A 72,089-nucleotide genomic window follows, 5' to 3' on the forward strand; every position below is an offset into this window, starting at 1 on the left:
CATTCTTCTACTGAGGGACACTTAGGCTGTTTCCATGTTCTGGCTATTATGAATAAGGCTGCTATGAACATGGTTGAGCAAATTTTCTTGTTGTGTGCTGGAGCATCTTCTGGGTATATTCCAAGGAGTGGAATAGCTGGGTCTTGAGGAAGCCCTATTCCCAGTTTTCTGAGATAGCACCAGATAGATTTCCAAAGTAGCTATACTAGTTTGCATTCCCACCAGCAATGAAGGAGTGTTCCTCTCCCTCCACATCCTTGCTAGCATTTGGTGTCACTTGAATTTTTGATCTTAGCCATTCTGATGGGTGTAAGATAGAATCTCAGAGTTGCTTTTATTTGCATTTCCCTGATGACTAACAAGGTTGAGCATTTCTTTAAGTGTTTCTCAGCCATTTGATATTCCTCTGTTGGAAACAGCCTAAGTGTCCCTCAGTAGAAGAATGGATGAAGAAACTGTGGTACATATACACTATGGAATACTACTCAGCTATTAAAAACAAAGAATTCCTGAAATTTGTGGACAAATGGATTGAGCTAGAAATGATCATAATGAGTGAGTTCACCCAGAAGCAGAAAGACTCAAATGGTATATACTCACTTATATCAGCATACTAGCCCAAGGGGCATGTCTCATGAAAGCCTTCACTTACCAGGAAACTGGGACAGAGGGGAGGACATTCTATTGGGACTGTAGATGAGAGAAGCCTGGGAGAATAGCAAAGCAGAAGGATCCAGAGGGTCCTAGAAACCTGCAAGTAGAACATTATGATAGGCAGATTTGGGCCGAGGGGTCCCACTCAAACTAAGGCACCAGCCAAGGACAATACAGGCAGTAAACTTTAAACCCCTACCCAGATCTAGCCAATGGACAGGACATTCTCCACAGTTGAGTGGAGAGTGGGGTATGACTTTCACACGAACTCTGGTGCCTCATATTTGACCATGTTCCCTGAATGGGGAGAGCTGGTGGCACTCAGAGGAAGGATAGCAGGTTACCAAGAAGAGACTTGATACCCTATGAGCATATACAGGGGGAGGAAATCCCCCTCAGGAACAGTCATAGGGGATGGGAATAAGGGGAAAATGGGAGGGAGGGAAGAATGGGAGGATACAAGGGATGGGATAACAATTGAGATGTAACAAGAATAAATTAATAAAAAATAAAAAAAAATATTTTTCAAGAACATTCAACCCAGGAAAAAATAAGTATGTTGTTTCATGCTCCTCTGTAAAACCCTTATTAACTTTAAGTTTCCAGATAGCAGAGGTGAAGACAGTGTTTTATGTCTTAGGGTAAATAAGCCAGTATAGTAATAAAGTACTTAAGACTCAGTAATGTTGGGGTGAAAAGTTATTCTTTCAGGCAATTTTCTGTAATATTTTTCTCTCTTCTTTTGTTTCATCTGTGATTAATACACTTCTACCTAGATTAAAATTATTTCATGACATTACATACAATATTTTGGAAGTGCATGTTTGTGTGTGTGTGTGTGTGTGTGTGTGTTCAAATAACTTGGGAGAATGTCTTCACAAGCTCATATGTAATAGCTTAATTCTGAGCACAGTGTTTTTTGAAAGTACAGTAAATATTGCAGAGGTGAGACCTTATTAGAGGTACTTATATTATTGGAGGTGATCCCACAAAAGGGTCTGTAGAGTTTCCTCAGGGCTGTATACTTTCACTCTACTCTCTCATTCAAGACAACTTGGCATTTGGCCCTGATGTATGTTCTCATCAAGATGTGGCACCCCAGTGGAGGCCCAATTCAAGGGTATCACTCTATTTAGATTGCTTTTTCCAAACTGCAAATTTTGTTCTTGATAAAATCTCTCTATAATATAATTGGTTAATTTCATGATAAATGCAAGACTGGCTAATATAGAACATGCCAACACTAGCAGGAAAAATCACTTCAGTTTATGCTAAGACAATGGTAAGGATACATCCAAATATTTTAATGTGTAATCAAACAGAAATGTTAATGCTGATGGTTTTATAAGTAGAATTCTCATAGCATTGCAAAGCATACTGCATTATTTACAAAGATTAAGCAAACCTCAGTTCTTTATGTGGGTATTTCCTCGCATACCTAATCTTTGTAAACATGTCCAATTATTGCTAAGGGATATGTTGTAATTGAACAGGACTAAGCTGTTTGTATTTAGCATATACTTGGCTGGTGAGGTCCATGGAGGAATACGCGTATTCATATCTTCTGTGCTTCTTGGAAGAGACCTGCCTTAATGAAATCTTTATGAAGTTCACATACTTATTAGTTGGAAGCACAATATGATTTTCTCATGGATATCACTTACTTGCGAAAGTGATAGAAATATGATCCTAAAATGGATGTACTGTCTGCATATAGCGATGACTCTGTCACTTGCAAGACATTATGACACTGATGGTACTTAATCATTTAGTTAAAAGTGGGGAAGATGAAAGCCTTCCTTTTTCACCTTGACAATGAAAGTATGATTAAAAACTGATTATATAACAAGGACCACAGAATCAATCATTTCTTAGTATATACTTTCAGGAAGAATGAAATTATCATTTGAAATAGCCTAGTGGTTATTGATAAATAAAAGAGACCTGGGAAGCAGGATTTGCCTGAGTTAGCCTCTTCTATTGACCTTTGGTCATGGGCCACATGTGACATACTCGCAACTGCTCAATACTGAAGAAAACACTCATGTGGTAGGGGAATGTCTACCTGCCTTGTGATGAAACAAATAACCTCACATTTTAGCAGTGAAAACTGCTTGCCTCTTTCTTTCTTTCTTTCTTTCTTTTTAAGATTTTATTTATTTATTTTATGTATGAGTGCTCCATCTGCATAAACACCTGTATGCCAGAAGAGGGCATTAGATTCCAGCAGAGATGGTTGTGAGCCACCGTGTGGTTGCTGGGGATTGAACTCAGGACCTCTGGAAGAGCAAACAGTGCTCCTATGCATGTAGCCATCTCTCCAGCCCCCTTCTGTTTCTTGTGTAGAAAACATATCATTTCTAGAAGCCATTACTAGAGAAGTTTCTCAAAATGCCCTTTATTAAAAATAGTGACATCCACTATGTGACCATGCTTGCTATTTCTTAAGTTTAGCTTTATAGGGCTTTGCAGAAGTAGGAAAGGCATGACTCATTGACGGGCTTGTGTGGTTAGGATAGATTTAGCTGCAACTCATTTAGAAATAGCCACATTTATACAAATAGCTGGGACAGAGCCAACCCTTACCTCAGTAATGCTTCTCTGCTATGCTTGAAGACAGGAGCTTAGGATAGTATTCTCTGAGAGGTTCCACCCGAGACTCACAGCCAAACATTGGGGGGAAGCTCAAGGAGAATGTGGAAAAGTGAAGGTAAGGACAGAAGGAGGGCAATAGGAGCTCCACAGAGGACCAACAGAGCTAACTAACTAGGGACCAGGAGGGCTTAGGGAGACTAAAGCATCAACCAAGACCAGGAATGGACTGGACCTAGGCACTCTACACAGATATAGCTGATGGGCTGCTCATTCTTCATGTGGGTCCCAAGTAAGGAGTACACCCTGATAGACTCTGTTGCCTGCTTTTCATTCGTCCTCTTTCTTCTTTGTTTTATTCTTCTTTCTTTCTTTTCTTGATTTATTAAGTAATTTATTTATTCACTTTACATCCCAGTCATAGCTCCCTCCCTTCCCTCCCCTTAGTCCCACACTCCCTTCCTCATACCCCCATCCCTACTACTCAGAAAAGGGGAGCTCCCTTCATCACCCACCCTAGCTCATCAAGTCACATCAAGATGGAGTCTCTACTTTTCCCTTATTCCCCCCATCAGGGGGAAGTGACTGAAAAGCAGGCAACTGAGTCCATTTCAGAGGCAGCCCTCACTCCTCTTACTAGTGGCCCCACATGAAGCCTGAGCTGCCCATGACTACATCTATGTAAAGGACTTAGGCCCAATCCATGCATTGTCCTTGGTTGGTGCTTCAGGCTCCACAGGCCCCTCTGAGCCATGGATGGTTGGCTCTGTTGGCCTTCTTGTGGAGATTTTCTCCACTGCCTTCTATCCTTGTCCTCACTCTTCCACATTCTCCCTGAGCTTCACCTAATATTTGGCTTTGGGTTTCAGCATCTGTTTTGAGGTACTGCTGGGTGGAGGCTCCTGTCTTTAAGCATGGCAGAGTATCATTTATAGTGTCAGGGGTTGGCTCTCTTCTATGGAGTGGGTCTTGGGTTGGGCAAGGAAAAGTTGGATATTCCCTCAATTCCTGATCTATCTGTTCTATTTTTATCCCTATATGTCCGCAGGGTAAGCTTTGGATCAAAGTTGGTGTTTTGTGGGCTTTGTGTGTGTGTGTGTGTGTGTGTGTGTGTGTGTGTGTGTGTGTGTGTGTGTTTTCTGTGTGTGGGGGGTAAGTTGCTGTTCTCCTCCCTCTACTAGGAGTCTTGTCTGGCTAAAGGGTGTACCCCTTAGTCTCCATGGACCCTGCTACTGGAAGTCTTAGCTATAGTCCCCTTCATATAACTGTACCTCAAGACCCAGCTATACCACTTCTGCAATTATATCCAAAAGATGTTACACCACACAACAATGACATTTGCTCAACTGTGTCCATAGCTGTTTTATTTGTAATAATCAGAATATAGAAACAACCTAGATGTCCTTCAACTAAAGAACGGAAAGAGAAACTGTGGTGCGTTTATACAGTGGGATACTACTCACTTATTAAAAACAAGGAAACCATGAAATTTGCAAGCAATGAATGGAACTAGAAAAGATCATCCTGAGTGAGGTAACCCAGACCCAGAAAGACACACAGGGAATATACTCAGTTATAAGAAGAATTTAGGCATTTACCAAAGGATAAACATACAATAATGTACAGACCCAAAGAAGATAAGTAACAAGGAGGACCCAAGGGAGGATGCTCAAATAAGACTCAGAAAGGGAAATAGAATAGACAGAGGTAGTGGTTGAAGTGGGGGATCAAGTTAGCACACGGAGTGCAGAGAAAATAAGAGTGAAGATCAGACCTGGGGAGAGCAGGGGTTGGTGGAGGGAGGGCCACGGAGAGAAGAGAAACTATGAGTGGGGGAATCTCTGTGACAAGCTATTGCCTGTTTTTTTTTTTATAACTTCTCCCTGGAGGGGCTGCCTCACCAAGGCACAGGGCAAGAGGACATGCTCATGAAGTGAGCTGATGTGCTTCTGTGGGTTGATTGGGTGCTTCCCTCTTTTGAGGCGTAGGGGAGGGTTAATGAGGAAGAGGAATGGACTGGAAGGAGAGGAGGAAGGGAGGGGACAACAAAGAGGATGTAAAGTAATCTAATTAATTGTTTAATTAATAGTCACTTCCCAATTTCATTGTAGTGGAGACTGAGAAATGGGTCTTCCTGATTTCACTGTGAGACCTTCTGGGTACAAATGCAAGTAAAATGAAGGACTTTTTACTTTCTTGTTCAATGACTATTAGACCTGAAGATATATTTGTTGTTTATTATATAGACTTTCAAGTAACAGTAGAAAATATAGCTATCACCATCACAAGATCAGAGTCTCACATACTCATGCAAGCGGGACTTATTTCTTTCAAGGTTTAAATGTAAATAAAAGTATTATTAAGGAATCAGGTTATGTTTCACCCCTGCCCTTCACCATCTGTGGCAGTCAGAAGAACTGGCAATGAGGTCATGAGAACCAGTGAGCCAGCAGCCCTCAGGAGAGTGAGCCTGGTGGCAGGAGGGCAGGTCAGCCAGCCTCATGGGTGAGGGTGCAGGAGAGCTGGCCTTGCCACTTGTCTGGCATAAGATGGTATGGGTGGTGCACTCTTCATACCTCCTTACCACCCACCATGGCCTGGAGAGGTGACACAGGGGTCATAAGAGCAGGAGAGCTAGTCCTGCCCCCTTACTGGCTTTAGGACTTGGGAGAGTAGACCCTGGATCTCACCCAATGGAGCTGCTGAGGACGAAGTCACAAGTGAGCCAGCCACAGCCTGTGATAGCAGAAGAGGTGGCCCCGCCCATCACAGGCTGCAGTAAGTGGGGTAGTGGGCCTCGATTGGGCAGCACAGTGGAGCTGCCTCTGGAGTCTTGGGTGTAGATGAGAGCAAGAGAACTGATCCTGTCTCCTGCCAATGGTGACATTGGATGGCCTAGCTGGAGCATTGCTGAAGAGTGCACCCTGTTGGTGTCTATAAGGGAGAACAGACAAGCTGATCAGGTCAGCTACCACTCAGGCGCAGATTCAAGGCTCTACCTTGGCCCACCTCAAAATCTATATCATCTACAAATGGTTGGGGTGTTTGAAAGGGCTAGTTCTTCTGTCCCAAAGCTGCAGGATCTCCATGATACAGGGCAACCACAGGATAACTGGTGATGATCTAATATGGATGGTGTCACAGAAACCAGAGATCCTGAGTCAGACCAGTCGTTCATTGCAATAAACAATTGCAAGTGAAAAGGTATGGGCAAAGGGATATGTGGGACATTCTGTGGCATACTCCAGGTTCCATGGTGAGATGCTTTCTACACTTTTTGTTGTCATTGTTGTTTATTTGTTTGTATGTTTAAAGTAAACTTATTTTCTGTTATTGAGTTGGCATGCCTCTAAAAGATATATGGTTATATAGATAGTAAATATCTTAAGGCTTAAAAAATAGATCATGAAATATTTCATTTAAAAACCCTTCAGACATAAATTATAGACTGATTTTTAGTCATCCTGTTATTATGTCACAACTCTGTTGAAGTAATTTCATATTGAGTCACTGTACCTTAAATACTGCATTGACTGAAAACAACATCTTAATGAAGGAGGATGATAATTGTACCTTATCATTCATAAAACAACTTAGTGTGAGCATTTAGAGAAAGTGTTTCCTTCTTCCTATGCAGTAATAACTTCTTTAAATTTTATCAGATACTTTATCAACAGGAGCCTGGATGATACAACTCTGAAATGTAAAATTAATTGAAACAGATTCTATGATTCATCTATTTTCAGTGTAAACAAAATGTATCTTCATGTTTCTTCTCTGTTGTCAAATAGGTGTCCATTTTCTCTGGGGAAGATCTGATTTCATACACTTTATTTGGGCATGTTTGTACATGTGTTTTTCTGGCTCGTATCTGTTATATTCATCATTTCATTATGTGCCTGTCATAATTAAACTCATATCTTCCCACTACACTCTGATACTTTGAACACTTCAATGTTTTCCTTTATTCAATATATCTAGTTATTTCCTCCATGAGTATTTTGTATATTATTTATGTGTTTGACCTGAAAAAAACTGACATCTGAAAATCATTCTCTCTAAGGCAGAGTTGACACTTAACTGTGCAGATCTGGCTTTGACAGTTGTCAGGAACTATAGAGAATGAGTTCATGTTCTTTGAAATGAGACTGAGTACCGCAGGTGAAGCTCCACGACACAGGACACAGCTCATGCCTTTGTTTGTCACACAACAACAAAAACATTGAAGCCCCAAGGGTCCAAACTATAACAAAAATATAATCTCCTCAGAAGTACACCCTCAAGGAGCAGACAACATTTGCAAATAGCACATACTAAGATCTTAGCTAAGGAGACTAATGTCTAAGTTAGAAAATAGAAGATAAAACAGGGGGGTATCTTTAAAATAATTGAAAATATATAGAAAAGAGATGTTAGCAACTTGGGTGAATTGCTGCAATAGAAATACTCAGAAAATGATTTTAATAATTGGCTAGTGACATTTTATCATGTAGATATGTTTTTTCCTGATAATTTTCATTTAGTACCTAGCAGCAAAACAGTAAATGAGAAAGATCTTACCTTGTTGGAGAATCAGGATACTATGAATAGCTTATCTTAAGATATGTGTCAAATATTTAAATAAAAATATTTTTGTTAAGATAGTTTAAAAATAACAAAATGTAGAATATGCTGCAAAATTGAGTCTATTAATTCACGAAACCCAAAACAAAAAAATTGAGGGTTTGGAATCAAGCTCAATTTGTAGAATGCTTGCCCAGTGTACACCAGTGGCTGTGCTTGATATCCACCATCCTGTAAAAAAAAAAAAAAAGGCATGATGGATAACACCCTTAATCCTAGTACTTAAGGGGTAGAACTAAGAGGATCAGATGTTCAAGGTAATCCTTGCCTACACAGTGTCTTCAAAATCTTTCTGTCCTATAAAAGACACCTCTCTTTCAAAAATACGCTAGAAGCTGAGAAAAGCCTATCACTGCTTTACAATATAACTTTGAAATGTAGTTTGGCATTCTAACTGAGGAGAGTGAAGAATTCATTACAGAAGGAAAGGACTAACCAGAGACAAGGAACATGTAGATTGTTTAATAAAGACTCAGGGAATCACATTTTTGTATATTTACTTAAAATAGAAAACAACCTTTACACACACACACACACACACACACACACACACACACACGCGTGCATATATATGCATGCATCATAGATAAAGTTATGCAATTTGTTCTGAGAACACTCCCCAGAGGACCAACAGATTATCAGAGACCCCAGTACCAATCACAAGAAACTTCCTTATAGGTGGTTGTCCAGAGTAATCCATGTGACCCCTCAAATAACATAGCATAAAGCTATTGATGTTGAATGCCTCTCAGAGTTGAAGGTAACCTTCTATACCTAGAACAAAGTACTTAGGTTATTTGAACTGTCCCTACTCTGAAAGGCACCTTACTGCTATCTAACTTCCATACTACCTGACAGTAGTATGCAAACTGCCAAGGGAGGGAAACAATCCATAATTCTAGACAGCTGCAATATCTATGAACATTGTGGATGTAATGGTGCAGTAGTGGCACTCACGTGTTGAAAGTAATTCTGTGAGGCAGTGTTCTGTTGCTGTGAAGATACACCCTGACTATGGCAACCTTTATAAAGAAAAACATCTAATTTGGGATAGCTTACAGTTTCAGAGGTTAGCCCATCGTCACCACGGCAGGAAGTGTAGTGACACACGGGTGGACGCAGTGCCTGAGAGTTAGCTAAGAGTTGTACATCTGGATTAGCATACAGCAGAAAGTGAGACATAGGCCCAGCTTGGGCTTCTCACATTCCTAAGCCCCAGTGAGACAGTTTCTCCAACCAAGGCACATATTCTAATAACGCCACATGTCCTCATCATTTCAAATAATGTCACTCCCTATGAGCCTATGGGGACATTTTTATATAAACCACCACAGTAACCAATAACTGACTAATTGGATTTAAATTCCACCCGATAAGTGAAAGAGGCTTGGCACCAGAAACCTGGCCAATTACTGAGGACTAGCAAGCAGGGACACAGATTGTAAAGAGAACCTATTTTTTAAATTATTTCATTTTTGTACCTATACGTTTATATTATTACACATATACACAATAGATTACCTATGGCAAGAAGAAATGTGACACAATCAGGAATTATATAAATTTACGTTTTCAGTGTTTTGGCTATTTGTATTTGACAGCCTTGGAGAAGACATCTTTCCAATCTTGGTGCATCTAAATTTCTGAATGTAAGTCAATCTCCATCACACATTGTCATTATAAACTTAGAACACCTATCTAGACCTAAAAATATCTTAACTCCTAAACAATTAAGCTGCATTGTAAAACTAAGCTACCTGGTCTTCAATTTTCTCAGAGAATTGAGAAGGAGTAAACTTGATTATCTGAGTATGCCAGGATTGCGGGTTAGTAGCTTTCCAAATGAGAAACTACTACATCCACTTGGCTAGACAAGCATCATTTATTAACTACATTCTGAAATCTTATCTTTATACTCACATGATGAATGTGTCTAACTTCCCTCATAAGAATCATCTCTCAAGAGTAAATGGAGACCAGTAAAGAAAGCAATAACTGGACACCTTGCATATATAAATGCATTTGGGACAGCCAATGGATATATCAGTATCAAAGCTCCTATATCTATAGCCCAGGAAACATTATAGAAGATGGGAAAAAATATTATAATGCCAGAATACCAGGAATCCTGCTGTGCTGCTGCTTGTCTTAGATAGCGTTGCATAAACAATACAGGAACAATTGTATTACCCATAGACATGCTGACATTTAAGAAGGGCAGTTTCTCAGAATCTCATCCCTAGACAAAAGCTATAGGTAACCAATGAGTGCTGAGAGGGAAAGACTTAGCTCCTCTCAGAGATGAGTTCTCTGATTATTTATTCAATACAAACTTTTCAACTCTAAAACTATGTACACATAAACTACATTTTTAAATTTTTTGTATACAATGTGTATAAAATTAATAACAAAAAACACCTATCAATCTGAGAGTGGTATTTATTTGAGGACTTGAAAGAAAGGGACATGGGAAGACCTCCTGGGAGGAAAGGAAATGTATTAAATATGTAAAAAGTGAACAAAAGAAAGTTTTTACAGTCACTAGTATACCCAGATACATTAAAGTATTAAAGTTTTTCTTACTGTTCATAAGAATGCTTTTTTTTAAAAGAAAATATTAAGTTTATGATATAACTTCTTCCTTAAATAACATATTTTTGGGGGTACCTGAAAAGAGATTGAATAATCTTTTCTGTATAGGAAGAATGTGGGGACTATTCTGAAAATGTGAAAGTACTTCCTAGAACTTGACTCTAAAATGGTTATATATATATTTGATATTTTGGCAGTAAACTATCCATGTCATGTCTGTAGGACACCATCTTGTAACAACTGCCCTAGTCCTGCCTTTTACAGTCTATCCTTCTTTTCTTCCATGATGCTTATTGAAACTTAAGTAGAAGCCATTTGATGTAGAAGTAACCCTTAAGACTGACTGCCCTAGAATTAACCACTACATCTATACATCCATACATCTCTGTAGTGGCCTGTAGCTGCTGAGTGAAGAACATATTTTATGGAGTCCTGTGGTAGCTTACACTGGATGAGGAATGAAAGCTACAATATTTGCTTACACAAAGATAGATATTAGGCACAATGGCAAGTTATATTTACTTAGGGAAATGGGAATAATAGGTTCTCCTCTAGAATATGACATTTCTAACTGTGCACAGATGCCTAGTTTTGTAGTACTAGGCATGTATTTTTTCTAACTAATTGGAATAATTGGACAGTTGATATGTAATATATGTAATATTAAATGGGGGATTTTATTTGCATGGCTTATAGGATGTAGTCCAGGAAGTCCAGCAGTGTCTGTCTCATATGAATGTCAGTAATACAGTAGTTGATCAGCACAAGGGGCTGGTTGTCTCAGCAGTCCAAATCTGGTACTGTGCTGCTGGAGGGGTCCTGAAGAGCTTTGAATCCTCAGATGAGGCATTTTGCAGACACTGTCAGTAACAGGATAGACTAACATCCCAGTGAGAATAAGGCCAAGCAGGCAGAAAGCCATTTCCTTCTTCTATGCCATTTCATTGCTTATGCCACAGGAAAATGTGGCCCAGATTTAGGGTGGATCTTTCTGCAGGAAATAATCTGAGTAAGAAAATCTTTCCTATGAGTGCCATGCTTCTTGGCTTTAGGTGATTCCAGATGTAGTCAAGAAGAAATACAAAGACACAAACACAAAGAAAAACTGGCATCAGATAAACTAGTCTCTGATGAAGAAAATGTCTAGTCCAAAGTAAAGTCCATTTTAATAAATTCTGACATTTAGAAAAAAAAAATCCAACAATACCTTAGGAATTTGTGAAGCTGGTTCCCTTTTACCCAAGGAGGGATAAATGTCTATCTGTGTTATATATTTCCACACCAAAGCACAGGTTGTCTCAATATCACAAGAGCCAGTTACAGATTACAGAGTCCATGTTGGCATCCTGACTCTTTAGTTCTTCTCTCCACCTCATTATAGACTTCTTCCAGGCCAGGAGCTTACCGCCCACAAGCTATCCATTCCCCCATATAACAGCTGTTTTGGTTGTGCTCTTTCTTGGTTAGCTTAGTCCTCTCGTCATTCACTTTGCCTTGTCTATCTCTCCCCCTCCTTCCTTGTATTCAGCTCCTGTTTCTCCTGGCTCAGCCCAGTCTGCTGGCCAGGTGCAGTCTACTTCATTCTCTGCTGCTACAGACTCTTCCAGATGCCTATGGCTGTTTTTTCCCCACATATCTACAATATAAACCTTCCCCTTAAGCATCTGTTGAAGCAGCCATATCATCAATTTATACAACACTCTGGAAGCTCAGCGTGTTTATTATAAACAGCTAAACAGAGGAACAAGATTATTATAATCAGCTGAATAAGAAAATCAGGTTATTAGATACAGAAAAACAAGGAGGCAGAGTTAACTTTATGTAGCAGAAAAAGGAGGCATAATTTGTTAATCTGTGTAGGAGCAGATCCAGTTTTGGAGCAGTCTTTTGTCCATTAATATTCTGGAGAGGGCAGAGAGAGCCATGCTGGCCATTTTCTGCTCACAGTTTCAGCATTCACCTATAGACCTAAGGAAGGTTGTGCTAGCACTCTGAGCCTCAGTTTCATCTTCAATGGGGAGATTTGCTATTTCCCTTGACTCTGTGGCCCTGGGTTCTTGACCTACTTTTGCCCATAAACAAAATGCAGATTCATTCAGGACTTCACTAATTTAGGGCTCTCCAAACACACACACACACACACACACACACACACACACACACGCATGCATGCACACACACACTTAGGAAGATGAAACCAGTAGTCCAAGAGACACAGGAGTGGGGAAGGATTTGAAGGAGAGAGAGAGAGAGGAAGAGGGAAATTATATAAATACAGTATAGTTATGATTGTAATTATATTAAGTTTTTAAAAAATTAAATACAAAAAGAAAACCAAAACTGCAATGCCTGTGAAACATATAGTGCCATCTTGTAAAGCAAGTACCTCAGCCCCTGCAGTCTCCCCAGGAGAAGCTGTGCCTTTCATATCTCTCTATTCTACTTTTATCTACTACCTCCTCTCAACAAGTTTGCTAATTCTCCTCCTTCCCAACTTTGTATTTATGGCAAATCTTTATCAATATTTAGAAAGAAGTAAGCTTTGCTGAAAACTCTGCCTGTTATCTCTGATACCTTGATAGAAATACTGATTTACTACCTACATAACACTCAAGAAAAGACTCTTAAGCTATCTCACCAACCCAATGAAATATCACACATACACACACACACACACACACACACACACACACACACACACACACACACACGCATGCAATCATGCACACATACACTCCAGAAGAAACTAGATTACACACACTTGCTTCTTAAATGAGTATCCAGAAGCACTTAAATAAATGACTGCTTGTTTATTATAACCCTGCCTTTATGTGTAATGGCATAAAATGAGTTGTTGGTATTGTTAGACCTTTGGCAAAAATACTCATGAGTTAAATAGAGATAGTAAGACAATTAGGATTATTCATTTGGCTCTGGGCAGTAGAAACCAAAATGTGAGGATACAAGTGTTTAATGAGAGGAAAGTATCATTAGCAAGCAAGAGGAAAAGTCTGCTCCCTGGGAGCTTTTTGAGAAATAAAGCTTTGTGTTCTGAATTTTTGATTACCACACATGTACTTCTTCCTTCTAGATTACAGCGAGTTTATCTTATTGCTGCCTTAGATGCCTTCTTGTCCTTCCAAAACAAAATATGAAAAGTTACCACCTTAAATACTATTTAATTTTAAAAATGACAAGCATAAACTTAAGCTTTTATGCTCACTGTCTGAAAACACGCATAGCTATCAATAGCATCATTTTATGACTTTCAAATTCTCTATAAGGATTGCTCAGAGAAATGCAGTAAACATGAGGCAGAGCAATGGAGTTTCAGTGTGGAGGGGCAGCTCAGGCTTCACGTGGGTCCACTAGCAAGGGGAACAAGGGCTGTCTCTGACATGGACTCTGCTACCTGTTTTTTTATCACTTCCCCATGGGATGACTGGCCTGCCTGGACACAGGGGGAGATGAAAAATTCAGTCATGATGCTATTTGATGAGCTGGGATGGGTAAGGGAGGAAAGCGACTGTTTTCTGAGGAATATGGGGGATAAGGGATAAGGAGGGTGGGACTGAGTGGGGAGGAGGGAGAGACCAATGACTGGGATGTAAGTGAATAAATGAATTAATTTAAAAAAGAAGTCCCACATTTTCGCTCTCTATGCTGAAGAAAGAAAATAGTAGAAATCTTTTTTTTTATACTTTATTAATTTGTTCTTGTTACATCTCAATGGTTATCCCATCTCTTGTATCCTCCCATTCTTCCCTCCCTCCCATTTTCCCCTTACTCCCCTCCCCTATGACTGTTCCTGAGGGGGATTACCTCCCCCTGTATATGCTCATAGGGCATCAAGTCTCTTCTTGGTAACCTGCTGACCTTCCTCTGAGTGCCACCAGATCTCCCCCTCCAGGGGACATGGTCAAAGGTGAGGCACCAGAGTATGTGAGAAAGTCATATCCCACTCTCCACTCTACTGTGGAGAATGTTCTGTCCATTGGCTAGATCTGGGTAGGGGTTTAAGGTTTACCGCCTGTATTGTCCTTGGCTGGTGCCTTAGTTAGAGCAGGACCCCTGGGCCCAAATCTGCCTATCATAATGTTCTACTTGTAGGTTTCTAGGACCCTCTGGATCCTTCTACTTTGCCATTCTCCCATCTAGAAAAGACAATGATATTTTTTTTTTCCTTAGTCTAAATGCTCTGAGGACCAGATCTATGATGTTTCATCACCAGGATAGCTATGCTGGTTTACTTAGCTTAGGAGAGAGAGGAATGGTGGGAAGGACAGAAAGAGAGAAGTAAGAAGGATAGAAGAGGAGAAGAAGGGTGGGTTTTTCCCCTTCATCTATTCTAACTAATAAAGCATTGGATAATAATGACATTTGCAAAGTTGGGTTCACCATACTCAATCTACTGACTCAAATTCTACAGTTCTGGAACAATCTAAGAAATAATGTTTTCTCTGCTATCTGGGAATTTTTATCCCATTTATTTTACACATAATTAACAATTATTGAGATTTCGTGCCACAATAGTAGCATCAAATAGTACTAGATCAAAGTATCATAGGCTTCCCAAGTATCAAGTAAAACTAATTGTGTTGAAAAACCTTTATATATGATGCCAGACTGGATTCAGCTAGGACAGTTTGTCACCCATTTCTTCTAAAATGCTGCAAAGAGGCAAGTTATAGCTTGTTACCATGGCCATCAGTTAGTATCCCAAGATATTGTATAAGGATCTTGCAATGCCCAGATTTAGCAATTGAATATTTCACTCCTATGAAATTCTATTAGGTAAACCATGGACTGAAGCTAATGTAAACTTAATAACTTAACTTCATATACAGGTAAGCTTGGGTCCCCAGAGGAAGCGGGCATTAACCAGAGGGGGGAAGCATTGACCTGATCCTCCTGGGGCCACATTGGCCTGTCAAGATGTCTTTTTGAGGAGGAGAGAGAGGTCCTGATCTGCTGTCTGTGGGCATCCCCAACATACAGTGAACAAGAGAGTTTCCGACATCAACCTCTATGCAAACAGGTTTACTTCTTGGGGGACTCAGAGTCGGACAATCAGGCCCTCCCCCTGCAGTGCCTTGTCCTATACCCCTTGCAGGTCCCCATGCCTTATGGCAGGTAATATCTGAGTATATGCCATTCTCACCATGCCAAGGAAGGGGAAACGGACGCACATTAGTGTCATGGCCTTGGTCCGCCAAGTGAACGGAGGATCTATACCCGTCATTGACTACTTCTCTATCATGCCAAGCCACACATGAGGAGATTGCCCAGTCTCCAGTGCAGCAAATGCTTGCACCATAAAGGCCTGAGTGCAATGTTGGCGGGCATGCATCCTGCATATGCACCAGAGTGCTAGGCAACTGACAAGGACCAGACACACTGTCAAAGCTCTTATTTCCTCCCATTCCTGCAGATGAGAGAAGGCGTTCTGGAACCACTGTGACAGCCCAGAGACCATGGAGACGTCAGTTCATGTAGAATTGATGTGCACTATGAGGAGACGCAGTTCCTGCAGAAGACTATCCAGTTACCTGCAAGATGCTAGGAGAGACTGCTAGACAAGTTACCCACTCTACTGAAGTTATGATGTTACTGAGATGACACATAATCCTGGATGACAGCTAGGAAGAATGAGCAACTGCACTAGACGATCACCGGGCGAAATTGTGCTCACCCCACGAGGAGATGAGATCATAATTTTTACAGTGCCTGTATAATCTGAATCAATTACACCGGGATGAATAATAAGGCCTTGCAATGTAGTAGAACTACGGCCAATTAGTAATCCCACTGTGTCTTTTGGTAGAGGGCCAGTGAAATCAGTGGCTACCAACTGAGGCCCCATTTGTGGGGTCAGTACGAGTCTGGTGGTGGAACAGAGGTCGAGGCCTGCGCTCCCTCTCATAGCTCTCTGGGGTGTTGCCATTCTATGGGAGGACCCAGACTTGGCCACTGTTCTGGAGCTCTGGTCTCCTCCATTGCCCCATATATTTGAGGGCCCTGAGGAAGAGGGCCCCGTGTCCCATTTTTTGGCCGTGCTTCTCCAAATCCTGCTGCTAGTGGTTGACCATTAATGTCTTTTACTGACCGGCATTCATTAGCCCAATGATTTCCTTTCCTGAATTTGGGACAGAGGCCAGGTGTACGTGGAGGAGAATTTTGACTATTCTGATTATTTCTCCTTGGGACCCTAGAGTTTGAAATGTCCTTCTTTGCCACACTTGAAGCAATTTTGAGGACCAGTAAATCCATTTCTATTCTTTCCTGGGCTGCCTGCATCATGGCTGCAGCCAATCCTGCATTTGATAATGGTCCTCCTATCTCTCTGCAGATCTTTAACCACACATCTAAAGATTTATATTTGTATGGATTTATGGCTTGTCTACACTCCTTGTTACATTGCTCAAAAATAAGTTGTTTTATCAAAGGCATTGCAGTATCTGGGTCGCTGAAGATCTTTCCAGTGGCATCAACTAATCTGACCAAAAAGTCGGCAAATATTTCATTGCCTCCTTGAATAATTTTAGTGAGATTTCCAGATACTTCCCCTCGTTTAGGAAGGGCTTTCCATGCCCTTGTGCCAATAAAAGTAATTTGCTCAAAAACTTGCACCGGATATCCTGTCTGTTGGTTAGCGAAACGTCCCTGCCCCATAAGCATATCCTGGTCCCATGCCGGTTGTCTGTTAGCTGCATTGGCAGCTGCCTGCTCAGCTGAGAACTCAATGTAATAAGCTTTAAAATCTAAATAGGTGCCAGGCGAAAGGCAGGCTCGTACTAAATTTTGCCAATCTGAGGGTGCCAATCTAGGGACTCCAACTGCGCCATAACAAAGGCTGCGGTCGTGCCATAAGCATGAACAGACTCAGCCAGACTTTGGACAATTTTAAAATCCAAGGGTTCATGATAACGATTCCCTTGTGCATTCTGAAAAACTGGGTAACAATGAGGGGCATTTTGCAAATGAAATTGCCTCCATACCTCAGGACAGGCAGACCTACCTCCCCCTGGTATATAGGGTGGAGGTCTTATTCTGCCTGGAGATTAAGGTGGCTCTAGTTCAGGAGCTGAAGGCTGCGTAATCTTGATCTCCTTCTTTTTTGGTATAATAATGCTATCTAGCTGTTCAGCCAACTCTTCTAATTCTCCATCCTCAGGGCCAGAATCATCCCCTTCAAACCGTTCCTCTTTCACTTTCCCCAAAACATAATTCCCCATTTTGTCCGAGTCCTGGAACTTTATTGTCTCAAAGCCTCAAAGACTTAACAGTTATGTCCCACTTACCGGAAACTTACCAGCTAGCTGCCCTGGCTGACACAAGTTCTGAGATTCCCTGTACGGGCCACCAAAATGTCGATGCCGTCCCCGACCAGCAGGAAAGACACCAACACCAGGAACTCTTCTTGCAGCAGTTTATTCAGGAACTTTGACTACCGGAGTGACCCCGGGAAAAGCTCCCACAGAACCTTTATAGTGTGCCTGGTCCTATCAGAGACTGCCACGTTGTCACTCTTGGTTGGTGTGTTCGGATCACGCCACCTCATGCTATGCTTTCAGGCATGCGCATAAGGGGCTCACTCAAGGGCGCATTGTGCATGTGCATAAGGGGCTCACTCAAGGGCACATTGTGCTGGGGAAGCAGCAGGGGGCGCTGCTATCTGTGGCTTTCCACACAGGGGTGCTGAATTAATCCAAAATTATATAATTGGAAATGATTAGTAAATAGCAGAGTAGCTGGTTATAATGTGGAAGACAACACTTTTAGGAAAGCTCCTATTTGGAGAACACATTCTTAGGAAAGTTTTTATCTGGAATCTATAATAGTCTCTTTCTTAGAATTTGGAAAGTATGGAAGTTTCAGCATTAGGCACATAGAAAGGAGTTATACTAACAGGACACCACCAATGAAGAGCAACGATGCATACACGCCTGAATTAGAGACTACTTAGAACATTTCTCTTATTAAATTGTTTAAAGGACCATTTCACCTCTATAGAAAAAATTAAAGCAAAAAGTTTGCAAGAATGTAGATAGATTTCTAATGTATAACATTAAATGAAACATACAACCTCAGAAGGAAAGAATATTACTCTTCATGTAACAAATGTACATGTACAGTATATAGTTTATAAAAAAAAAAAGAAAAGGTAAATATAAAGTGATGAGGGAGGACTGAATGTTTGTGGTGAATCCTGGAGTAAAAAAGAGGACACGAGTCAAATTGCTTTTCCTATTTAACTTTGTTGTGGATAGTTTTTACCTTTTAATAGGAGATAAGAACATGAGACTATCTTTGAGAGTGAAAGCACACAAGAAGAAGGTCTATCACTTCAGAATTTTCATTCTAATTGTGTAGAACATTGTTAAGATGAATATACTTGAGGACTGGTTAATTTCCTGTATGCTCTCTTTTATTTATTTATTTATTTATTTATTTATTTATACATTCTACAATAAAATATTAAAAGTTACCCAATGGTGAAGAAAACTATTGTGGAGTAGAAATGTTTGTATAGTAAATTGTATGACATGTGGAAAAATTATAGCATCAAAGTGCAAGTGGTAATTATGACACTGAAAGAAGTTAGACTGTGAAAAAATGAATAATTCAGATTGAATAGTAGTTTTATCAATTTTAATTATGTGCCAAAAATTAGATAAAATTGACCAGTTAGCAAAAAAATAAAACTCATCAGACAAATGAAAGAAGAAAATAAGTAATTATTGAAAAAACTTCTCACTGCTAGTTAAAAGCTATTGCAGGATACTTTTCTATAATATTCTTGTGGTTTTTTTTCTGGGACCTGAGTAAGGATACTATCTTAAAAAGTATCTAAAGATGTAAATAGTTATATTCAATGCCAGTTTTCTCTCAAAGCCTAATGTGTAGCTAAAGCAGATGACACGACAAAGGGGAAAAAAGTCTCCTTCCCGCAGTTTTCACAGTCTCTGATGGTGTCTATCTCTGACCACTATATTCTGAAGGTGATTGTTCTAGTTAAAAAGCAGAGCCTTCCTCTTAGAGTATGCATCAATACAGCAAAGAGTTTTATCCATACAAACTCTTTTTTTCCCTTTTTTATTAATTCATTCATATTACATCTCAATTGTTAACACATTCCTGGTTTCATCCCATTCCCTTCTCGTCCCGCTTTCACTCTATTCTCCTCCTCTATAATTGTGACTGAGGGGGACCTTCTCCCCCTGTATATGATCACAAGGTATTATGTCTTTTCTTAGAAGCCTGCTATCCTTCCTCTGAGTGCTACCAGGCCTCCCCATCCAGGGGAACGTGGTCAAATATGGGGCACCAGAGTTTGTGTGAAAGTCAGACCCCACTCTCCACTCAACTGTGGAGAATGTCCTGTCCATTGGCTAGGTCTGGGTAAGGGCTCAATGTTTACTGCACATATTGTCCTTGGTTGGTGCCATAGTTTAGTCTGAGAAGAACTCCTGGGCCCAGATCTGCTTGTCATAATGATCTTCTTGTAGGTTTTTAGGACCCTCTGGATCCTTCTATTTCCCCAGTCTCCCATACTTTTCTCACCTAGAGTCCCAATAGGATGTCCTCCCCTCTGTCCCACTTTGCTGGTAAGTGAAGACTTTCATGGGGCATATCCCTTGGGCTAGTGTTCAGGTATAAGTGAGTATATACCATTTGAGTCTTTCTGCTTCTGGGTTAACTCACATTGTCTTCATTTCTAGGTCAAACTCTTGAGGAAAAGGAAATGAAAGGTTTATGAGTAAGCTAGGTTATGGGAGGATATGGCTTCCTAAGATGACTCACTGGAGCTGTTCACACTACATATTTTGGAATCATGCAGGAGACTGCATTACTTGTAATGTCACATTGAGAGAAGAGACAACATAAAAGAGATATCTTACATTCCTGTAATAGCAATTCTCAGTGAAAAGTTACCTCCTGTTGGGACATTGTTTCAGCAGTAATTTCTGGTATGTGCTGTGCTTAGGAAGTTAAAAACCAAGCCCCATTCATGTGGCAAGTCTTGATTATGGACTGGTTAACTTTTACTAAACTTTGTAGCTGTTTGGTAAGTAATGAAGCCTTGGATACATACATATATAATTTTATGTATATAATCAATCATTTTTGCAAAAGCCAGTCTTCTAAATCTTTCATTCAGGTATATAAACCCTAATGTCATTTTTTGGGGAACCTAAAGAGAATGGGACATGTTTTCTCATTAAGTATACTGTGTCCCATGTTTTATCATAGTTGATATGAAGAGGATAATATGTTATATGTATAAAATTCACTGAAACCTATGGTTTAAGTCTCCACAATGGTTTACAAGGAACTACCATGAGAAATAACTTGTAAGTAAAAAATAAGGCCTACATTCAGAACTTCTAAAGCATCTTAACTCCAACCTTTTCCAGTGTAGGAAATGTGTGCTAGCTTGGCAAAGCAGGAAGAACTACGGAGCCAACTCTTCTTTGATCGCACACTCAATTGCTTCTTTAGTGCTTTCAGCCCCATCTTGCTCCACTTCCTTTCAGCGTCCCCTTGTGAATTCCTTCCCCCATCCTTGAGTCTTTTACTCTTCAAGGAACAGCTTGCTTGTTCTCTCTGGCTGCCTTCCCTTAGTAGATTAAGCTCTGCTTTGCTTTGCTAAGTGAAATATCAGACACTTATAAATCTGGTAGATTCTTCTCTCGGTCTCTGCTACTTCATTTCACATTTTAGTTTTTAAATGTATATTGGTAAGGCTTGGCCAGCCCAGAAAAATACATACAAGTAACTTTATACAGAGTTGTTATTTTTAAGAATATATATGTGTGCACACAAACATATATACCTGTAGCAATAACTAATAAAAAAAAAAGTAGCCATGAATTTGAAAAGGAGCAATGAGAAATATACAGGAGGATTTGGAAGGAAGAAAAGGATGGAGAAATGAGGTAGTTATAATGTAATCCCCAAATGGAGAAGAAAATTTAATATCAGTAATGTATAAAACTATCTTATTCATCCTCAACTCAAATTTTCTACTTATAAGCACCTCTAAATTTTTTATGGTGAGTAATACTTTAAATCGGGTAACTTTAGCCTTTATTTATCCATTAATTCCATGATTGGAGAAATTCATAAGTAAAGCCAAAAGTTAAGAAATATCCTACTTGTACCACCATTGTTTATGTTGGATAATAAATCTACATTCAGAAAATCTTTATACAAGGAAAACAGATATTTCTTTGTGAAGATATTGAAAATATTAACTTCAGTACCAAGCCTGAGTTGCCTGCTACATAGCATCTAATGACTCTGGGTTAAATAATAGGCTTAATTCTTTTCATTCACTTTGTAATTCATTAAACCTATTAGTTATTTTTAAAATTCTTTCTATTTAAGTATAGCTATGGTTGGTTATGTCTATGGTTAGTTTATAAACTTCAAATTAAATGTGTTGTTAATCTTATACTCTTCAAGCTGCTGAGTTTTTATAGGGAAGAATAATTAAGAAAAATTTAACAAAAAACTATGACACGAATTATTCATACTATGTTCATGTTTTGATTCTTGTACTGTGTTACACACTATATTCATGTGTGCCATACAAGGAAACTGGGCTTAAGAGTTGTGTTACAAAAACAATGAACATAGAGGTATCAAGCAACTCTGCCTACACCAGTGGTTACCCTGCATGCTGCAGACATCAGTACATTCCTAAAATACATTCTGGCTTTATTTTGCCATAAAATGTAAAGCACAATCATGGTTCCCAGAGAAAATTTAGCTCTTAAAAAAAAAAAAAACATCAGCACCTTGAGACGTAGACATATAGCCTTACACAACTACAGTATATATTTTTATTTTTATTTTTTATTTAGAAAGCAGTTTAATTATACATCCATTTAACAAAACATCACCAATCAATATTCAGAGCTATGTTAAAGGTGAATCCATCACAGTTCTTTTATTTTTTGCCATATATACTTATATTATTACACATAAATAAAATAAACTACATACAGCAAGAACCACAAAGCCATCAGGAATTATACAAATGTTACATTCATAGTGTTTTGTTTATTTGTATTTGGAAACCTTTCAGAAAACCTTTCTATCTTGGTGAGTCTAAAATTCTGCATGTAAATCAATATCTATCATAACTCATCTCTATCAACTTAAAGCATCTATCTAGACCTAAAAACATCTTCTCCCCTAAACATCTAAGCTTAATTAAAAAGACTAAACTATCTGGACTTCAACCTCATCAGAGACTTGAGAAAGAATAAAACTTAATTAGCTGAGTGAACTGGAAGTGCAGGTTATCAGTTTCCAAAATGAAAAACATGAAGGCACAGTTTGCTGCCTAAACATTCATCCAAAACACTCTATAACATTGGATCATCATTTTCAACCTTCTGGCCCAATATAACTGACAGACATATTTGTGAGGCTGGAACTGTTGATGACTTGCTTACCCTGTCTTCACAGTGTTTGGCAGTCGACTCTGCCTGCATCTAAACTTGCCCATTTTTAGGCAGAATTCTGTCTGTGGCAGAAATGAAGGCATTTTGCCAAGTAGCTTGTTTACCAAATTTAAAACCATCTTCATAAGGAGGTTCTTTGATGCTCATTATCTTCTTTAGGTAGGATGAGTGTTGGCAGTAGTTAACCTGTCTTGTTGTGAAAAACTCATTAAAATATTATAAGTATTTTTAAAAATATATTTTATTAATTTATTCATATTACATCTCAATTGTTATCCCATTCCTTGTATCCTCTCATTCCTCCCTCCCTCCCATTTTACCCTCATTCCCCTCCCCTATGACTGTGACTGAAGGGGACCTCCTTCCCCTGTATATGCTCATAGGGTATCAAGTCTCTTCTTGGTAGCCTGTTATCCTTCCTCTGAGTGCCACCAGGTCTCCCCATCCAGGGGACGTGGTCAAATATGGGGCACCAGAGTTCGTGTGAATGTCAGACCCGCTCTCCACTCAACTGTGGAGAATTTCCAGTCCATTGGCTAGATCTGGGTAGGGGTTCGAAGTTTACTGCATGTATTGTCCTTGGTTGGTGCCATAGTTTGAGTAGGACTCCTGGGCCCAGATTCGCTCATCATAATGTTCTTCTTGTAGGCTTCTAGGACCCTCTGGATCCTTCTATTTCCCCATTCTCTCATGCTTCCTCACCTAGAGTCCCAATAGGATGTTTTCTTCTTTGTCCCACTTTCTTGGTAAGTGAAGACTTTCATGGGACCTGCCCCTTGGGCTAGTGTCCAGATATAAGTAAGTATATACTATTTGACTCTTTCTGCTTCTGGTTTAACTCACTCATTATGATCATTTCTAGTTTAATCCATTTGTCCACAAATTTTGGGAATTGCTTGTTTTTTAACATCTGAGTAGTATTCTGTAGTGTAAATGTATCACAGCTTCTTTATCCATTCTTCTGCTGAGGGACACTTAGGCTGTTTTCATGTTCTGGCTATTATGAATAAGGCTGCTATGAACATGGTTGAGCAAATGTTCTTGTTGTGTGCTGGAGCATCTTCTGGGTATATTCCAAGGAGTGGAATAGCTGGGTCTTGAGAAAGCCTTATTCCCAGTTTTCTGAGATAGCACCAGATAGATTTCCAAAGTGGCTGTACTAGTTTGCATTCCCACCATCAATGAAGGAGCATTCCTCTCTCTCTCCACAGGCTCTCCAGCATGTGGTGTCACTTGATTTAAAAGCATCTTTAAATGCCATATTCTGTAGGTCTCTGAGGTTTTTGAAGTCCTTATCTGTCTATAGGATCATATCTGTTAAACCTAGGATATAAATTATTGTGATAAAAATAGACTAGTAATTGGCATTACCATTATTTGATCAACTAACAATTAGCTTGTGTTATTTAATTATCCCAAATAGCCTGCAGTAGCACTTTCAGTGTAATGAAAGTAAACTTTGTATTATAATTGAGTTATATGGGTTCAATGCCTCATATTAGAATAGAAATATATATAATATATGTGGAGAATAATATTAAATTTGAATTCTAAACCAATGTATCAATTAAGTTCTTACTTCTATCACACCTATGTAATTATATATTTTCTTTATATACTATTATATATAAATTTACATATTGATTGTATCACATACAATATATATTTCCTTATTTAATTTTGAGACAGAGTCTCTTTTTGTTTCTCAGGCTCATCTGTAATTTCTTGTGATCATTCCTGCATCATATCCTCGTCTTCAGAAATTACAAGTGTCTGACACCATCTTTAGGTAATAGCATCATTTTAATTCAATTTGTTAATTTTAATTTTATAATAATGATTTAGAGGTAAATGGATTAAGATAAAAATTCCAAAGCACTCATGACTTTGATGACTTGATCTTGACTGTCAATTTGACTGGATTCATAATTGTGATGGAAACAACTCTCTGTGAATGTCTGGGAAGGGTTTTCTAGAACAGGTCAATGAGGTAAGAAGGCATAACCAAATGTGCTCAGTACCTACTTTCCCCTCATGCAGAGGGGAAAGACAGTGAGCACCTGCATTGATGTCTCTCTGTGTTTCTTGCCTGCTGACCACGTGGCTAGAATGATAGAAGCCCAGCTTATACTCTTCCTGCAATGAGGGAGGGACTGTCTATGAACTCTAGGCCAAAATAAATCTTGATTCCTTAAGCTATTTTGTTTAATATTTTATGGCAACAATAAGATAATATACTTGACCCTAATTATATAAAATATACAAATCAGGCAAACAGATGAAGATATAAGATGAATCAATGGACAGTTACTTCCATAGAGCCATGGTTCTCAACCTGTGGGTTGTGACCTTTTTGGAGCCAAACAATCCTTTATGGGTTTGCATATCAGTTATCTTATATATCAGATATATACACTGGGGTTCATAATGGTAGCGAAATTAAAGTCATGAAGTGGCAATTAAATAATTTGTGGTTGAGGGGGTCACCATACCATGAAGAACTGTATTGAAAGGTCACAGCATTAAGAAGGTTTGAGAATCTCTAATAGAGGATGAGAGGAGATGAAGAGTAAAGATTAATGAACATGGATATCCATGTGCTGTAATAAAAATGTTTTAAAATTACCATTTGACGGGGATCTCTCAAGCCTTTCAGTAGGAAAATACACATATATTTGAAAAGAATGGACATTTACGGCACATGAGTTATATTCCAATACTACGTGAAAAACAACAGAGACTGGTGAAATTTTTAGTTATATTATTATATGTTATTGTTTCCATTATTATAAAGTAAAGTTTCCACTGTATGGTTGATCTGTTATTATCTGTGCATTGATTTGATCTTAATATTAACTAAAAAATGAATCTACCAATGTATGATTTCAACATATATGGTAACCCCCCAACTCTTTTTAAATGTAAAGAGAGCAATTTCTTCTAAAGTTAATAAAATTTTTTTATTTATGAGAAATTTGACTAGTTTAACTTCTTTAGTGTAATAGTTACTACATTTTCATTTTTATCAGTTATCAAAAGTATGGTAGAATATGTGCGTAATTCTTCTTCCATGTCACATATCTCCTCCTTGTAAGCTATTTTAACTTGTGAAAATGTTGGCATCTTATGACAGAATTAAGTTTTGCTTATTAATAACAAACAGCGTCTACAATATTACCTATCAGGACAAAGATATCATTTGTTTTAGCTGAACGCTTATTGAGTCCCTAATGATTCCTTTGTACTAAGTGTCAGTATTATTTTACTAGCCAAATAGAGGAATAGGTAGTTATCTTTGGTATTTTTCTGAGGATTTTCAACTTTAACTTACATTGGTTTTTAGCTTATTTTTTTTCTAGAATTTATTGTTGTGGCATTACTATCTGGTAATTCAGAGACATTTGAAATGCTTCACATTGTTAAAAAATATATGCAAACACACACATCCAGATTCAGAATTACATATTTGCAGATACACTTATCCTTAGATTTCTGTATCTATTGAAGGAGAAAAATTGCTCACCTCGCTATTTCTGGCACTTCCATCTTTCACATTCTCTTAGAATAGAGGATGATGGGAAATACAAAAACAGGCAAGATAATTATGTAGTGGGAGGGGAAAGAAATGATAAGTCTCCAGTTTCTTGACATATCTTTGGCACGGAGACAAAGTTGCCTACCGTGATGCTGAGTGCTTGGGAGGAATCAGAGAGGCTGTTCTGGACATATTAAAGTGTGAGGCTTCATAAACAGAGCACAATTTTTTTCTCTGTCAAGTGTTTATCAGCTACCCAGTTCAAGTACACTTCTGTCTCCCACTTTCAGCCTTTGAGATTTTACAATAAAGCAAGCATTGAAGTTGCCAAAACTTAAAAGAATTCTGTTCTTCACATCTTGGCCATCAAAGGTGGTAGAATTTCCTTAGAGCCTATGTCTCTTGTAGGTTTGAGAGATTTTCTATCAGTTCATGTTCTTATGATGAAAGAGAAGATAAATAATATTTTATTTTATTAGTTTTCATTATTCCATTAATGATTCTTCAGTGATTATTTTTGTTTTCATATCTCTAGCATAATTTACATTATTAGCAATATTCATTACAAATAAAAAGCAAACAGAATGTCAAATTTAATCAATAATATATATATATATGCAATTATACAAAACCTTTAGTAAATATACTATATATATAAACATAGAAAAAGTTTGAATAATATATGTATGTGTCTAGAAACACACACATATATGCAAGTATAGGAAACTATTGGAATAAATAAATTATATACATACACAAAGACAGATACAATAAAAGTTAGACTTTCTTTGGCTCTTTCTTTTTAAATAAAATATTTTCTCTTTCTTTTGTAACAGTCCCGTTCCACATTCCTCACCAATAGTAAACTTACTGGTATTATCCCTCTTTGGGCCATATTTAGGCAGCAATGTTGGTGAGAAATCAGGGCTGTAGCATTTCTGACATTTCAAGGCCACAGTCTCACAGAAAAATTCCTACCAATCTTTTCTCCACCCTCTTCCCTAGTGATCTCCAAGGAAAAGGTCCAGGGATTTGTTGTAGATATACCACAACTCTTGTTTGACTTGAGGAAAGCAGACTCTAAACTCTGCCTAAAGGTCTTTCCTATTTTTGCTCATCTTTCCTGGATGTACTATCTAGAATAAGGGTATAAAAAGCATCTTTAGGAGGGCAGTTTTTCATGATGTTTCTAAATATCTTTTGATTGTTTTGTTCAAGATAATCATTGTCAAACATATTCTAAATGTAAATTTTAGAGGATGGAGGAACAAAAGACAGGGTTTTCTGATTGGATAAAAAGAAATTACTCTATGACAAGCATCAAATCCAGTGTATGCCCTTCTGTCCTTTTACTGTTTTCATGGGATTTATGAAACAAAGGGAACCTAAAACAAGTTAAAGTTCATATTGCTGATGTCCAGTGATTAAAAATGCCAGTCATATCTGACCTAGAGCCTCACACTCACTGATGAAATCTATGCAAGGAGACAATATCTTAGAACCTGATGTTCTAAAAATTTCTTAAGATTATTACGCGAAGGGATACTGACACTTCTATGATCTTTTAAAGGAGGTCACACAATCTCATATCTTGAAGAATTCTCTATGAGAATATAGTATACTCTTTGCTGCTTTTGTGCCTAACCCAAACATGGAAGTTGATGGAAAAATTAGATCATGCAAGACATGCAAGGAAAGAGGAAGCTGATATGACATAATCGATGTTGATCTTTCAGTCGCTTTCACGTTAGAAACAGCATTCTCCATCTTCCTAGTTACAATGTTATTGCACCATTATCAACAAAGGTGTGTTATAAAATCTACCAACATTTTGGAGGCAAGAATTTTGCAGAATTAGCACATTATTCTCTATTGTGAATATAGAGCTAGATTATATTTCTGGAACTGACAATAGCAACAGGAAGTAGCCTGTAGCCTGCCACAGTTTTTGAGGTGACAGCTATAGGGCCTCCCTCACATGGGTGTATTATCATCCTTGAAAGCTATGCATTCGCTGGCTGCTGAGCTCCTATGGAAACAAATGCCTGGTCACTCAACATAACTTGAAATGAGATATTTCCATTTTTCTATAGTGTCCATTAGATTCCAAAGTTTACAGGCTGCAAATCTCCCAAAAATAGAAATGTATGTTTCAAAACACACCTTCCTGACTCTGTCTGTTTAAATTTTTATTTTCTTTCTTTAGTATTGTTGAGCACTTTCTCTCTTATTTTATTCACTAAAATAAAGTTAGCTAGTCCCAAATTTAAGAGCCATAGAGGCCTCTGTCAGTGTAAGTAAAGATATTATGACAGATCTTACCATACAGAAGCCAGATGTCACCAGAAGATGTTCAATCTAAGTTCTTTCTTCAATGAAACCAAAAGAATATAAGGGTATTCTTTTTAGGAGGTATGGCATTGTCTCTTGTCTTTTTAACAATGACCTACATGTTTGAACCATAGCATGGAAAATGCATATATTCATTTGATGAAACTGTCTTCTGGATAAGTATGAACATAAAATAGAAAACTGGGGATGACATCCTATGAAAATAGTAATGATTTTATACAGAGTAGGATACAACCTCTTCAGTGATTTATAAGGTGAGGAATATATAGCAAAAATAGAAATGTTGCTATGTGCTCTCTGGGACCAAAACACAACATAAGTATGTAAGCAACAGAGTTATTATCAGCACAGTCAAGTACTAAGCTAGAATCATTTCACAGTAGGCCCAAAGTACCATCACCCAGTAGGACATTGAGATTTAATACAGAAGGAGATTGTAATCACATTAGTAATGCTAGTTATTATTGCAGCTGTATTAAAATCTGGGTCATTTTAATAGAAGAATTTAACAGTTTTAAATTGAAAGTGGTTTGTTTCAAAACATAATTGAAGCCATGTATTTCTGGTTCTAAGGTATTCTATATTTATTTACTTTCCTGGAAAAAAAAGTCTATTGACTAATTTTTGTATGGCATCAAACAGCAAAGAACAAAGAAATAGTAAACACTGTAAACTGCATCTTTTAAAGTCAAGTTTATGTAATAAAATAGATTTATCACTTTAACAGAAAAATACAGATGAATACAATACATGATATAAAGTTTTATAGGATGTTGGACAACATGCAGTGAAGTTTATGCGCCCCAAGAGAAAAGAAACAAATGAGATGAGTCTTGCACTTAGTCTTATTTAATGTCCAGCACAGTATTTGGCCAAAGTTGCAGGGAACATAATACATCTAAAATGTTGGTAGCTCCCATGAACAGAAGGACCTTAGATGGGATTCTTCAAAGGCAAAAATGCTATCACATAGAGAACAGAGTTTTATTCAGTTGCAGTACAGTTTTAGAAGTCTACAGAGAACTCTCCGTGCCAGGAAACTCAAATCCAGAAAAAAGAACACCTCGTAATCACTAGAAAGGAAAGACAAGAATCTACATAGGATAAGGAAATGTGTTCATTCAGTTTGAGCTGGATCTGAGAACAGTTTGTTACAATTAGATGGAAAGCAAAATATGTTTAAGAAGCTTAACTTTAGAAGAAACACACTGAACAATATATATCTAAATAGTAAATTAATGAAAGAATAAATTATAAAAAATAGTAAACAACATAAAAAGAAACACATGGGCTATAAGACAGTTCCAAAGTACCTAATATTTAAATAGTTGGAGTTATTTAAAAATAAGATCTTTACCAACTCTACATCTGACAAAGGACTAATATCCAAAATATTTAAAGAGCTCAAGAAATTAAACACCACCAAACCAAATAACCCAGTTAAGAAATGGGGCTCAGAACTAAACAGAATTCTCAATAGAGGAATATCAAATGGCTGAGTCATCAGAGAAATGCAAATCAAAATGACTCTGAGATTCCATCTTATACCCATCAGAATGGCTAAGATAAAAACTCAATTGAAAGCATATGCTGGGAAGGATGGGGAGAAAGGGCAATACTCCTTCATTGCTGGTGGGAGTGCAAACTTGTATATCCACTTTAGAAATCAATCAGGCAATTTCTCAGAAAACTGGGAATAAGGCTACCTCAAGACCCAGCTATTCCACTCCTTGGAATATACCCAAGAGATGCTCTACCACACAACAAGGACATATGCTCAACCATGTTCATAGCAGCCTTATTCATAATAGCCAAAACCTGGAAACAACCTATATGTCCCTCAGTTGAAGAATGGTGCATTTACACTGTGGAATACTACTCAGCTATTAAAAACAAGGAAATCCTGAAATTTGCAGGCAAATGGACACAACTAGAAATGATCATCCTGAGTGATTTAACACAGACCCAGAAAGATACACATGGTATATACTCACTTATAGTTGGACACTAGCCCAATAGAGATATCCCCTGAAAGTTTTCACTTAGCAGGAGATTGGGATAGATACTATGACTTCCTATTGGGACTCTCGGTGAGAGAGGTGAGGAAGAATGAATAAATACAAGGATCCAGAGGGTCCTAGCAACCTACAAGAAGACCATTAAGGCCGGTGGATCTAGACCCAGATAGGTGAGCTCAAACTATTGTAACAACCAAGTACAATGCATGCAGCTAAGCTAGAACTCCTACCCAGATCTAGCCAATGGACAGCATATTCTCCACAACTGTGTGGAGAGCAGGGACTGACTCTGACATGAACTCTGGTGCCTCCTATTTGACCACTTACCTTGGTGAGGAGATCTGCTGACATTCAGAGGAAGAATAAGCAGGCTACCATGAAGAGACCTGGTAGGCTGTGATCTTATATGGGGGATGAAGTCCCAGGGGAGGAAGACCTAGGGGAGAGGAATGGGATGAAAGAGGGAGGGAGGGGGGAATGGGAAGATACAGGTGAGGGGAAAAAATTGGGATGTATTCTGAATAAATTACTTAAGTAAAAACATTACTTAAAAATAAGAAACAAAAATAAAATATTTTAATTAATGATAAATAAACATTTTAATTTAATAAAATAGAAATGTACATATGTTTGAGTGGTTTGAATGAATTTCAAGCTCAAGATCCATGCACTATAACTTACAATGCACATAGTAAAAAAAAAAAATCGTTGAAATCTATAATAAATAAAGGAACTAAAAGCAGATGCTAAAGAAAAAAATTTGCTTGTAAGGTTAACATTCAGAATTAGAAGCCTTTAAAGTGAAATTGGCAAAGATATTGTTATTTAAATATCAAAGTAATTACTATCACCTCATAACTATAAAGCCAGATAAAAGACTTTCTACTCTCTCACATGGCAACTGCTAGTTACTGCTATCTGGTGCTCTTTAGCTCATTTATTATGAGAGTGCACCATGTTGTTGTTTTCATAATGATCCTTGGGAGTCCCATTAGGCTTAACATAATTCAGTGGTTCTTAAATTGTGGGGCTTAATCCAGCGGTTCCTGATGTGGTGTACTGAATAAGAACAGCTTCCATAGGCTCATAGTTTTGAATGCTTAGTTATCAATCACAGAGTGGCACTGTTGGAAAGGATTAGAAGGGTTGAAGAGAGGAAATGGTTCATTGGAGGTGGGCCTTGATGTTTCAAAAGCCCTCACCAAGGCCAGGAGATCCCTCCCTCCCTCTCTCTCTCTCTCTCTCTCTCTCTCTCTCTCTCTCTCTCTCTCTGCCTATGGATCAAGATGGAGTTCTCAGCTACTGCTCAAGTGTTTGCCTGCATGCTGCCATGATTCCTGCCATGATGTTAATGAGCTAAACCTCTGAAACTATAAGCAAAACCCCCATTAAATGCTTTCTCTCATAATGATTGCTTAGGTCACGGTGTCTCTTCACAGCAATAGAACAATGACTAAGACACCTGGGAACAAATTAGCAATGTAAATTTAATCACTTCCTTCTTTAGACTTTTAAGGTAGGCCTCTGCTAACCTGTGTTTAAAGTATCACTCTGTGTGTTTGATGTATTTCAATTCAGCTATTGTAATTTCATTAACCTTGCTTTATCCATCAGAAAATTAATTTTAAAACATTGATTTTACTAGTTACATACTCATTGTCAAGTGTAATTACTATAAATAAAATTCAGTTAAGCAACATATGGCAAAAAAGATTTTCAATATTAAAATAAAAAAACTTTACAATTTATTTTTATTTTTCTGATTGTTGTTTTGTATGCCTAAGTATGTGTGCACATAGCGTAAGTGTCTGCAGATTCCAGAAACGGCCTAAACCCTGGAGCTAGAGTTACAGGTAGTTCTCTGTCACCATATATGGGTGTTTGAAACAAAACTCTGGTCTTTGCCAGAGTTGTATATGATCTTAACTAGTAGGCCATTCCTCAAGTTCCTGAATCCAATGCATTTGCTTTAAAAATGAATGAGTTGTAATTTCTATATTAAAGATATCGAGAAAATTATGGAAGTTTAAAAATCTGTTACTATACAAATGGAGTAGGGCCCCTAGGTGTCCCATTTCCAGAGCAATAACTAACATTTTAAATGAAACTTTATTTTATAAAATAAAAGTATAAACCACAAGAGTACAAGAATTGAGAAAAGAGCTAGAAGCATGTAGTTGTGAAGTTTTCATTTATATGCTGAAACAGGAAATTCAAGCTCCCCTCTCAAAGTTCCTCACCTCATTAAAGTAAGGAGGTTGGGTAGGGATGACAATAAGTATGTAAGTAAAACAACGGACTCAAATGGAAGGACAAGGACAATTTTATTAAGGTTTAAGAGAAAACCCAGGTACAGGAAAGCTATGAATCTGTGGCAGCTGCCGAGAAGAGACCAATGAAGGAGGGAAGCAGAAAGATTGTGAATGAAACTGACCATCAGACACATGATGGACTAACACACTCACACACACACACTCACACACACACACACACACACACACACACACATACACACACAGAGAGAGAGAGAGAGAGAGAGAGAGAGAGAGAGAGAGAGAGAGAGAGAGAGAGAGAGAGAGAGACTCAGAAAACTGTGATTTTTAAAAAATGAAATCAAACATTTTACTTGGAGAAAAGGATGATTGGTTCATTAATTAAGTGGCATTAAGTGGCATTCAGTTCTGGAAACCACAGAGATTTTTTTTTTTCATACTGAAAAAAAAAGCATGTTCTTCCTTATAGCTTCATTACTTTTGTCTCATTTGGACATGGCTTTTGCTTCGTATGGGTTTGGTCTGATCAGTTGAGGGCTGCAGGTTGACTAAAGCACAGCTGCTGTCATTGGCTTCAAGATGTTATAATAATTTACTCAAATAATGTATTTATTTGCATACTAACTCAAATTCCAGAAGCATCTCCATCTGAATTTCTTTTTTGCAACACTTCAAAAATCTTTTCTATAAATTATAACAAAAGCATCACAATAAAAGTTACTGTAACAGATAAAACAACACAGGTGAAAATAATTATTAATTATTCACTATCCATTCAAATTAGAAATGTAGAAAGAAGAAAAAGGAAATACATAATATATGAGATGAACAGAAAATCAATGTCAAGTAGATAAATTTAAATGTAACCTTGCCAAGAGTCTCATTAGAATTACATTAGCCACCAGGCTTATTCTAGAGGTTTTCTTCCTTCATGTGTTTTCTCTGGTAGTGTTGGCTCTGTAATATAAAAGACTTTAGCTCAGGTTTTGAATCTCTCCCTGATCCAGGGACCCAGCTTGGTATTTGTTTCAACTCTATTCTTTCTATATTTTACACAGAAACAGATTAAGGTTTCATTAAATATATATCAAAAATTGAAGTATTATAAGACATTATAAGAGACAGAATAGTCACTTGAGTCTCTGAAGATTATTGTGAAAAGAACAAATCAATACTGAAACCAATTTCAAAATCCTTGGTATAGGAGAAAGTGACCTAAAAATAGAGGTGAAATAAATAAAAATGAAATGTGATATACTCTTGTAACATTAACTTATATAAAAAAGGCTTTTCCTCATGGCTTATAATCTATAATATGGAAGAAAATGGGAAATATGAGAGTATATACCACTGAATATGGAGTTTCAAAGATTAAAAATAAAATCTCTGAGGAAGTTCATCACAGAAATCCATGAAGCAAATGACTATAGAAATGGAAGTATATGTATACTTAGAAATAGTTTATCAAATATGACCATTAACTATCTTTCAACTATTTCTCTATAATGAAGTGTGAAGATTTATTTTCATTATATTTAGCAAAAACATTAAATCAATACAAGGGTCAGGACTGCTTTATCCCTATCCCCTTCAGCAATGAGACTGGTTTAGCTCTTGTTCTTTCATGTAAATGGGTCCCTTATATTAACTCACATAGGAATAATTTCTTATGAAACTTTTGGAGTCCGCTCTTTTTGCTTGTTTAATCTTTACATTTCATGCAGTACACATTCTATTGGTTTATAAATAGTAAATATTTTTGAAAGAGCTAAATTAACTTTCACAGAGAAAAATACAAACACACACACACACACACACACACACACACACACACACACACCTTTCTTACACTTTCTGTAACTTACCATATGCTTCTTTTATGAGATATTTCAAATTGAAAACTTAAAGCTAAATTGTATCTCTTTATGATATTGCTCAAATAATTCAAATTCCCTTGAATACAGGGTGATGTGAAAATACTTTATATTGTCTTAATGAAAAGGTAGAAAGGATGATCATGCTACAATCCACAGTACCAGAGAGGCTACTAACAGGGAGGCCTCAAGAGTGGGCATACAGATATTCCTGAGAGAAAGACAAATAGCCCAGGCCTGATACTGCCTGAATAGCCAGTAACTAAAGACTGGATAGAACCAAACAAGACTCACAAAAAAGTCCATGAAATGATTCCTAATGATAATCTGACATACTCATAAATTAGAGCTCAGCCCAGTATCATCAGGGAGGCTTCATTCTGCAACATATGGGAACAGATACAAAGACTCATAGCCAAACATTAGGTGGAGCTCATGGAATCCTATAAAAGATAAGACAGAAGTATTTGTAGGAGCCAGAGGAGTCAAGGATATCATAAAATTGATTCAGCAGGGTTCTAGGGCCTCACAAACACTGACGTGACAGTCACTGAGACCTCATGGTTCTGAGCTAGGTCCTCTGCATATAATTCATTTTGTGTAGCTTTCTATTCTGTGAGACTTCTAACAGTGAGAGTAGGAGTTGTCTCTGACTCCTTTGCCTGCTCCTGGGACCATTTTCTTCCTTCTAGGTTACTTTGACCAGCTTAATATGAGAGTATCTTCTTAGTCTTGTTTTAAATTGGTATGTCATGTTGGCTTGATATCCTTAGGTGATCTGGTCAACTATGTAGGGGAAAAAAGTAGAAATGGATTTGGGAGAGGGGAGGGAGGGACTGAAGGGAGTGCAGGGAGGGAAAACTGAGGTCCAGATGTAATATAAGAGAAGAATTTCAAAACAGAAAGAAAAAAAAACAGTGGAAAAAGATAACAAGATGGCCCACAAAAATTTCTTGACATTTTATGCTTCACAATGCTACGTAATGCATGCAATGAATGCTAAATTTTACAAATATCTGTATTAGGTACATTGTTTAGATAGAGATTATACATCATTGTAAATATTATAACAAAAATACTGGTAAAATATAAAAGAAGCAAAATATACAGAAATATATGTAAAAGAATATTGAAACCATATTTGGCTGTTAAAACCATTTGTGTTAGATTCAAATCAAATCTACCATTAAATTTATGTCTGACTATGTAGCATTTTCTGGTCTTGAGTTCACTATATAGACGTGGCTGCCTTGAATCACACAGGAATTTTTTGTTTGTTTGTTTGTTTTTCTGGGGATTTATTTTTTGAGTTATGGCATTGCATGAGCTACCACAAGAGCAAATCTATTAAATCCTACCTGTTGTGAAGAATAGCTTCATTGTAGAAATGAAAGCATTATTTTGAAATGGAATAATCTCTTCAGAGGATATAATGTATAACAGAAATAATAGTTAGCATATACTTTTATGTTTCATTCCCAAGCCAGGAATTATATATTTCTGTGATAGTTTTGCTTTGAGGCAGAGTAACCTATGTATTTTTTATGGCCTTAAATTTGTAATCCTCTTTCGTGTTTTCTAAATTCTGGACCTATAATTACATATCATTACACTGGGCATACAAGTGAGTCTTACTCTTCTCTCGATAATTCAGATAAAATATTTACACAATCATTATTTAATCCACTTACTCTCAAAAGAATAAAAATCCTTAATGTCATAGATTTTGACTAATATTCATTTAAGGTTAAGCATATTAGTATCCCTTATATGGTGTGTGTGCTTTCTATGAGCTATTTAATGGAACTCCATAAATTAATGCCTTACAAATCAATACCTATCTAATGCACTGCTAAATGTGCATATTTCATTAATTTTGAATTAGTTCAACTATCTGAGGACTGAGAAAATATTAAAAGTGAAGTCATCCTGGCTAATGAATGATTTGTAGTAACGATAAAGAACACAATGCTTAATTGTCAAGTAACAAAATGATTAAAGTCGCACTGATGGTGTTCGTGAATTTATGTGAGCCCTTCCGTTCCTTCCCACTATCCTTCCAAGGCTGCTGGCCTCCACCCCGCGGATCTCTTGTTTTCTGTCTACCTAACTGCTCTAGTTCACTAGAAGTCTGCTGTGCTCGGAGCTTCATTTTGAGGTCCCTGCTGATCCTCACTCTCTCGCCTTTGTCTGCCACATTTAGCCTCCTTTCCCTGAGCGCATGACTTCCGCAATCATTTGATCAAGAATTCATACCCCTCTCAGAGTTAGCTTTCTCGAAACACAAACGAAGGGAAGCAACAAGCCTGTAGTTGAGTGGGCTGAGTATTTTTTGGTCTGAGATGACTCAGTACCGTACCTGCAGTGGTCTCTTTTAGACCCAGCTCTGCTGACGGCCTGGTTTCTGCCATGCTTTCAGCATTGACTGGTATCCCCTGCTTTTGGATGGCTCAAGTCTCCTAGATTTGATCTCTGCCTGCTCTCTGACAGGCTGAGGGTCCCTTTCAGCAGATAACAAAGGAAAAAAGGGAGGGAGCAGTCTTAAAACTCTTTCTACTTCACTGCTAACATGTGCAGTGGGAAAAAGTAAGTCAAAAGCCAGCCTCCACTTGCTTTAAGTGAGTGTGAAGATGTGCTTGCTGTTTGTAATGTGCTCCAAAAAGACACATGATGGTGCCATGCTTATCCCTGTGACTAGAATCAATAAATTTCTACATAGAACAGATCAGGCTTCTAAATGATTATGTTGCATTTGCTCATCATTTGAACTTTCACTAAATCCCAAAATATATACCACACGTTCTCCAAAGCATTGTGGGTTTAAAATTACACCATTTTCACATGTTGTTTCCGTCTCTCTTTTTTTTTTTTTTTAAATCTTCACTTTTCTTTTTTTTCACAAAGATGTCACATTTATTCTACTCTCAAAGTTTCAACATTATACCACAAATCTCCCTCTCATATGAATGTGCTTGAACAGGTCTTTTAAAATTCAGCAGTCATATTAACTGACAAGGCAGAGGCAGGCATAATTAGAGCCTGAAATGTATACTGAGGGGTCACCTTATAGTTCCAGTATAAATCACATTTCAAATAACTCACTAGTCATGTTTTGACAGGAAGCTTTCAAGTAACTTCCATATTGTTTGAGGCAAATTATTCTTTTGTAAGTAGAAGTTATGAAGATTGAAAATGTATAAACAATATGAGTGTACATTTGGCTCAATGTTTGACTATTTCCATACTTTGTTAATATGGGAAAATTTCTACCTACATACTCTGCAAAATATTTTATTGAAAAAGAACTTTGGTAAGCTCTGTTTTTTAAATAAGAATGGGCCATGCAGTTGTAAATTTAACACGTGTGGGAGAATTTGAAAAGAAATAAGTGATGTTAAATAAGATGAACCAAGGAACTTTTTAATTAACTGTGTAGGTTTCAGTTTTCAAAAGCAAAATGTTATTGTTAGTTTAGCTTTAAGGGTAATCATGATCATTTGTCTGAAAAATCTAAATGACTAAAACTATAATGATTCTGTCCTAAGTTTTAATTTCCTAGCTCAAGAATAAACATGAAAAAGAAAAGCTATGTTAGAATAATTCTCTGTAAAAATAGGTTATAAATTTCCAGAAGCCCTAAAAACCAGATCATGGGATAAACCTTCAGATCTAATGTTTTTTCTTATATATATCTAGACCCAATAATAAAGATTATAGTATCAGATAAATTAGCAATACTAACAGATGTGACAACTATAACTACCTTGTGAGAGTAAAAACTATGAATTATTTATTTTGGAAAGTTTCCAGTTAATACTTTCAGACCTTGTTTGTCCAGTCTTTACTGAACATAAATAAAGTAAAACTTTGCATAAGTGGGTGCTGTTCTATTCCTATCCAGCAAGTAGTTACATATTTTATTTTTTTTTATTTTTTATTTTTTATTTTTTTTTTAGTTACATATTTTAAAACTCTGACCTTTTAACCATAGTAGTTGCACAAAAATCAGACTGAAACTGTTTTGATTTTCTACCCTGCAATTAGATTTTCTTAATTAAGTAAATTGTCACTACTGTTTGTTAAAATGTATCCTAGCAACCTTAGTCAATACAAGTGATTAATTCCCAAGAACAGACAGAATAAAGAGAATATAGAGTTATGAATACACTGAAGGCTCGAATGAAGCATGTTTTTTTTTTATCCTTCTAACAAGTGGATGAAAACAGAGTCAGGAGTTCACCTGAGCATTTCCCTTTGTGCATAATGACTTAAGTCTGTTAATTGTTTCTTTTCTCTCCTCCATTTGAAAGGATATTCGAAAAAAAACTTAAAGGGTATCAAAACAATACAAAATAAATGATTAAAGTCTGTGAGCGTATTTCATTCATCTTCAGTGCCCTTTGTTTTAAAATGATGAAGTGTTAGAACCAAATTCAAAACTGCATGACCGCTGTATTTTAGGACTATTTTTTAATGCAACTGTGTCCTTACGTTTTGGTCTAAAATTAACACTGGGGATATAATTTATGTTAGGTACTATTTATTAGGGAAATATTTTAGCAAGTTCATAATTTACTAGGTTTCCCCTTGCTTTAAACTAATAAGTGCTATCAATGTGGTGCAGTAAGCATGGTGGACGACAACAACAAAGAAAGCATCATGCTTTACCAGGAAAGGAAGTAAATATTAATTAGAATAATTCTGGTGTAGAAAGAAACAATTAATCATAATTTTATTACCTGCATATATATTCATGAAATTTTATCAGAATAATATAGCATATGACAAAATATACTTTCAAATTTATGGAGAAAGAAAATCTTAGTGAAGCATAATAAGTGAAAAATTATTCCTAATGTCTTTGTAATATATTTTTATCTATTTTAATGCTTACCATGTTTAAAGCATATGGTTTAAGTTAAAGGTTTTCATGGACTTAATGGTTGTTTCATAGGACCCTCAGTCTTAATCTATGAAAAATTTTTCTCTTTTTTTTACTATATGACAGTACACTCAAACTTATATTGGCAATCTTACTTGAGAATATCATTTCTTTATTGTTATATTAGTGTTATCATCTAAAACTTGTAAATGTATTTTAGCATTCTAGAAATATTGAAATAATTGAGAGATGTAGCTTGTAATGGTTTTATATATTGACAAACATGTTAAGCTTATAGACACCTGCTAAGTCAAGCTATATTCATTCATTAATAATCCTCAACATCTTAGTACCTTCTAATATGATAGTGGAATAATACTCTAAGTGGCATTTAGACGACTGTCAAAAGGAAGAAGATGGAGGGAAAAAATCTGAACTAAACATGAGAAATAAAGTGAGAAATTTTCTATGAATATTCCGTATCTTGTATTTATATTAACAGGCCCACACATTGATTATTTAACTATCTACAAAAACTGATCTTTTTTGACATTGTGTCACACTGAATAATGCAAGGCCACTGGGAGTTTGTAATTCCACTTAAGGATATCAGATCTGACTTTATTGCTCTTTGGAATGTAAGCCAATGGTCTCATTTCGATATTTTGTATGATTAATAAGAAAATATGTTCTTAAAAATAAACATACAATTAATCTTCATTTCTTTATTCTGGCCATTACACATTGACAAAAAAATTTTATATACCTTTATCCCAATTTAGAACATAATTTTATAAATTGTTTGAATTTTTATGCAATATATTTTACCACATTTATTCCATACCTCACCCATGCAGCTCCTCTTAGATCAAATTCCCTTCTACTGATCCATTTCAAAATGTATGTGTGTCCGTATCTCATAAATATGGGAACTATGCACTGGAGCATGTTAACCTACCAAGGGTCACAACGTTAAGGGAAACTGATTCTCCCTTCCCCAAAAGCAATTAACTCTCAATAGCTCTTCAATTAAGGCTGGGAGCTAGGGACTCATGCCTCACACCATCATCCATAACTTGTTATTGACTGCCTTAATCTTATGCAGGTTGTGTGCTGGCAACCACAGCTACTGTGAGTTCATAAGTGCATCAGTCCTGCCATGTTCAGAAGGCACTATTTAAGTTCTGTCCTCCACATTCTCTTGGTCTTGCAATCTTGCTGTATTTTGTCCTCAATGGTCTCTGAACTTGGTGGGGATAAGGGTAACATAAATCTTCCTTTTGTGACTGATAATTCCTACTTATTCTCTGCACTTTGATCATTTGTGGTTTTCAGTTGTGTTAACCACATCCACTACACTCTGAAACTTACCTAATGAGGTCTGAGGGTAGAATTAAGTTGTGGGTAAAGAGATATGATTTTATAAGGCTATTCAATATTCTGTTCATTTAGCAGGACAATAGGTATAGCTTTACCCTTTGGGGGCCTGTGATTTCCCTAACCACGGGTTCATGGTCAGTCATACAGTACCAGATATGAAATTTCTCCCACAGAACAGACCTTAAGTCCAACTAGAAAGCAGTTGGTGACTCCCATGACATTCATGGTATTATTTCAGCTACAGTTATAGCTTTTCATATTAATCATTATTGCGGTCCACAGCTGAGTAAGATGGCTAATGATATTGTTTTTCCCACCAGCCCAAATAGCATCATCTAGTACAATGAAAGCTAGCCATCCATGAGGAAGCTTGCTGGTCACTGCTAACTGGATTTTGTTATGTTATGTTTGGTGTATAATATATCCAATAATAGTGTCTGACCATTAAGTTCTGGTGGGCAACAGAGCATTAGCGGCAGTCTGTATTTTTGGGGCTAATCATGTTGTGTGTTGGGAATGTTACAGTTTTTCAGAACCTACCCCATCCAAACAAACAAAACAAAAAACAAAATATGAGGGCCTATATTAACTTCAATTGTCAACTTGATTAAAAGCTTCTATGGTATTAATATATCCTTGTCTGGGATTGGTTGGGATTTTTCACAGTGTTAAAACAGGTAGAAGGAAATAGCTCCCAAGGATATAATGTTGGCAACATGATCCCATGCCCTGTGCTACAGGATTGAAATAAAAAATACTGAAATAAACAGACCTTGTAGTGATAAAAATGTTCAAAGATGACATACTTTTATTATGTCCTCAATATTTCTGTCAGCTGTCATGATTTGAGAATAAGATGCCTCGTTTTTGAACCCTTGGACCCATCTGGTGGCATTTTTTCAAGGTTGTGGAAGAAATTAGTAATTGACATGTATGTAAGACTATATAGCTAGCTCTTTCCCCACTTCCTGTTCTCAATTTTCTGTTATGTCTAGATGACACAACACATGAGTACCAGTTGCTTCACATGCCCACCACCACAGAACCACACTTAACCATGCCTTCCATGCTATGGTCAACCATAACCATTCAAACTGTGAACCAAAGTGTAACTAACTCCCTTCACTGTAAAAAAAAAAAAAAAAAAAAAAAAAAGGAGGGAGTAACCCAAAGGTTAGAAGAAAATCTTTGTGGCAAAGTGCTTGGTGTGAAAAAAAATAATGACATGTTTTCCCATCCTATTAGAAAAACTGACATGATAGCATGCATTCATAAGCCCAGTGCTGGAAAAACAGAGATTGATCTAGGAGGCTAACTGGTCAACTACTCTATCTGAAATTGTAAGTTCCGGGTACAATGAAAGACATGATCCAAAAATAAGGTGGAGGGTGTCTTTAATACATGTTACTCATAGGTGTGACCCTCCTCTCCTCCACCCACGCACACCCTCGGGATGGATGTAGCAACTGATTATTCCTGATTTGCTGTTTCTTGGGTCACTGAGCTTGAGCTGCCTCACAATCCAAGTTACCTAACATTCCAGCTGTGATGTACCACAGCCTCTCAAACAGCGAGGCATAAAAAAAAACCTCTCCTTTCTAGAAACACTTCTTAGGTGTTTGGGCACAATGATGAAATAAAGTAATTACCTCAATGTCAAATTAAAGAGAGAAATATCACATTTCGCTTCTAGAATAGACGGGAAATACCCATCTGTTTTCAATTGCTTTTGTTTAAGCTTATATTGATTTGAAAGTTGATAAAGTCTCATGTAGATTATTGTTATTTACTACGTAGTACTTGCTAGTTCCATTAATCATCGATTTCTCATTATTACATAAGTTTAAAAAATCTCATGCCCTATCTTTTTAAAACAGAAAAAGTAAAACACCTTAAAATAAGGAGCTATCTCTTGAAAGAATGTGACTACTTCTGGGAAGGGAAGTGGAAGTCAGCCTGAGAGTGTAAAGCTGCTGGCTACAGCTCCTCAAAGCTGTATTTCTCACTCTGTCACCTAAGTTCAACAAGGTAGAAGAATTATGGACTCCCTGGCGGCCTGACTTGTAAAAGATGTTTACTTGTAAGGCCATTTGACTGCACTTAGTGGACCAAAGAACAATCGTTTGACCTCATGACTGGTCCAAGAGAGACAGAATGAAATGTTACATTTAGAAGAAAGGAATCTGAAAGGCAGGACAAACAAGGCTTGGGAAACTCACTGACTTTACATTCGTTCGGTCTGCAATGGAGACTGAAAGTTAGAAAGCAAACTATTCATGCAATGGTGCAAAGCCTATGGCTTAATGTTAAATAATGGAAGGGATTGACTAATAAATTTATAAGATGTATTTCTCATATTTTTGTGACAATATGTCTTATTTCAGCTGTGGAAAGAGGCCATTTATATTTATTAATCGCTGTCTTTGATATAATTCTCTTAGGGCAGGCTCAAGTACTTCAAACATATATTAACTCTAAACCGTTTAACATAATTGAAATTAACTTTAAATTACTACATTGATTTTAAGAGGCACATTCACTGTTATGTGTCTCTAAAATGGAGACAACTATTAAAATTGTTAAAATATTAGAAATTTTGGCAGTGTTCTGTCATGCTTAGTGCTCTGGTGTATGATGGATGCTAATTAAACTGGTGACCTCTAAGTTTTAAGATTTGATGATTGTCAATCCACCAAGATTGTGAGAAATTCTGTACTGTTAACCTAGTCAATAGTTTTCATCTTTTTACAAAAATTCTAAGTGTAATGGAAACTTAAATTACACTCAGAACAGAGAAAAAATAAAGGGGTTAATAACAACTATGCAAAAACACAAACAATATAAGATTCCATTCTAATTCAGCTGGAATTTGCTCTCTAGTAATTGAACAGGAATATTACATATTGGTAACATGTAGATGCACATTACTGCCATTGCTTAGCATGTACATGTATTCAAACATTCATGGCCCATCCAAGGATTCTAAAGGAAGTACACCTTATGGGCAAACCCATAGAAATCGCTCCACAGCTTTTATGAAGAAAAGCTGTAAATAATACATGCATTCTGCATAGCTAGAGAAGCATCAAGAAAACTCAAAATAGTTCTTAAATGATTCAGATATACTACTAATAAACATGTACAAATTAATTGCTGATAAAATGTCATTTTGTATTTAATCAAATATTTATTTATATTCTTCAAAATACAAACATATATACATACACAACAGTTTTCACATACACCAAGAAGGTATTTACTTTATTGAACCATTCTTTATATGGATAAGTGAGATTGGGGTCAGTCAGATCAGAGGAAAGTAGGTTTTACTTGAATCATCCTACAAAGGCTGTAGCACCAAATTGAGTTTAGAAGTTAAACAATGAAAGCACTAATAAACTCTTGAGTATTTATTGCTTAATAAATATAATATGGTATTAAATGTCTCATCTCTTTCCAAAGTCTGTCAAAGAATAGCTTTTAGTAGCTGACACAAGGATGCTGAAATCTGTGTTACAACAATCCAGAGGTTGCTGCATTTGAGATTTATACCTAAAGGCCCCCTGAGAAGTATCTAAGATTGAGCTTGCTTTACCTTTTTAAGATTTATATTATCTTTGTTTCATTAGTGTGCATATTTTTACTGCATGAATGCATGTGTGAAACACTTATGCCTGGTGCTTGTAGATGCCAGAAGACGGCATTAGATCCTCTGCAACTACAGTTACAAATGGCTTTCATCCTTGAGGTTGGTGCTGGAATCTATATCCGGATTCAAGAGCAGAAATTCCTCTTAACCACTGAATTATTTCTCCATCCTCTTGAATATTTTGTAACCAAAGTTCATTTCTCAGTTTTGAACCCTGGGAATCCAAGAATAAGACAGCAGTGGTTTCATTACTAGTTTCTCGGTTATCTTGAAACTATGTCCTACAGAGACAAGGAATTCTATGTGTCCACATGGAAGGAAGACAGAAGACAATATAACTATGCATACCTTATTCACAGTAGCATTTATCTAATAATGGCCTCATAATCTTAAAATGTTCCACCGCAATAAACTGCAGTCATGTGAATGAAATTCACAACACACAAATATTATGTGCACATTTGTAAACCATAGAAAAGGCAAACAGGTCACATGCTCTCTTTCAGGTTTCAATTAACGTATACATTATACAAGAGTGGGACTAAACATTCATATCAACATAGTGCTTAGTAAATAAAGGTACAATGACAGAAATGAAAACAATAGCTTTCTTAGAAATATTTGTATAGCAAAGAGAAGACATGGGCTTTGAAAAACCTAACTAAAATTATAAGCAATGATTAATAAGAATTTTTTAGTTGTTCATGTATCTTATGAGACTTCTCTTATGTAAGAAGGATTAATCTTAAAATTTATGTTTTTATTTCATCATTTCTAGTAAGGAGCTAAATTTCAACTGGAAAAGATTTGGCTGGTAGGTTCAGTTGAAGAAAATAGCATGACATAAATATAAAAGGAAAGAGGAGAAAAATGTTACCAGCATTTCAAAACTGTCAGTTGTTATTATATTATTGGTTAGCAGTTTCCCCCTAAATTTTCTAGCTTCTAACACAAAATCAAAATATTAATGATGATGACATTAAGAATGTCTACAATTTAAAAGCAAACAAGGTATAATTAAGCAATCGTCTCAACTCTGAAGCTAAAATTAAAAGATCATTTCCAACTGGACCTTTCTTAGAGGTACATAAAGAATGGGAACTGTTTTTTTTAACAACTGGATAAATACTGCTGAGGTTTTATATCTGTATTCAAAGAGTCTGGCATGGTGGCAACACCTGGGATCCCAGCACTCTGGGAGTCAAACACAGGCAGATCTCTGTGAGTTCAAGGCAAGCCTGGCCTACAAAGTGATTCCATGACAGCCAAGACTATACAGAAACACCTTGTCTTGAAAACCAAAATCAAACCAAAACAAAAAAACCTCACATACACATTAGAGAATATATTCAATATTCTTTAACTGATACTTTCATCTAGCAGAGCTTGCTTCCTTCACTATTTGCTATTATTTAACCATGATACGATACTCTGAGCTGTTATTAATGGATAAAGAAAGCAATGTCTGTGTAAAACTATACATGAATCTTGCCCACATTTAATTCTTAATATTATATATTAGTTTAGCAGGAAATGAAATATGCTGAAACTAAACCATTTTACATTTTTATCAACATTTTTGTCATTACTTTTAGAGTTGGTTTCTTTTTCTCTGTGATATGTTTTATACCTGTGTTCTTTATACCTAACTTTTAATCACAATACTAATCAATTATATAACTCTTAAAATACTCCTTTTATGTTTCCCTTATATTTGTAAAAGATAATTGTTCAATAGCATTAGAAAAAATGATGAAAAATATAATATTTATTAATAAATAGAGGCTATTTTCCAATGTTTTAAAAAATGCTTAGAATTTAATATAACTTGAGAAAAATGGAGAATATTGAGTCTGATATTGGATACATCAGGAGTTTGAAATGGCCTATTATCTTAAAATTATCCATTAGCCTATTATGTGTTTCAACAAAAACAAAATTACAAGAAATAGTCTCTGTTCAGAAGAAAAAAATTACTTTGCCAAATGCCAATGTATAATGTATAGCTAGTATCTTGGAATGAATATCAGATTGCATGGACTCATACCCACCTATAGCTTTTAGATCACAAAATTTCCCACCAGGTGTATGTAGAAAGAATAGGCAGATATTTTAAAATAAGTGAAAGAAGGGAATGAAAGACTAACCAGTTTGAAAATATCATGTCTTCACACACATTGGAAATAAAAATAGAAAAATTTTGTGCATATTAAATTCATAAAATTATGTAATATGTATTTAGGTATTCATAATAAGACAGTAGAATACATAGTAAATGAACAAATGATCATAAATATTATCAAAGTAAGTTGAATAAAGAACACATTTTCCTTATTTTTATGTGGCAATAGTCTATCTTGACTATGTTGTACAAATTATCCTTTGAATAGAAGAATAATTATTGAAACATTTAATGTTTCAATGTATATTTTATACACATACAGAAAAACATATATATTGTTATACTTAGAAACATTTTTGACTCTCTATGCATTTCAAATAATATTCATATACTGTGTTACTTAATAAATATGCATTGTTTTATTTTATAAGACATGTCTGAATATTCAGTGTTATAATTAATTTGTTTCTGTATTAGTACATATTTTAGTGTACTGAGTTAATACCATACAATGTGAAACCTGGTTTATATACAAATTGTTTAATGCTTTTTCCATTTGAGTAATAGATAATGGTGGTCTTAATTCCTATATATTAATAATTTGGGGCGATTTTCATTCTAGTTACTTTTAGCCTAAATGGAAATATACACACAACACATGGCTCCTAGGTAGAATTCATCTCCTGGCGTCTTAAATGAGTCCTTTCCTTCTAGTTTCCTTCCATCATCCTATCTTTCTTCATTTTATTTATGTTTTGGTGCCATTTTGCACTGCAAATTTTAGTTACACAACTACTTATGTTATTTTTTCCAGAATTTATTTCAATGTGAAACTATATAAATTATTATATTCCCTGTTAAGCATAAAACAGACAGAAGATATTTAATGGTTATTACATGGTTCTATTAATGGCAGTTACAGGTTTTTTTTTAATTTGTCTATGGAAACAACATTTTACAGTGGAGTGTACAAGAGTAGATCTAAAAAGAATCAATGGGACAAGAGCTCATGTTTCTACAGTTATTATTTGGCAATCTGTGAAAAGCTTTAAATCACTTTAACAAGCTTTCTAAGAACACCGAATAAAGAAAATCAATCATGGGCTTCAATATCAGACAACATTCAAAAGACAGTTGGGGCATTCACATCAATATAAGGTATGGGACATATTTTTTTCTTGAGTCTTTTAAGAATCTGAAACCTAGATAAGATCAAAATTAACAACTTAAAAATAGATGTTGAAGCAGGTAATCTTTTTTGTTGTTATTTTTTTTATTAATTTATTCTTGTTCCATCTCAATGGTTATCCCATCCCTTGTATCCTCCCATTCTTCCCTCCCTCCCATTTTCCCCTGATTCTCCTCCCCCATGACTGTTCCTGAGGGGGATTACCTCCCCCTGTATATGCTCATAGGGTATCAAGTCTCTTCTTGGTAACCTGCTCTCCTTCCTCTGAGTGCCACCAAGTCTCCCCCTCCAGGGGACATGGTCAAATTTTGTGGATAAATGGATTGAGCTAGAAATGATCATAATGAGTGAGTTAACCCAGAAGCAGAAAGAGTCAAATGGTATATACTCACTTATATCTGCATACTAGCCCAAGGGGCATGTCCCACGAAAGCCTTCACTTACCAGGAAACTGGGCCAGAGGGGAGGACATTCTATTGGGACTCTAGATGAGAGAAGCATGGGAGAATAGCAAAGTAGAAGGATCCAGAGGATCCTAGAAACCTACAAGAAGCAGGTATTCTTATTAAAGTATGCTACAATATACACTGAAAACAAATTCCTAATACATTAGAAAACTTAGCTTTATTTTTAGATAAATCCTATTGGAGGTTTATACTCTGACTGTTCTGTTCATGGACAGAAAGAAAATCATCTTATAGGTAGAATATGTATTAATGCACTTTTATAATATTATATAGGTTCAAAGAATTTTCTACATAGGATATTAAGTTTATTGGAAATTTTTGTAGTGAAACTTATTTTTAATTTAATTTAATTTTATTAATTTATTCAGATTACAAATAAATTGTTATTCCATCACTTGTATCCTCCCATTCCTCCCTTCCTCCTGCTTTCACCCTATTCCCCTCCCCTAGGTCTATGACCGAGGGAGACCTCCTCCCCCGACTATATGGTCACAGGCTATCAAGTCTCATCTTGGTAGCCTGATTATTCTTTCTTTGAGTGTCACCAGGCCTCCCCACCAAGGGGAGGTGGTCAAATATGGAGCTCCAGAGTTCATGTCAAATCAGTCCCTGCATTCCACATAACTGTGGAGAATGTCCTGTCCATTAGGCAGATCAGAGTAGGGGTTTGACGTTTACTATTGTATTGTCCTTGTTTAGTGCAATAGTTTGAGCAGACACCTGTGGGCCCTGATCCACCCATCATGATGTTCTTCTTGTAGGTTTCCTGAAACTTATTTTTTAAATATAGTTTATAACTGGCACTTTATATTTAATTACTGATAATAAAAACGTCCGTCATCTTTGTTTTCTTTAGCTGGATACTTATCCTTGTATATGATCAATTGTTTAATTATGCATTTTATCAGAATGTGGCAGTGAGTGAATTTTTTCACACCAATACAGCATAAAAACCATTTTGGACTGTCAATATTAAGCCACAACTCTTCAATTAGCCCAGTGGACCTTTGTTCTTACAATTGTATCATTTTTTATTCTACATCCTCCCCTTTTCCTATTTAAAGCTCCTGTTATCTTTCTGGTAAAATTTCTGTACCCCTTAGTTCACTAATTTTGTCTCATTTTTTTTATTATTAACACATATGTTATACTGGATGTATTCTCCTAAACATCTAAACTACATAAAGTCTATCTGCCTTCTCCATTAACCGTCTTTTCTCTACTGTGATACTTTCATATGTCCCATCTTTTCCATTTCTCTATTCTTCTTGAACTCAATCACATAACCTCCTATTTTATTTTTCCCACATATTGGAACTCTCCTATAATGGATGAGAGAATCTTAGAGCCTTGAAGGCAAATGACACTCCTTTCCTGGAAGGCTATGAATTAAGGACAACTTTTTACCACTCTGCTGACAGATAATGAGGTCATTCTGATTTTTGGTTTTTGTCTTTCCAAACTTCTTGGCAGAGGAGAATTAGTTTGCAGATCTTTTTCTATAACCTTGACTCACTAAGACAAAGATTCACTCTATACCCTTGGGAAGAAGGCAACCTTCAACATGAATTTTTGATATCCTATCTTTTGGACCCCTAGATATTTTTAAACACACAGGCAAATTAAATTAAGTTGTGCAACAGCACATTTTTATTTGCAATAATGAATCAATAAAGGAAATGGATGATGAATTTGAGTGAACAAATATTGAAAGCAGGACTGAGGCTTTACTCAGTGTTGAGGAGATCTGGAGATATATATATATATACAGATTTGAAATTGAGCTACAAAAATTGACAACCTAAATGATGCATTAAATTTTTAGCACAAATGAAACTCATCTTTTAAAGAATAGAAAAATGTGCAAATAAGTACAGCATGGTGTGATATTTATATTTTTGGCTTTGAAATAGGATAACAAAAAATTTCTTGTCATTAATGAAGAAAAGGATCACTGTATGAGAATCATAAAGTTTAAAACATGACTACTACTAGCATATATTTTGAGAGTGGAAAATTCAAGCAATTGTCTGGTAAACTTAAACAGATGGCAAAGCTGTTTATAAAAATCTCAATATCAAAATGATTATTAGACATTTCATATGTTTTCAAAACATAAAAGGCATATGTTCAGATTGCACTTATTTAGTAGATACATATTTGATATATTTTCACATTAAGGGACACTCAGTTAAATACCCTGGAATCAAACCTGAAGCAGTCTTTTCCTTCAAGAAATATAGTCGTGAGGTAATTACTGTGAAGCAAGGGAGAAAGAAGACCTGTAAGGTTGCTTAGCCACAGTGATGGTACATGTTCCTATCCTAAAACAGTGAAGAACAGTTAATTAGACAAGGCTGGAGGGATTTTAGGAAAAGAAGGTCACACAGTAAGTGATTATGCAAGAAATGGCACCGTATTGCTGGAAAAGTAGCAACACTTCTCTGTAGTAAAATCTAAAATATAAAATAGGTCTTGTAAAGAAAGTCTGAAGAAGTAGATAGATTAAAAAATGTTAAATGAAGTGTTTAAAAGCTTGAAAGTTCTTCAGATTATCAAGAAACATTCTTCTTTTATTTACTTTACTGTTATGATCTACGTAGGCTCAGGAGAGAGACTGAGAGTAGAAGTCGAGTGGTGAATATAATTATCTGAGAAAGATGTCATGAGACTTAAATTCTATATTTTGAATAGAAATGTGCTTTTGATCCTCATTTATTTTTTCCAAATTTATCTATATGTAGAGTGGGAAAGAATTTAAATTTCATAATTTTATAGGATGCTATGACCATTCCTGTTAGAGGCTAGAAAAGAAACTGTGAGTCAGTCTATTCTCTCATGATTTCACCATTCTTGTTATCTTTTCTTTCTCCTTGTTTGCTTGTGGACTTTGACCCAACATTACACAGAAAAAAAAAAACCTTGGGAAGACTGACTTGTAATCTTCTCTATTTGGTAAGTTGTACCTTATAATAAATGCCCTAAGGTCACCCACATCTTTGATATAACTTCGATGAAAAGAAAATAAATCAAGCAATAAGTCTGCAATGTGCATTGAAGTTGAAAAATAAAACAAACCCACACAGGATACATACATGGGGAGAAAATCTGAGATGAACAATCAAGAGCCTCTGAACTGCTTCCCAGTTATGAAGCAGGGATCAAGGAATGTTTGTATTCTATGGAAAGTAGACTTTTGACACCATCAAAATACTATGCATGCAATATAAAAATATGCAGTAGAAACTATGCTAGTTACGTAATTGAAATGTTTTTTTTTTCCACACAGTTTCAAAGCGATTTGTGATAATATACAAGGTAACCTTGTCTGAAAAAAGAGAAAATATCCAAACTTTTAAAACATTGTTCATTATACCAGCTTTCAACTGGCATGAATTCTTAATAACCCAAAAGGCCACTGTAGTCCCTTTCTGAGTGTAGGTTTTAAAAGGTCAGCTGAAAAGTGAATGTTGGCCTAAAACTATTCATAGGTAGATAGGGTAAATTTGTAAAGTGAGTGAAGAATTCTTCTCAGTTCTGAATTCATAGTTGAAATCTTTATCCATCTTAACGATGGAATGGCCACATTGGTTTCCAGGTCCATCGAGTTCTGATAAGGGAATGGGAGAAGGCTCCTTTGTAGCTTCATTTTGTTCCTGTGAAAAAACAGCCAAAAACACATTGGAAAGAAAGACGATTATTTGGCTTATACTTCAGGTCCCAACCCACCACTGAGGAAGGTCAACGTAGGAACTCAGGAAAGGTACCTGGAGGCAGAAAAGTTGTGGGAACTGCTTTCTGACTGACTCCCCAGTCTGCTCTGTTAGCTTTATTATATAATCCCTGACTACATGCCTAGGGATGGTACTTCTCACAGTGAGATGAACCTTCTTACCTAAATTAATACCCAAGGCAGTCTCTAACAATAGACATGCCTAAATGTCAGTTTGACCTAAGCATTTTCTGAATTGAGTTTTTTGTTTTGTTTTGTTTTAATCTGCCAGAGAACTGTAGGCTCTGTCAAGTTGGCAAAATAGCTAGGACAGATTCTGATTCCATTTTGTCTAGAAAAGGGAAAAATACTTCATCTATAGTACCATCCCAAACAATTATACTACTATCAAGACTGCAAAGATACACGGATAGTGAATTTTACTTTATTTCAACCTAACAGATTATTGAGGCCTATAAAGAAACATCCGTACAGAGAATGAAAGGGAGTTCGTGAACTTGATTTGAAAGCTTCTTCAATTGTACCATTTGTTTCATATGCAGTCTATATCCTGAATTTAATAATATGAAGTTCAGTACCTGCTGTAAAGTCATTCACCTGACAAATGCTTTTACCTTTTATTAACCTCAGAAAGTGTTTCACACTATATGGAACACTCATTACAGTATTACAAAAAAAAGAAAAGAAAAAAAGAAAAAAAAAAGAAAGAAAGAAAAAAAAGAAAGAAAGTGTCATCTCTGCTCTGTCTAGTCTCAGTTTTTTGGCCACCTGAACAGCATTTGTTATGGTTTCTATCTCATGGAGTAAAACTTAAATCATATCTTGGTTGGTTCCTGCCATAAGCTTTGTGTCACTATTGTATCAGGTCACCCTCTTAGGTCAAAGGGTTTGTAGCTGGATTGGTATTTACCTTTTTCCTTTGCTGGTGTGCAGATGGGTTGACCTGACCATGGTTTTTGTTGTTGTTTGTTTTCTTTTGTTGGAGCAGGGAGGATTATGAAAACATTTTGGGACCCTGAGATGTAAGTGCTCTGATGTTGCTGAAGTGTTGTAGAAGCCTGGAACAGGAGAATCTTGCACAAATGCAGACGATAGAGGCCTGTGTTACTAAATTTCAGAAAAATGCTTGAGACTTTGTCAAATACTTATCATGCTTATTTTTGTCATACATTCTTTAATAAGAAATAGAGGATTCAAAGCCACCTTGTCAGCCTTGAAAACATGTATATGAGTCACATTATGAATACGGAGCAAATTATATTTAAGATAATGTATGTATATATAATTGTTATATATATGATAAATATGTATGACGTATATTATATGCATGTATGATATACACACAAACAAAATGTTTGTTTTCCTGGTACAATGGGTGCCAGTTAGTTGAAGCAGAAACCTCATTCATGGTTAAGAGGAGACTGGTGCCACTGAGATGACATCTTCTGGGGAGTATTTCTCCTGAGTCACTACACAGAAGCTGTGGTGCAGAGGTGGCCAAAGTTTCATCTCAACTGAAAGCTGAACTTGGAAATGTGTTGGAGTCTTCTGCTTGGTACTGTGTGGGAAAGCATCAAGGGGGCTGACAGGCCTGAGAATTGGCACTTTATGGCAGGCTTAGATTGCTCTTAAAGACAGATGAGGAGAAACATTTGGTGAAGGTGTGCAACTATTGTTGAAGTGGAACTCCAAGGTTGATGGGGTCATGGAGAGAAGCTGAGTCTTGGCATCATGTGGTGAAGTGAAAGTCCCTAAAGAAAGGTCAATTAAAAAAAAAAAGAACAGCTGAGTGTGCTTTAGAAGTCTGTCTTCTTATGTTATGTATAGGATGCCTCTTTGGAAATCCAAGTTTGTAAAGGACAGCAAGAGTATTGCCTTCATTCCATACTCTCAATATTAGTATTGAATATGTATTAGTATAATTCTAGGGGATGGAAACTATTTTTTTAGGGAACTAATTTTCATGAGCTAATAATTTTACCGGGATTAATCTATGAAACAAAAGGAAATAAACTATATGGCTGTGTCAAGCACAGTGGTACAGTTGACTTGTTTTTAAGTCTTTATTGGCATTTACTGAGCATTATTAAAGGCCGTCATGATCAAAATTCAATAACTTATGATTTATAATGTTAACAGCAATTCCTCTTGATTATCTTAGTTCTACCTTTTCCAAGCTTCATTGTGAGCCCAAAGCTCTATTATTTCACATTTTCTGTACATTAATTTTTTTCCAGAGATGTAAAACTCCCATACCAACAATACTTTCTAAAAATAGACATTTTGTGACCTTCATGATCACTTTGGAAGATTTAACACTTGGTTCTTTTACTATCATAATTACTCATTTTACATGCTAAACACAGAGAGACTGTATGAGATTTTAATAAACCTTAAACGAAGCAAAGATCAGCTTCTTATTATTCACTAGGACCATGGGTGTAAGTACCCATCATTTATCTTGAAACGTTACTGCTTTTAAATTGTAGTGAATTAAAAGCTTTCATGAAGCATTGCATTTTGCCAATGTATTAATGTACTCATTATGAAAATAAATACATATAAATGAAATAAGATGCACTATATCATATACTAGGCAAAAGTATAGCATCAAGTAGTATTTTACAGGAGACAAATAAACAAAAGTTGATACACTTATGCTTACTAGATTGCCACGAACACACATTTCATTTAACTACAATTTAAAGAAGTTCTCAAATATTTATGTTAACAGTCAGAAATGGCAGTGCACACTTGTAAACACAGGTAACTTCTTGTAAACTTAGGAGGCTAAAGATAGCCATATAAGGCCAGCCTGAGCTACACAGTGAGACTTTTTTTTTCCCAAGGAAAATGAGAAACAAATGCACCCACAGACAATTTAAAAAATGCAGATACAATTTTTAAAAATCTCTTAAACCTCTGTACCTGTTGATAATTCCCTTCAATTTCGGCTATATCTACCATTCGTAGGTACACACATTCTAATATCCACTAATTTAAAATACCAAAGTTAATTCTGATTTGTCTATTAATATGCAAGAAAGAATAGAGGTAATGAAAGGATCCAAAATTTTATACATACATTTTTCTTTATATGATTCTAACTGTAGGATAAGAATTCTACCACGACATGTTCTCATCCAGCAATCCTTTAAGAGTCAAGTCTTTATTAATAAGTCACTCATCCATCCTATCAATGCAGCTCTCTTGACAGGTGCCTAAAAGGCAAAGTGAATCCCATGATGATTAGCATATCTAGCAGAACTTTCTCTATATTCTTATAGTTTTATATATATATGATGAATATTATCACATCTATCCTTCTTTAAATCTTCTCAATCCCCATTGTATCAACCAAAACACTCTCTCAAATTTTATATCTTTTTCATTTTTTTACATCACTTCTTGCATATTTTTCTGTTACTATGAGAGAACAACCTTATCCAAAGCAACATGGGGAGAAAAGAAATGTTTATTTCAGCTTATGGTTTACAAGATATAGCCTGTAAAATCTATATAGCAAGAGCTCCTCACGGCAGAGACCTGAAGGCAAGAATTGACACCTGGATCAAAGATAAACCATGTTTATTGTTCTCTCATGCTTGTTCCACTTACTTTTTAAAATTAGCCAAGAATGCCTGCTTAAAGATGGTACCATCCACATTGTACACACACACACATACACACACGCACAGAGAGAGAGAGAGAGAGAGAGAGAGAGAGAGAGAGAGAGAGAGAGAGAGAGAGACTCACACACACATATACATTCATACACACACAGGCACACATGCACACACACATGCAGACATGCACACAGACACACAGACAGACATATAGATAGAGGCTTGTTGTTTTAGGATGGTGCTCATCTACATACAAATTCATATGTTCTCTTTAGATAAGAACCAGTTTCCCTAATCTCTTTATCTCTGTGGAGGAAACAAAAGCACAATATAGAAGGCACAAATGACATTGTGATAGGAAAAGCAAAAAATACATCCTAAAAGCTATTGGTGATGGAAAAGTAAATTAGGTCAAGGGCATAAAGAAAGACAGAAAAAAGACAACATTTTAAATCCATTCATTTAAAAGTACTTCTAGCTAAAAATAACCTTCAAAATGAAATATTTTAGAGTATTTTTTGGCATTCTTCACAAGTACATGAGTAATTATATTCGCAAAGTAATATTATCATTTAAAGCAGTGTGGAAATCTGACTTTGTCACATTAGAGAGACAAGGAATAACGGGGGGGGGCATGACAAACAATGCCTCCGTCTTCCAAAGCTGATTGCTATATGGGTATTCTTGAAAAGACAGATCATAACAAATCACCATTTTTTTCTGGCAAAATATTGGCCCTAAGGTGATGCTTGTATAATTGTTTCATGATGATAATATCATAGTTAGTAACCAATCTTAGACATTAAAAGGAAGTTAAAATTTAAAAAAACAAAGCATAGAAACTATTTTGTTTGTAATTTATTTATTTTTTTTATTGAAACTTCATAGACACTCATTATACTGAACTATTGACTATGACACTGTGGTGAAATGATCTGTTCTGTACCAAAGGTTAATGCTAAAGAAACATATTCTACAAGTGTATAGTAAACTACAGAATACCAGACAGAAATCCTGCAAGTGCCAGAGGAATAGTGGTTTGCTTTGAGATTGTACATCCTAGAAACATCAGAGAAAACTCACTAACATGGCTGCCCTAACAAGAATAAGCAAGGAAAACACCAGTAGGCAAGCAAACAGAGAAAAAAGACACCTCACTAAATAAGCACTAGAAAAAGAGCTAAAGAGAACTAAAGAATGTAGAGTAAAAGAATTGGTATTTCCAATGGAAGAGCAAAACAATTGCTTATCCAATACCAAGGGAAAAGCCTTCTTTGAATGTGTTTCTATATTTTATGTTATGATTTTGAAGAATTGTTTCTGCTTTTACTTCACATTTCCTATGCATCAACTGACAGCATCACATAGAGGTATAAAATCAATTTTAATAGTAGTGAATGCCAGCTGGTTTAAGGAGTGTGTGTGTGTGTGTGTGTGTATGTGTGTGTGTGTAGGCATATATATGTGATATGTGTATGATGTCATGTGCATGCATGTGGTATCCAGAGGTCAAATTGGAGTGTCTTTCTATCTTGCTTTCTACCTTACTTTTTAAAATCTCCCTGGGAGATTTAGTCTTAGTTGATTTAAAAAAAACAACTAACTGATTAATAAGGCCCAATGGTCTTCTTGTCCTTATTTTCCCCGAACAATGCTAGTGTTTCAGGCTTGTGCTTGCACATCTGGCTTTTCCCATGCTGAACTCTGATTCTCTTGTTTGCATAGCAAGCACTTCGTACAGTGAGGCATCTCTCAAGGACCTTTGTATAAATATTTTTCTAACATTAATATTTTAGTAGAATAAATCAGATGCCAAATAACTATAGTTGTTTATGAAAGAATAATGCAACACAATTTGAAATATGAAGAAGAAAGGAAGAATACTTATTTTCTACTGGGCAAAATTAGAAGAATTGACTTGATAAACCTCCAAACACAAAAAGATACAAAGACTACAAAAGACATAACTGATCCTGGAAGGAGGTTGGCTTGTTTCAAAGCATAAATGCCTACTTCATAGAAACCAGACAGTAGCACTAATGGACTAGGGTTAAATAGCTTGTTATGGAAGACAGAGGGAGTACATAGAACAACAGCATAGATGTATTTGTTGCTCGGATCATGTAAGTACTAACTAAGCCTGTTGTGGTGTTGCTTGGGAGACACTTAGGTAAAAGCCAGGTACTTTGGGGTGAAAGTGTGATAAGTTTTTACTAGGTAACCCAGCCTCACTGCAAACTCAAACTTCCATGTACTATAATTACTGTCAATTCCCACCATAGTACATCTCTGCGCCTTTTAAAAGAGCAAGAGCCATGTTACACTAAGTAATGATTATTTTGTATTTTATATACTTTTATATTGTATGTATTTACAATCATCCTTAAATATGCATATTCATGTATTTTAGTGTATTTATTATATATAGAATAGTATAATGTAATATAACATAAATGAGCAAGCTTATAAAATAGGTATGCTGAGTTCTGTCCTTTTCAACTGTCCTTCATATTGTATGTATCTCCTTTTTTCCCCTCTTCCTCTCACAGCTTCCCAGTTAAAGTCCCCCAGTTTTCCATTACCTCCTTCAACCTGCCTGTATCCCACTAATTCTTTCTCCAGAGCTCCTGCTAGTGACTATGTTTCTGGTTTTCCTTTTTACTTGCTTGGCCTCCTTGGACACTTCAGTTTTCATACACAAATCAAAAGGAACAACTTTCTTCTTCCTCCTCTTCCTCCTCTTCCTCTTCCTCTTCCTCCTCTTCCTTCTCCTCCTCCTCTTCCTTCTTCTTCTTTTTCTTCTTCTTCTTCTTCTTCTTCTTCTTCTTCTTCTTCTTCTTCTTCTTCTTCTTCTTCTTCTCCTTCTTCTTCTTCTTCTTCTTCTTCTTCTTCTTCTTCTTCTTCTTCTTCTTCTTCTTCTCACTTTATAGCCTGATTACATTCCCCTATTCCTCTCCTCCTAGCCTTTATTTCCCTCTACCTTTCTCCTCAGAGAAAGGGAGGTCCTACCAACCCAACCTGACACATAAGTTGCAGCAGGACTAAATGCATCCTCCTCCACTGAAGCCAGACAAGGTAGCCCAGTTATTGGAAAGGGATCCAGAGGCTGGTTACAAAGTCGGAGACAGCCTTGCTCCAACTGTTATGAACAACTGTTTAAACAAGTGATAAGCACTCTAGGAAATCTAAGGTTTCCTACCTAGAAAAGCAGACACATTGCAGTCCCACTCTGTTTACTTCTTAGAGCTTTGTCCCTTGAGCCCAAAACTAGAAAACTTCAATCTCAGAGGCCAAATGAACCTTGCAGTATAACATAGTTAGCAAGTACACACTGAGTTTTGCTACCCTACAGGTCTGCCTGGATCAAAAGCAATGTCAGCCTTCACTTCTTTCAAGTAACATTTAGCTACGGATAAATTTCAGACATGTCTGCCAATGGCCAATTAGTCAGCCTACTGAATATCCTCTTAGGCCTTTTTGTGTACATCATTATAAATCCCAATGGAAACCCCATTACATCACTTTAACAAAGGCAATATACCAACTGGAACCTCCTTCATTGCCGTCTATTCCCTTTGAGTATCTGATCAGTGTCCCTATCTGCTTCCGTCCTCGAAATGAGGTCTCATCATTCTGGCCTATATTCACTGAAAAATCCAGTTAGACTAATCCACACATTCATTATCCTAACTTCCACTCTGCTTCTTGCCGCAAAGTCCCATTTCTTCACATGTTGCCAGACTTCATCCTAATCTATCTATATAACTGAAATTTTTCTCTACACTCTCTATTGTGTTATATGTATCGTGTGGCCTCATGACTTATTGTTGCCTGTTTCCTCTATCAACCTGAGAATTTTAAACATATACCAAATTCAGAGTATATAATTATGCATATTTACAATTCATTACTGTCCTAAGCAGTGAATCACTATGGCAATGACATCAACATCAACATCTCAATTTTCTGAAATATTAGTGACTGAATGTACTTGCTTCTTAGATTCTGACAAGTCACTACTTGTCTGCATCAATTTGAATCAAAACAGAATGTTAATCCATACCATTAATTGTATGTTTGTGTTCATCGCCAATCATAGGGTACCTGAATCTTTAAGGTCATCAATAGTATTTTTACACAATATTCAATAATTTAAGGCAATTCACTCTAATGATGATAGTTCCATTTAAACAAAAAATGTTAGTTTTAAAATACATTTTAATGGATTATTAATTGAGGTCCACACTATAGTCACATAATTTCCCTGTAATTGTTTCTTAATTGCTCACATGCATATAACTTTCACTTCAATCAGCATGATAATGAAACAGTAACTGTTAAGAAAAGTATCACAGCTCAAATCCCCTATATGACCATGACCTCTCAGGTCTCATACTGGTTTTCATAAAAATCTATGAATGGTGACTGTTTTTACCACATCAATTTGCAAATGATGCAAACTATCAAAGCTCATTGCTTTTCCATTTAGGTTGATGAGTAATAGCAGAATCAGTGGATGTGTACTAACATATCACATCGAGATTTCCATTGCTTCTCCCATCATCCTTGAGGCATCCTCACAGTAGGCTGGAAGGTACACTTACTCATAAGCTGGCCCAGTTCATTTGTTAGAGAAGAAATATCTGCTTCTGGTCAAGAGAATAGAATCTACAGCCAGGGTGGAGACACCGAATTCCAGTTGGAGAGGGCCAATTGCTTGAGTTGCACGGGTTCAATTTTTTTGACCTGGAGAGGGTCAATTGTTGGCCATGAGACAGTATCTCATTCCATGAAGGAGGGCTCACCTTATTTTTTTTACATATACTTTTATATCATTACACATATATACAGTAAACTACCTACAGCAAGGACCAAGAAACAATCAGGAATTATAAAAATGTTATATTCATAATGTTTTGGCTTTCTGTATTTGGCAGCCTTGAAGAAAACATCTTTCCTATGTTGGTGCATCTAAAATTCTGAACATAAGTCAATAAATCAATATCTATCATATCTCATCTTTATCAGTGTAAAACATCTATCTAGACTTAAAAACATCTTAACTCCTAAACAACTAAGCTTCATTGTAAAACTAAACTATCTGTTCTTCAACCCCATCAGAGACTTGAGAAGGAATAAAATTGATTACTTGAGTATACGAGGAGTGCAGGTTAGTTGCTTTCTAAATGAGAAGATGACAGATACTGTTTGCTACAGGAATAGTCACCCAAAACTCTCTATAATGTTAGCCCATCATTTTCAGCCTTTTGGTCCAATATAAATAACAGACATATTTGTGATGCAGGGACTTATTGAGGACTTGCTTACCCTGTCTTGGAAGAGTTTGGCTGTCAACTCTGCCTACATCCAAGCTTGCCCATTTTTGGACAGAATTCTGTCTGTGGCAGAAGTGAGGACATATTGCACAAGGTTTTCTTTTTAAAGTATAATTTTGGGCTGATTCTTGAGGCTGCTCTTAAATTTTATTATTAAGGAAACTAAGAAAACACAAAGTGGGCCTAAGTTCCCACTGTATTAAGGAAATCATGAGCATATTCCAATGACATGGTAAGGTGTTTAGAAAATATGCAAAAATTAGAGATTAATTTAGGAGATGGAACATGATAGGATTTTTAAATAATGAAATATTAGAAAGAAAAGTTGTTATGCACTATCAGGAAGACTTCAAAGTTTAAGGAAACAACCTTCCTAAATAAAGTTAAAGGTCATGAGTCCCAGAGTCATTTAACTATAACAAGGCCAATGAGGTTGGTCAGAAACTTTTAAACTTGTAAATATTTTGATAAATTATGTTTATTTAAAATTCATAATGAAAACTTAGCTCATTTACTTAGAGATTTTATTAAGAAATAAGTTCAATTCCAATAAAAATATTTAAACAATTATTAATATAATCATTCATTAGATAAAGAAGGAAAATTACTCTCCTTGTATCAAAAATAAAATAACAAATTTGTGGAACTGGGGAATAATAGCAACTGCAGGGAAGCTAAAATGATGAATTTTCTAAAAGTGCTTTCTTTGTCTTTTAAACCTCACCGAATTGTCTAGTTCTTAGTAGAGTCTCATCATGTTTTGGCTTCTTTATGCAAAGTATTTGTTCAAGATTAAATGTTTGATGAAGCCCATTATCTTTTGTTTATTTGTTTCTAGACTATGCCTTCTATCACCCAGGTTAGCCTAAATTGGATGTGACCAGAAAGTGAAGCTCCATATTCTCCTGCCTCCACTTCCTAAGAACTATCATAACCATCATGTAACAGCTCATCTAGCTGAGATTTCTAATATTAAGGGCATTTTATTTTGAAACTTTATAAATATTTAAACAAGAGAATTTATGTAAAAATGTCAACCGCACTGAATATTAAAAAAGTACTTGTGTTAGGTAAACAACATTGTTACTGCCAACAAAATGATTCAGTGGTTAGGAACATGTACTCCTACTGTAGTGGGTCTGAGTTTGTCTCCTTTAGATGCATCACAGATATTAATGACTCCTGCTTAGGGTATATAACATCCTCTTCTAGACTCACTGTGCACCTGTACACACACACACACACACACACACACACACACACACACACACACACTCACAATCACACACACAATTAAAATCAAAAAGTAAGTTTTTTTAAAAATCCTGCTTTTTACAGGTTCATCTAATTTATAAAAGTTTAGTTGCAAGGCATTTAAAATGTTATGACTGATATCTTCCAGTTATGTTGGCTCACAATTTATTCTGATAGCCTCAACAAACCACAGAAAAATATTATTTTCCCAGTTGAATCTGGTTTTATGATTTATTGAATCCTTAAATAAAATGCCAACACAAAATGTCAATTGTCTTTATGCTATGATACAAATGAAATGAGAGTGATATATTTCAATGTTGGTCACATCATTGTAAAACTTTTGTTCACTATTACAAAACAATTCAGCCATAAATATCATTGGTAATAGGCCATATGGGCTGCCTTATTAATTTGAATAACAGATTTTACTAACCTCAGCCAAGTGAGAAATTCTTTACACTCCAGGAATAATCATTTTTTTTGTTTAAAAACTTTTAATACAGTGAAAGATAATTCAATTAGTAACTTTTCTTACAGTGTCATCATTGACATTAATAAAACTCATAAAACTGTAGTAAATTCTGGTGAATATTTTGGCTGCTCTGCTTAGTAAGAGCTGATGATTCTTTTGGAATGTGACCCAGGCTTCATTTCAGTCTAAAATGTAGTTCTATATATAATTAAAGGAAAAGAAAAACTATAATGTATTTTTTATTCAGCTATATAGAATTATTAGTTCCTATCAAATAGGAAATTGAATCCAAATCATTCATTTTATAACATTTTATTATAGTATTATGGATTTCTGAATAAATTGTCATTTTAAACAAAATCTAGTTTAAAATTTACATATATGACTTTAGTAGCTATTAAAATCTTTAATTAATTTTATTGCCCCTCTATTAATATTCCTCATATTGTTTTCATACAATAGTTTAATATCTTTGACTAAAAAATTAAGTTATATATGCTTCAATCAAACCTTGAAAGGACAACCATAGGCAACTTATACCGATACAGAGGAAATGTCAGGGACTGCACACATGACAGTATCTAGAAATGCTATAAAAGAGAACTTGCAGATAATGGCACTATGCATACAAGGATGATTAATTGTCTTTTTATTTCAAAGAAACAGTTAGCTTAATGTTCTTTATTTTACTGACATTAAGAAAGAGAGTATTCAACAAGAAAGTCTGTAAACATTTATTAGCACTTTAAAATACATATATAGCAAATTTGTTTTCTGTCAAAAGACCACATATAGCAGCACAGCTTTAAATTTATCATGTACATATCAGAAAAGTTTCTATAAAGTAAAACAATATGAAGTGTCTATACTTGAATTGACCCAAATATGCAAATCTATATTGAATATACACAGCTATTTTCTTGTTATCATTTGTTGAATAACACAGTGTAATGAATGTTTGCATTAAACTTATATTTAGGGTAATAAAAGTATTTCTAATAGGAAAGATGTTTTCTTCAAGACTGTGAAATACAAATAGTCAAAACACTAAGAATATAATATTTATATAATTCCTAATTATGTCATGGTTCTTCTTGCTATAGGTAGTTTGTTGTATATACATGTAATAATATAAATGCATATGTAAAAAAATAAAAAGTTTATTAATAAAAAGCATTTCTAAATAATTTGATGTGTATTGGAATATTTATACGTATTACATTTAAATACTATAGCACTTTACGTAAGGACTTTTGACACTCATAAAATTTGGAAACAATGCAAAGGAGACCCAATCTTCCCCAGAAACTAAGGGACATGTGTTTTGATAACAATATAATTATCAATTGCACACACCCAATGCCTTAACACAGTACACACTGATTGTGTAAATACATATTTCAGGAGAGAACCTGGTCATCAGCCAACTGTGTTCTCTGTCTTCCTAGATCAGTTTATTCAAATCTGTTTATCTGTGATTATGATCTTATCAGCGAGCAAACTAATGAATAATATTCCAAAGGTCCTTGTTTTCTGCACTTCACATAGTTCAGTTCTAGTTTCAGTGAGATCCCTAATTTTCTCGTATATGGTAGACAAGAGCTAACCTCAGAATCCATGAGCCATTTTTCCATCATATGGTCCTTTTTGTTAAACTTTATAGAGAATAAAAGAAGCTTTCTTCTTAAAACCAACAATAGTTTTAAGAGTTCTCAACATAACAAGAAAAATTATTCTGTCAATGAGCTCAAAGCTTATGTGAGATCTTATATTACATCTTCAGATCCTTGCCCTTTTGCCATGACTTTTTACATCTTCAGGATGCTGTATGGAAGTGTGAGAATCACTGGGGTTTCTTAAATTCTGACTGTCAAAGTGCTGTGAAAACCAAGAATCTCCTATGTTAAATCTATTCCTGACAATAAATAGAAAGCAAACAAACAACAACAAAGCAAAGAGGAAGTTCCTAGGGGCTCATTGTAGGTAGGACCTTTCTTAGAGACAAAGTACAATGGAATAAGCTCTAACTTTTAAAGTTAATCTAAATGACTACATGCAAATTACATAAAGTGTAGGAATAAGGATGGAACAGAGATTGACGGAATGTTCCACCAATGATGGGCCACCTTGAGAACTAGCCCCTGGGATAGAGCCAATCTCTGTCACTATTAATGATAGTCAGCTAGCTTGAACACAAGAGCCTAGTATAACTGACAGGCTTCATCCAGGCACTGATGGAAACAGAGGAACAGACCTACAGACAAACAAAAAGCCAAGCTTGTGAAGTCTGACAGAAGAGTGGGAGAAAGGATAGTAGTATCTTGAGGTGTCAAAGTACCACAAGAAGACCTGCAGAGTAAACTACCCTGGGCCCATGGCAGCTCACAGAGACTGAACAAGAGAGAGAGAGAGAGAGAGAGAGAGAGAGAGAGAGAGAGAGAGAGAGAGAGAGAGAGAGAGAGAGAGAGAGAACATGTATGGTCTGGACCTTGACCCCCTACACATATGTATGTAGGAGAGAGCAATCTGGTCAACATGTCAAATGCCTAACCAAGGGAGTAGGGGCTATTTCTGACTCTGTTTCCTGACTTTAAGTCACTTTTCCCTAGCTGGGATACATTGTAAACCCTCCATGGGTGATGATATTGTTAGTCCTACTGCAACTTGAGGTGCCAGGGTGAGTTGGTACTCCCTGAATGCCTCCCCTCCTCTGAGAAGAAGGAAAGAGGGAGAATGGAGGGAAGGTACAGGAGGATGGGACTGGGAGGAGAGCAGGGAGGGAGCTGGAATAATGTTGTAAAGTGATTAAAATAAATAAATAAATTAATTAATAGACAATAACAAAACTAATGTTTCTTAGAGCTGTTATTCCTATGTGAAGGTTACTATGTTCAGAATCCTATCACTTATTTTAAGAAATATAATATAACAGATTTGGCCTTAACGTGGAGGTTGCTCAGATGTATATTCACTATTTTGTTGTAAATTTTACACTTTATCATATGCTTTTTCCTCTAAGACTTTAAGCTCAATTCAACAATGATGACTTTTAACCTCCTTCCTTAGAAGTGATATTTTTTCCTTCTTCAAGAAGAAAATGGCTAAATAATATAATGATTAAAACTTTCAGAAGCCCTTCACTGCAATGTTAAGAACAAATAAAGTGTTTTATTAAGCCCCTCAGGGGGATCATGGTGTTCTTATAAATTAGATTTGAGGCCAACATAGTTTAGACCTTGTTTTTCCTTGCTAAAATAGAAATGTGTCAGCACACTGTAAAATGGAAAAGAGCTTTCAACTGTTTCAAATCAAGTTAAAATCTTTCAAGTTAATCTTGTATCTTCAGAATGGTAACATCCTTTGAGCCAGGAGCTGCTGCTGCTTGCTTCCCACCTGCCTTAGTGACAAGATAGGTTAGCAGCCAGCAGCCAAATTCCCCATTCCAAAAATCTGTACTGTAATCAGGCTCTTCAAATATCTCATTCATAAACCCAGAGAATAAAGATAAGAAGCAATATAATGTAATAGTGTGATAGTTTTGAGGTATCAAATCTCAGTAAGTTTAATTTTATTTGCACCATTAGGTCAGTAAGGAACTATAAAGTTGATGTGCATGGTGGCTCATGACTTTAATCCCATCTCTCATGGGCTTGAGGCAAGATTATCTCTGTTAATTCAAGATCATCCTGGTTTACATAGTGAATTCCAACAAGCCAGGGCTACATAATGACGACATTATTGAAAACAAAGCAAGACAAAAAAAAATCATATAGAACAAACATACTTTCTATGCATTTATTCTACACTAGACAATATTTTAGGTTACAAAGGGAAATAGGAAGGTTTTATCTTTAATCCCAGCAATAAAGAGACTAATGAAGCATATTATTGTTTGTTCATATTTATAAATATTAATCACTCATTACTGTCACCTTTAAAATTCCTAATGTTATTTTCCAAATATTAATTAAAATTGAGTAGAATCAGTCATTAATCAGCGTTCGGCCTTCTACCAGGGGGATGTCATGCAACAGTTAAATTTAATGTGTAAAACAGAATATATTTGGGTATTTTATAATATAGTATATATAGGCTCATGATTGACACATTATGCATAGTCTACTATTGATTCTTCTGTGATATCAGTAGTGCTGCATATTGCTGATATTGGCATTGAAGGCTTTTTGTTATTATGCTCAGGAAAACAGATACACTGCACAAACAACATTTCAATGTCTGGCCAAAGCTTCCACGAGCATGTACCGCAATTGTTCTTCAATAAAATTTCTGCCTCACTAGAATGATATCTGGCCTCCTTAATATATTCATTGCTTTGATAAGCTAAAATACACAGGAAATTATTCACTCTGGGAAATGAATGAACTAATTCTGACCACAAAATTCAATTTAGTAGGGGAAAGGTCATTTGTAAACTATACTCTTGGCATCTCATAGAGAAACCTGAGTAAGGTACCAACTAATCAAGAGTAATCAAGGAAGAGGTTTTGTTAATTTTGTGATTTAGCAAATGGTTTTATGGGGTTGGCCTTTCGATTTGCTTCGTTGCAAAATTTGAAGAGGTATTATATACAATTTTGTTTATTCACTTCACCAATGCCTATACACTCAATTACTTTTGGATATTTATTCCCCCATTCAGATAATTCAGACCGAGCCAAATACCAGCTACAAATAAGGCAAAAAGATGTTTCATAATTTTTACCACCTAAAAATGTCTTGTAACCTAGCTTATTCTAAGAATAAATTAATTTCCTCTCATTTAAAAAAAATCTCTTCCTCCTGCTAGTGTCACAATATGCAAGGCATTTGTGTGCCAACTTTCCCCAGAACACCTGGCCCATCCTTTACTGCCAGATGGACCTGCTGATGCAGAGCAAAATTAAGCGTGGTAATAAATATGGCTGTGGGGGATGTTGTTGGTAACATTACTGGGCCAATCTGCCCTGCCTGAGAACTGTAGCAGTACCTAGCCTCCATTTGTCTGTCTACAACAACTAGCAAATTGCTCAGAGGTTTCAGCGGCAGAATGAGGTAATGAAAGAGCACCCATCTATAAATCGGGAGATGGTCAGTCTGTGCTACTCATTTTATTTTTGGATGCTCCCTGTCCTATCTTGAATAAGAATCTGTTAAAAATTGACAGAATTGGGTGAGATATTTCTTGGACTGTATTTTGGCTTATAATTTAAAAATCACAGTTTGAAGATGGTACTCTATTATTAGAAAACAATGAGACTCTTAACGTAGGATATTTTAAAAAGTAAAATGTCTGTTGTTATGTCTCCCTTTTCATTTCTGATTTTGTTGATTTCAATACTGTCTTTCTGCCTTTTAGTTAGTTTGGCTAATGGTCTGTCTATCTTGTTGATTTTCTCAAAGAACCTGCTCTTGGTTTTGTTGATTCTTTGGACTGTTTTCTTAGTTTCTAATTTGTTAATTTCACCCCTGAGTTTGATTATTTCCCTTTGACCATGTCCCCTGGAGGGGAAGACCTGGTGGCACTCAGAGGAAGGACAGCAGGTTACCAAGAAGAGACTTGATACCCTATGAGCATATACAGGGGGAGGTAATCCCCCTCAGGAACAGTCATAGGGGAGGGGAATAAGGGGAAAATGGGAGGGAGGGAAGAATGGGAGGATACAAGGGATGGGATAACCATTGAGATGTAACAAGAATAAATTAATAAAGGAAAAAAAGTAAAATGTACCTTTCTGTATCATATGCATGTTTAAAAATTCATAATTTAACAATCCTTGATATAGCATTATTGTCCATGGTGCTTATTCATTTTATTACGGTTGAATATTACCATATTCCTGTGTGCCAGGAACAGTAGCAGAATCAGATACCCTATTAAGCCTACTAAGTGGGTCTAGTAAATAATAATAAATAATACAATAATAATATAAATATACTTTCACACTTGATGGGCATAAAAAAGAATTTCAGATGGTTTGGTTTACTGATGGAAGATTTCTCATAATTCAAACTTGAGAAAACTCTTAGTTAACTATAAGGAGATGGGATTAATCAGAAATTATTTTTTTTTTTTTTTCGAGACAGGGTTTCTCTGTGTAGTCTTGGCCGTCCTAGACTCGCTTTGTAGTCCAGGCTGGCCTCGAACTCACAGCAATCCGCCTGCCTCTGCCTCCGGAGTGCTGGGATTAAAGGCGTGCGCCACCACGCCCGGCCAGAAATTATTGTAAGTATAAAGTCGAGGTCAATATTTGAATGAAATTGATATAGTGCAACATTTTCTTCAGCAACGGGAAAGTTGACAATACAAAAGGAAATATTAATTATGGAACAAAACTATTGTGCCCAGAAACACAACAAAACTCCAAGAGTAGATCAGTGTTCATTAAAAACTTCTCACTTTAACTGCAATTTTGAAAGTATTAGATATTATCACTTTTGTCTTATAAGAGTTGTTATGCAAACTGAAAAGTGAGGGTGTGGTTTGACAAAACAGAAAATAATATTTCAGGCCAAACTTCTACCCTTGAAATTGGGATACACAAGGTTATCTTGAAATAAAGTTGAGATCTGTGTACCAACAGTTGACTGCTAGAGATAAAACATTGCATCAATATATCAGGAAGATGCCTGCTGCATGTTGTTGAAATTAGAGTGGGCCGCATAAGGATGACTAATGGAAACCGCAGTTTTCTGCGTAGGTGACAGTATTTTATTGGCAACCCTGCACAGAAGACCAATAGCTAATATCAACAATTAATAAATGGGACCTCATCAAACTGAAAAGCTTCTGTAAAGAAAAGTACACTGTCAACAGAAAAACAAACAAAAACAAAACAAAAAACAAGAAAACCAACAGCCTACATACTGGGAAAAGACCTTCACAAACCTGACCCCTAACCAAGGCCTAATATCCAATATATATAAAGAACTCAAGCAATTAAACCACTGAACCAAATTATCCAATTAAAAAATAGGTTACAGAGATAAACAGAGAATTCTCAACAGAGGAACACTGAGTGCCTTGGAACACAAAGATATGCTTGGAATCCTTAGTTATCAGAAAAATGTAAATCAAAATGACTCTGAGGTTCTATTTTACACCTACAAGAATGACTACAATAAAAAATTCAAGTGACAGCACATGCTGGTGAAGATATGGAGAAAGGGGAATATTCCTCCGTTGCTAATAAGAGTGAAACCTTGTAAAATCAATCTTGTGCTTTCTTCAGAAAGTTGGGAGTGTTACTGCAAGATCCAGCTATACCACTCCTAGTGGTGTATATCCGAAGATGCTCCACTGCACCACAAGGCCCATTGCTCAACTATGTTCATAGCAGCTTTATTCATAATAGCCAGAATCTAGAAACAACCTTGATGTCCCTCAACCAAAGAATGGATAAAGAAACTGTGGTACATTTCCACAATGGAATACTACTCAACTATTAAAAACAAAGAAAATTTGAAATTTGCAGGCAAATGGATGAAACTAAAAAAGATCATGCTGAGTGAGGCAACCCAGACCCAGAAGAGCAAGCATGGTATTTACTCACATATAAGAGTATACTCCATGTCCTCTGAGAGAATACACGTAGCGGTTGACTGGGACAGATGCTGGGACTTGCTGCTGGACTCTGGGTGGAGCACTGAGAGTGGTGTGGAAGAATCAGGGAATCGAAGGACCCAGAGGGAGACCATCAAGACTTGCAGATCTGGACCCAGCGGGCTCTGCACAATCTGTTGCACCAACCAAAGGCAATGCATACAGGGAGCCTAGACCACCTGTTAATTTATCGCCATTCTACAAAGTACTGGGGGAAGTGGGTACTGCCTCTGACAGGAACCCTGATATTCCAGATTTGATCACCTCCCATGGTGGGGAGACCATGCAGGCACAGAGGAAGGGGATGCAGGCTCTTTGGATGAGAGCTGGTAGGCTGTGGACAGATGGTGGGGGAGGAGATCCCTTCCTGTCAGAAGTCTAGGGGAGGGGAATAGAGTGGAAGAGGGAAGAAGGGTGGGAAAGGAAGATAAAAGAGTGTGGATAACAATTAAGATGTAATTTGAATAAATTATAATACATGAATAAATTTTAAAAAGAAAAATGTTTGTTAACATCCACTGCAATAACAAGTGTGTCTAGTGACCCATGCTTTCTAAAAGATGGTCAACACAAAATGTTCCCAATGATATTATTACTATAGACTTTTTTGTCTCATTGTTTTGGGGAACTTTGTGTGTGGGGGGGGCTTTGTGTGTGTGTTTCTGGTCCTCTAGTACATTATGACTTCTGATTTTGTGTTTTTATTCATCTTGTTTCCCCTCTTTGTGTGTGTATCTGTTTTTTTGTACTTTTTTGTTTACTCTGAGTTTTATTAATAGCTCTTTTTGAAAATTAATTTGTTTGTTTCTATGTCTACTTGTTTTCTAGGAAGAAAATAATGGAGTTGAGAGGGTGGGTGGTTGGGAGGATCATGGGACATTTTGGGCAGGGAAAGCTATAATCAACATATAGTATATGAAAAATTATTTCAATAAAAATCTATACAAAAAAAAACAAGCAGAAAAATAAGGTAGACTAAAATGCTACCACATTTTTACACTAACTATTCTTAAAGATATTTAGCAATTTTACTTTCATAACTAAGAATATGTATTATGAACTTCAAGTTCTTTGGACAGGATAATTAGAAAATAAAGTTTTGGTGGCCATACAGATCACACAATTAATAATGTGTTTCCTATGCTAATATGAGTAATGAAGATCACATTCTCAGAAACTATTAAAAAAGAAAAACATGGCATTCATATCCTTCTGTCTGCAGTCCCAGAGCTTGGGAAACAGAAACAGAGGATCCCAGAAGCAACCTGGATGCTAAAAAGCAGAAACAGAAAAGTAAGACACTGCCTCGGTGAACTAAGTGGAGAGTAATGAAGCAAGACTCCGCGCCCCTTCATATCACACGATGCATATGTGGCGACACATATCA

Source organism: Acomys minous, assembly GCF_964271855.1.
Source record: "Acomys minous genome assembly, chromosome: 11".
Taxonomy (NCBI): domain Eukaryota; kingdom Metazoa; phylum Chordata; class Mammalia; order Rodentia; family Muridae; genus Acomys; species Acomys minous.